General features: G+C 36.6%; 2 protein-coding genes and 2 non-coding genes across 4 annotated transcripts; 1 reads left to right on the top strand and 3 right to left on the bottom strand.

The window, feature by feature from the left end:
- Window positions 1–27,702: 27,702 nt before the first annotated feature.
- Window positions 27,703–31,109, top strand: LOC133301533 (uncharacterized). Its single transcript, XM_061501180.1, has 13 exons — window positions 27,703–27,826; window positions 27,974–28,111; window positions 28,535–28,616; window positions 28,766–28,842; window positions 29,024–29,139; window positions 29,267–29,375; window positions 29,455–29,571; window positions 29,761–29,852; window positions 29,947–30,013; window positions 30,094–30,175; window positions 30,274–30,365; window positions 30,449–30,592; window positions 30,925–31,109. Exons 1-13 carry the CDS (start codon window positions 27,716–27,718, stop codon window positions 31,069–31,071), a joined length of 1,374 nt encoding a protein of 457 aa, XP_061357164.1. The 5' UTR covers window positions 27,703–27,715; the 3' UTR covers window positions 31,072–31,109.
- Window positions 31,110–35,305: 4,196 nt separating this feature from the next.
- On the bottom strand, window positions 35,306–38,419 carry LOC133301522 (ACT domain-containing protein ACR10-like). Its single transcript, XM_061501157.1, has 6 exons — window positions 37,978–38,419; window positions 37,458–37,676; window positions 37,127–37,232; window positions 36,623–36,959; window positions 35,937–36,221; window positions 35,306–35,639 (listed from the first exon to the last, which is right to left on the bottom strand). Exons 1-6 carry the CDS (start codon window positions 38,129–38,131, stop codon window positions 35,502–35,504), a joined length of 1,239 nt encoding a protein of 412 aa, XP_061357141.1. The 5' UTR covers window positions 38,132–38,419; the 3' UTR covers window positions 35,306–35,501.
- A 6,445-nt stretch (window positions 38,420–44,864) lies between these two features.
- LOC133301537 (small nucleolar RNA R71) lies at window positions 44,865–44,971 on the bottom strand. Its single transcript, XR_009750213.1, has one exon. It is a non-coding gene; the product is annotated as a small nucleolar RNA R71 (small nucleolar RNA).
- A 4,333-nt stretch (window positions 44,972–49,304) lies between these two features.
- LOC133301536 (small nucleolar RNA R71) lies at window positions 49,305–49,411 on the bottom strand. Its single transcript, XR_009750212.1, has one exon. It is a non-coding gene; the product is annotated as a small nucleolar RNA R71 (small nucleolar RNA).
- Window positions 49,412–72,089: the final 22,678 nt, after the last annotated feature.

Genomic DNA, 72,089 nt, shown 5'->3' with positions numbered 1-72,089 from the left:
GTTCTCATTATTTGGACTTGAAACTCGTTTTATAAGTCCTACATATTATTCTAGTAATTATCATGCACTTACTTTAATTTTCTGGGATACTTTTTCGGCACGCATTTATACCGACTAGCAGAACCAGTATCTGCACTTTTCTTCCGAAAAGCGACTTTCAGCATTCTTAATCACTTATTATGATTATTAAGCCTCATAATTAATTATTAGGGTCAATTATGGAATCATTTCCTATTTTTGCATAATTAATTAATTTAAATATCTTAATTAACGGTGCGGGTTCTTACACAGATCATCCCTCAACTTGGTACACAGCAGAATGCCTACACAGAGGACATTCCCAATCACTTATAATTCAAACAATATATGCTAATTTACAATTATACATGCATTGAACCAATTACATACCTCAATCCACTTGGTCCAGGACCAAGGGCAACTCCCAGATTCAAGTTTCGGGGTTCAAGTCAACGTACGACAACCTATACAATTACGTACATCCATCAGTACGCGTCAAATAGCATCAAAACGCAAAATCACAAAATCCTCCCCTCCTCCCTTGATGGTTCGGCCATTCAAGTGTTAATTTGAGATTTATTTTTCCAAATTTTCTTTCTCATTTTGTTACGCCTCATTAGGTTGTTAATAGGCCAATTCAAGTGCCGGTTCGTCATTTTCGCGTCGAATTACATCAGAACGCGAAAACCGCAAAATCCCCTCTTTTCCCCTTGAAGGTTCGGCCATCAAGGCGTTATTTGGGGATTTATTTTTCTAAATTTTCTTTCTCATTTTATAACACTTCCTTAGGTTGCTTAGAGGCTAGTTCAATCGTCGTTTTTCCGTTTTACGACATTTACGCATCGTTTTGCGAAATATTTCACTTTAGGCTCATTTAGGTCTCTAAACACAATTCATTTTTCCCATTGATTCAAACACTTTCCAACCACAACACAACCCATCTAAGCACCATATAACTACACAAATCATCATCCAAATCATTTTTCAACATCAATTCCTCAATTTTTCCTCAAAGGTTCGAATTTTGACCTATGACATTCCAAGGAATTTCCATTCAATTTTAACCACTCCAACCTTCACACAACTTATTATATCATCATACCATCATGCCACAATTCATCAAACAAGTCTCGACACCAAAATTCACAAGTCCAAAATCATGATCATCAAATTTTTCTAGGTTAAATTCATCAATTTTCACCAAAAAATTTCATCGCATTTCTAGCTTTAATACATCATTCTAACACATTATCATCTAATACACATTTTCAAATTGAGCTCTCTAACATCACAATTCATCAATTTAAAGCTTTAGGTTTTCAAAACTCAATCACAAGAATCAAACGATAAAAAGGTTTAACAACTCACTCAAATGCTAGGCAATGGGCTCCTCCTACACATACTCCACCATTGGAGCATTCCAAAGCTCCATGAACACCAAATTTCTCCTCCAAGTCGCGGCTGAAAATGGGCAGGATCTCCTCCCATACTCAATTTCAAGCCTCAAGAAGGGTACCAATGGGTTTAGAAGGTTCTCCCCACAAATTTCAACACAAGAATCAAGTGATTTGGTGGAGAAATGAGTGATTAATGGAGAGAAGAAAAATTTGCATAAAGATGAAGGGGGAAGGGGCTGAACTCGGGTTTGGGGAGAGAGAAGAGAGTGAGAGTGATGATAAATAGTGGAGTGATGAGATGCTTAAGTGACTTTCAAGTGGGGTGGGTCCCACGCCACCTCACGCGATTCAAAACGCGTCAAAACTCTCACTAAACGTCCGTAAATTCAAAGCCTATTTAGAAACTCTAATTTTTAACATTAACTATTCCACTTTAATTAGGCTTGATCAGATGAATTCAGAGTCCTCCATTCGTTCAGAGAAAACACTGTTTTTAAGCTATCGCGCGCACCGTTGGCACATTTCCCCAAAATGACTTACTTTCATCAAATTTTATCAACAATCATATTTCCTAACTCATTAGACCATTTATAACTCATATTTGAAACCTAGAGCTCAAAATTCAACTGGCACGTTTTACGGTGCAATCGTAACGCGGTATTTTTACCCGCGAAAAACACTATTCACTGATTTTTCTGAAACTTGCCTATCCACTCAATTTTTCGTTCTGAACCCATTTCCAGGGTTATTTTTACCATCTGAGACCTTTTACTCAATTTTTATCTTCCTAGGGTTGCGTGTTGGCTAATTACCGTTTTGCCATTTCTTTGTATTTTGGCCTAATCTTTAGGATTTTCACTAATCTATCACTAGATTGCTCACTTAATATTTTAATTACTTGATTTAAAATTGTGAGGTGTTATATTCACCCCAACTTTTTAGAATTTTGTCCGCAAAATTAAATCATACATGTCTGCTAACTCAGGATATAGCCGGAGAATCTCATCCTCCCATTCCCAAGTAGCCTCCTCATGTGTACGTCCTTCCCATTGAACTTTAAGCATTGGAATCACTTTGCTTCTAAGCTTCTTTTCACTGCGGTCAAGGACCTCACTAGGACCTATAGGAACCTTCAAATTCTCTCTGATTTCAATGTCGTCCGGTATCACCACATGTGATTCATCCGGAATATAACGTCGTAGCTGCGATACATGGAAAACATCGTGCAGATTTGACAACTGTGGGGGTAAGGCAAGCTGATAGGCCACTGGTCCTACTCTTTTCATTACCTGATACGGCCCAATAAAGCGAGGACTCAGCTTCCTCACGCCCAATGCACGTCCAACACCGGTAACTGGGGATAACCGCACAAACACATGATCACCTTCTTCAAATTCAAGCGGTCTGTGTCTATTATCATAGTAACTTTTCTGCCGATTCTGTGCCTGTTTAAGTTTTTCTCTGATCATTTCAATATGTGCTGTAGTTTCTTGCACAAAATCCGGCCCAAACCTCTCTTTATCGCCTACATCTGTCCAACAAGTCGGAGTACGACATCTACGCCCATACAATGCCTCATACGGAGCCATGCCCAAACTGGAGTGAAAACTGTTATTATAAGAGAATTCTACCAGTGATAAATATCTGTCCCAAGCAGTGCCCTGCTCTAGTGTACAAGCTCTCAACATATCCTCGAGCGTCTGTATGGTCCTCTCAGTCTGACCATCAGTCTGCGAGTGATACGCAGTGCTCAGCCGAAGCTGAGTGCCAAAAGCCTGCTGCAAGGCTCCCCAAAAATGAGAAGTAAACTTCGAATCCCGGTCACTCACAATGCTAACCGGTATTCCGTGGAGCCTTACAATCTCTTTCACATATAACTTTGCCAATTTCTCAGTAGAAAAGTCCACTCGCACTGGAAGAAAAAGTGCAGACTTCGTAAGTCTGTCCACTATAACCCAAATCGAATCATGACCAGCCTGAGTCCGAGGCAAACCAACAACAAAATCCATAGAGATGCTCTCCCATTTCCACTCTGGTATATCTAACGGCTGAAGTAACCCTGCCGGTTTCTGATGTTCTATTTTAACCTTCTGACAAATCAAGCACTTTGACACATATTCAGCCACATCCTTCTTCATCCCAGGCCACCAGAACTTAGTTTTCAGATCTTGATACATTTTTGTGGCACCCGGGTGTACAGCAAACTGACCCTTATGGGCCTCAACCATTACCTCTCCTGCTAACTCCTTGGGCACTACAATTCTGCCCTGATACAATAACAATCCCTGCTCATTCACATATATTCCACTCTGCCCTTTCAAATATTTGACACTGTCGTTCCGTACTTGTGTTTCTTTAATCTTCTCATATAATTTATTTTCCACCCGACAGCTCTCATGCAACCCATATGCAACCCGTGTAGTCCAGAATTCATCCACGCTCCCAATAAAGACATCTGTCAGCTTCAAGTCACGGAATTGCTCAATTAATTCATTATCCCACAACATCAACTGGGACACGCTGACAGACTTCCTACTCAATGCATCCGCTACCACATTAGCCTTACCCGGATGGTATTTCAACTCAAAATCATAATCTTTTAGAAATTCAACCCACCTCCGTTGCCTCATGTTCAGCTCTTTCTGATCAAACAAATACTTTAGGCTCTTGTGATCAGTGAACACAACAAATTTCATCCCATACAGGAAATGCCTCCAAATTTTCAAGGCAAATACTATGGCAGCAAGCTCCAAATCGTGTGTCGGATAATTCTCTTCATGAGGCCTCAACTGCCTCGAAGCATAAGCAACAACTCTCCTTTCTTGCATCAACACACACCCCAAACCTTTCTTGGAAGCATCACAGTATAATTCAAACTCACCATCCGGATCGGGGAGGGTCAACACAGGAGCAGTAGTCAATTTCTCTTTAAGGCTCAGAAAACAACTCTCACATTCCTGAGTCCACACAAAAGGAGTATCCTTTCGTGTCAATCGGGTCAATGGCAGTACCATTGTAGAAACCCCTCAATAAACCTCCGATAATATCCAGCAAGACCCAGAAAGCTGCGGATTTCAGTAACAGTTTTTGGTCGTTCCCAGTACATAACAGCATCAATTTTATTTGGGTCAACAGCAACACCCCTCTCAGAAATAACATAACCCAGAAATTGTATCTCAGATAACCAGAATTCACACTTTGACGGCTTCGCATACAACTTTTTATCCTTTAACACCTGTAACACAGTCTTCAAATGCTCACTATGCTCCTCTCTGTTCTTAGAGTAAATCAAGATGTCGTCGATGAACACGATCACAAACTGATCCAAATACGGTTTAAAAATACGATTCATGTAGTCCATGAACACTGCCGGGGCATTTGTAAGCCCAAATGGGATCACCTGATACTCGTAGTGTCCATATCTAGAACGAAAAGCCGTTTTAGGCACATCCTCTGGTCTAATCCGAATCTGATGGTATCCGGACCGGAGATCAATCTTTGAAAACACGCAGGCACCCCTCAACTGATCCAACAAGTCATCAATACGCGGCAATGGGTACCTGTTCTTAACCGTAACTTTATTCAATTTCCGGTAATCAGTACACAGTCTCATGCTTCCATCTTTCTTTTTCACAAAGATTACCGGTGCTCCCCACGGGGACACACTCGGCCTAATAAAATCCTTTGCAGACAGTTCCTCAATATGTTTCTTCAACTCAGCTAACTCAAGTGGCGCCATCCGGTATGGAGCCAATGAAATAGGCCCCACACCGGGCAACAATTCAATAGAAAATTCAATCTCTCTCTCTGGTGGAAATTCCGGTATCTCATCAGGGAATACATCCGCAAACTCATTAACCACCGGAATCGCAGAAATTTCAATCTCCTTGCCACCCACCAGACCACCCAAGAAAATGTAACCCTGATCCCCAGCCTTCAAGGCTTTAACAGCATTGCACATAGATAAAAAAGGAGACGGAGTAACCGAGGGCTTCTCATGAGACAATATCAACCTCTTGCCACAACAATCAATCATCGCACAGTTTTGAGATAACCAATCCATGCCCGATATCAAATTAACAGAGGCCAGGGGCAATATAATTAAATCAATTGTTTAACCCCTGCCTTCATAGACAAACCCGACCTCTTTGCAAATGAAGGAGGAATCACTAACCTCTCCTGTAGCCGTAGTAATACGCATAGGGGGAATCATCTGTGATACTTTTAATCCCAACCCCTTAGCCACATATTCCGCCACAAACGAGTGCGTAGTTCCAGAATCAAATAAAACAGATAAATCAATATTAGAAATGAAAATTGTACCTTTTACCAAATTCGGCGCCTTCGCCGTCTGCTGTGCATTAGTAGTATAAACACGCCCAATTGTAGGTGCAGATGGCAAGGTCTGCAGATTCGCGCCTTCAAGGCTTTAACAGCATTGCACATAGATAAAAAAGGAGACGGAGTAACCGAGGGCTTCTCATGAGACAATATCAACCTCTTGCCACAACAATCAATCATCGCACAGTTTTGAGATAACCAATCCATGCCCGATATCAAATTAACAGAGGCCAGGGGAAATATAATTAAATCAATTGTTTAACCCCTGCCTTCATAGACAAACCCGACCTCTTTGCAAATGAAGGAGGAATCACTAACCTCTCCTGTAGCCGTAGTAATACGCATAGGGGGAATCATCCGTGATACTTTTAATCCCAACCCCTTAGCCACATATTCCGCCACAAACGAGTGCGTAGTTCCAGAATCAAATAAAACAGATAAATCAATTTTGGAAATGAAAATTGTACCTTTTACCAAATTCGGCGCCTTCGCCGTCTGCTGTGCATTAGTAGTATAAACACGCCCAACTGTAGGTGCAGATGGCAAGGTCTGCAGATTCGCGCCTTCAAGGCTTTAACAGCATTGCACATAGATGAAAAAGGAGACGGAGTAACCGAGGGCTTCTCATGAGACAATATCAACCTCTTGCCACAACAATCAATCATCGCACAGTTTTGAGATAACCAATCCATGCCCGATATCAAATTAACAGAGGCCAGGGGCAATATAATTAAATCAATTGTTTAACCCCTGCCTTCATAGACAAACCCGACCTCTTTGCAAATGAAGGAGGAATCACTAACCTCTCCTGTAGCCGTAGTAATACGCATAGGGGGAATCATCCGTGATACTTTTAATCCCAACCCCTTAGCCACATATTCCGCCACAAACGAGTGCGTAGTTCCAGAATCAAATAAAACAAATAAATCAATATTAGAAATGAAAATTGTACCTTTTACCAAATTCGGCGCCTTCGCCGTCTGCTGTGCATTAGTAGTATAAACACGCCCAACTGTAGGTGCAGATGGCAAGGTCTGCAGATTCGCAGCCTGCCCAGTATTGCTAAAACAATTGTTGGCATAATGCCCAACCTTTCCACATCTGAAACAAGTCACCTGAGTAACAGTACAAGACCCTTGATGAAACCTCTTACACTTATCACAACGAGGAGCAGAATTTCTCTCATTATTCCCACTTCTCTGACCACCACCCTTTTTAAACTGACCTGGGGGCTGTCTTACCTGCAACCCCCTACCTCTATTATTGTTTTGATGGTAGCCACCTCTGTTATTATTGCCGGGAGGAGCAGACGTCCTCAAAGAACCAGATTTTGGATATCTATTATAAACACTTTCAACCCGTTTACACTGAGTCACAAGATCTGCAAAGTTTCTCACAGCAGTATTAGACATCCTCTTTGCAATTTTCTCATTCAAACCCCTCTGAAATTTAGCAGAAAGAAACTCAGGGGTCGGCAGAACACCCCCATAATTGGCAAATTTCACCAAATCATTAAACTTTGCCACATAGGCATCAATAGTCATGGTACCCTGTACCAACTTTTCAAACTCACCCTGTTTAGCTTCCCGGACATCCCTGGGAAAGTATTCCTCATGAAACAGTCTCTCAAATAAAGCCCAAGTAATCTCTTCCACTTGAATAATGAAAGGCTGAGATGCAGTGTACCACCACTCGTGGGCATCTCCCTCAAGCATATAAACAGAGTACAACAACCTCTGGGGATCCTGACATTCCATAACCTGGAAGATTTTATCCATACCTCTCAACCAAGTAGTCACTACCTTTGGGTCCCTTGACCCCTGAAATGATGGCGGCTTGTGCTTTCTAAAAGAAATGAGTCTCTGTTCATTAGTACCTGTAACCACTTGCCCAGCAATCCCAGCAGACTGAGCAACCACAGAAGGATCCACAGAAGGATCTGGAACATAGGTGGGATCAGTAGTGTGACGACTAGCCTCTGCTGAATGATGACTAGCCCCACTCCCCTCATGCTGAGGAGTAAAAGATGGCGTACGGGTAGCAGTATCCGTAGCCGTATGTGGAGGAGAATCATCCCTCATGTGCCGAGCCCTGTCTTCCCTCATCTCATTCATGAAGGCATGCATCATATCCTGATTATTTTTCATCAGGGTCTCGGTCATAGTTCTATTGGCAGCAGTCTCTTCCTGCAGTTCATTCAGGACTGCAGTAATAGGATCTGGTCCTGCTAAATGAATGCACCTCTAGCTCCACGGTGACCCCGTGCCCCTTCTTATGATATCTGTACATGTAACACAAAGGAATGAGTTGATCAGACCCACACTGAGGAATCACATATACATTAATCATAAATAGTTCACAGATAGCTATGCAACACAAGATACAGTACTACTTTATCAGAGTTCCCTTACAAACTGATCTGATACCATAAAATGTAACAGCCCGTTGTACACCGGTATTGTTAACATTAATTATGATATTAAGCGCAGTTACAATCACAGCAATTCATTTGTAAAAATGCGAATAAACTTTTTCCGATTATTACGCGAGCATTTAAAACATAAAAAGGCGTAATAATTAAAAGTTGTGACCGTAACCGTAAACTCTTGCGGAAGACTTATTTAAACTATTTTTATAACTCACATTACTTATTATAAGTTACTAAGGGGTTCCCATAAACCCACTTAGCCCATTTCCAAACTTTACGTTTTTACCTATTCGGACATGTTTCACTCTTAATTTTTCTGCGACCACACCGTTCGCAACCAAACCTTCTTCTCAGATTATATCTTTGTCTTACTTAATTCCCTTTTTAACAAGCTATCATACGCTCAATTCGGAGCTCATTTGCTCCGCTTATCGCCGTTTGAAGTTAGATAAGCAAATAGCCAAACAACCCCAAAAACAGCTCCAAACCACTCACATTACTCGAATTACTGAACTCAATCCATTCAACCATTTCCTCTCAAAACCGGTCCAGAACTGCCTCAGATGCAGTGGCATATGAGCAGTCCGTGTTTCTCTATTTTTTTCAGGCCCAATATCAACCCAGAATTTCCTCAAATTTTGACACAAGGTAGAGGACATCTCAACCTTCAAAATGGCGTATGGCACGTCCCTGTTGGACCTCTATGGAGGGAGATATGCTCTCCCGAAGTTCGTCTAAAATCTGCCAATTCTACAGAAAATTCGCCAGAGTTTCCTTTGTTTTTCCAATAATCCCAAATTTATAAAAGATCATTTAAACCTCAAATGTACCTAATAAACACATGATAATACATTAATAATCCAATGGGTGGCACACACACAAGGACCAACAACGCCTTGGGGCACTTACAACCCAATCCAGTTTATAGTTATTAGGCATATAGTTCATATTAATCATCCTTAAGTAGTTGCAATCACTAACACATTTTTCATGCATATTCTCATCATACATGTAATCATACCCTAAAATAGGCCTAAGGCCCTTCCATCATGAATAGTCATGCATCAATACGATTACAATATTGCTTTACAACTTACAACTTGAAACTTAAACTTTAACTTACATTCTTCCAATATTACAACTTAAATTCAAATGACAACATAACCAAATACATAACTACTAGACTTAGGCAAAATGGCATGAACAAATATGCTAATGAAGCTCATCCCACATACATATGAGATGTTCATGCCCTAAGTCTAGCTTAGGCCACACGGCCAACAAAAAGCAAAATATGAAGCACTCCTCTGCTCACTCTGCGGGCCTCTTGCCCGCTGCTCCGGCTCCACTGCTACCTCCTGAAATAAATGCTCCGAGACGGGGTGAGATATACGAATATATCTCAGTAACCAAGAGGTTTTGGAGAAAACTCCACCCAATGGATCACTTTGATGCATATCAATAGAATAAAACAACCACTTTGAAAACGGGATATAGCAAGGGATTTAGAGAAATGGGGAATATAAAGATACAAACTACGACGATACGCCCTGGGCATATATAAGCCTATTAGTATCATCCATGGTGCGTTCAAAGAAACCACAACCATGATGCCCAAACCATCCAAAACGCCAAAGACATTCCTAGTGTGCTCCTACCCGGATCACACACCATGACACGCAGTCAACTGGAACTCCCTCCTGGAGACCTATCCAACGGAAGTCCGAAACTGCCCGAAGGCTAATAAAACTGTCTACTGGCCAGAGACTCGGTACATAAGTACCCATAGCAATAATGCATGCATGCTCATGTGTTCTACACTACTCATATACACTTCCTACCGTTGCCATCAACTGGCAAGGTGGAACAGAAAAGGGGAACAAGCCCCGGTACCAAGAGGTTACCTTAAATACTTTTCTCACAAGCTCCGTAGCAGCTCATCCCTCAACTTGGTACATAGCAGAATGCCTACACAGAGGACATTCCCAATCACTTATAATTCAAACAATACATGCTAATTTACAATTATACATGCATTGAACCAATTTCATACCTCAATCCACTTGGTCCAGGACCAAGGGCAACTCCCAGATTCAAGTTTCGGGGTTCAAGTCAACGTACGACAACCTATACAATTACGTACATCCATCAGTACGCGTCAAATAGCATCAAAACGCAAAATCACAAAATCCTCCTCATCCTCCCTTGATGGTTCGGCCATTCAAGTGTTAATTTGAAATTTATTTTTCTAAATTTTCTTTCTCATTTTGTTACGCCTCATTAGGTTGTCAATAGGCCAATTCAAGTGCCGGTTCGTCATTTTCGCGTCGAATTACATCAGAACGCGAAAACCGCAAAATCCCCTCTTTTCCCCTTGAAGGTTCGGCCATCAAGGTGTTATTTGGGAATTTATTTTTCTAAATTTTCTTTCTCATTTTATAACACTTCCTTAGGTTGCTTAGACGCTAGTTCAATTGTCGTTTTTCCGTTTTACGACATTTACGCATCGTTTTGCGAAATATTTCACTTTAGGCTCATTTAGGTCTCTAAACACAATTCATTTTTCCCATTGATTCAAACACTTTCCAACCACAACACAACCCATCTAAGCACCATATAACTACGCAAATCATCATCCAATTTTTCAACATCAATTCCTCAATTTTTCCTCAAAGGTTCAAATTTTGACCTATGACATTCCAAGGAATTTCCATTCAATTTTAACCACTCCAACCTTCACACAACTTATTATATCATCAAACCATCATGCCACAATTCATCAAACAAGTCTCGACACCAAAATTCACAAGTCCAAAATCATGATCATTAAATCTTTCTAGGTTAAATTCATCAATTTTCACCAAAAAATTTCATCGCATTTCTAGCTTTAATACATCATTCTAATACATTATCATCTAATACACATTTTCAAATTGAGCTCTCTAACACCACAATTCATCAATTTAAAGCTTTAGGTTTTCAAAACTCAATCACAAGAATCAAACGATAAAAAGGTTTAACAACTCACTCAAATGCTAGGCAATGGGCTCCTCCTACACATACTCCACCATTGGAGCATTCCAAAGCTCCATGAACACCAAATTTCTCCTCCAAGTCGCGGCTGAAAATGGGCAGGATCTCCTCCCATACTCAATTTCAAGGCTCAAGAAGGGTACCAATGGGTTTAAAAGGTTCTCCCCAACAAATTTCAACACAAGAATCAAGTGATTTGGTGGAGAAATGAGTGATTAATGGAGAGAAGAAAAATTTGCATAAAGATGAAGGGGGAAGGGGCTGAACTCGGGTTTGGGGAGAGAGAAGAGAGTGAGAGTGATGATAAATAGTGGAGTGATGAGATGTTTAAGTGACTTTCAAGTGGGGTGGGTCCCACGCCACCTCACGCGATTCAAAACGCGTCAAAACTCTCACTAAACGTCCGTAAATTCAAAGCCTATTTAGAAACTCTAATTTTTAACATTAACTATTCCACTTTAATTAGGCTTGATCAGATGAATTCAGAGTCCTCCATTCGTTCGGAGAAAACACTGTTTTTAAGTTATCGCGCGCGCCGTTGGCACGTTTCCCCAAAATGACTTACTTTCATCAAATTTTATCAACAATCATATTTCCTAACTCATTAGACCATTTATAACTTATATTTGAAACCTAGAGCTCAAAATTCAACTGGCACGTTTTACGGTGCAATCGTAACGCGGTATTTTTACCCGCGAAAAACACTATTCACTGATTTTTCTGAAACTTGCCTATCCACTCAATTTTTCGTTCTGAACCCATTTCCAGGGTTATTTTTACCATCTGAGACCTTTTGCTCAATTTTTATCTTCCTAGGGTTGTGTGTTGGCTAATTACCGTTTGGCCCATTCTTTGTATTTTGGCCTAATCTTTAGGATTTTCACTAATGCATCACTTGATTGCTCACTTAATATTTTAAGTACTTGATTTAAAATTGTGAGGTGTTATACGATGGGGCCGACACAGCAGGTTAAGTAAACCATCATTTTGTGATTTAGATATATATTATAGTTTCTTTTAAGCATCTCTCTACTAAATTTTTTAATGCTTAACATTTTTTCCCTTTTGCAGGCTGCATCCCCTGCAAGAGAGGTAGGAGATTATGCTTCGGCACTTCAGCCAGAGTGGGGGAGGTGTGATCCACAGACTAAACGTATATGGGTTCGTCCTTTAGGCACCACAGAGTAAGTTGTAAATGTTACTAATGATGTACTAATGTGGGTTCTAGCATTGCTCAATCGTTATAATCAAATAAATTGATTTAATATTGTCAGGTTCGAACCTTATGATGAGATCATGGAATCCATTGATGATCAAATATTCCGTAATTTTAAACATGTATGGAGCACCTGGGGAGACGTTCCTAAAGAAACTCGAGGTGGTTGGTTGAATGAATTCCTGGTAAGTTATGTATATCTCGTTAATGCTAATGTTTTATTACAAAAATGTATACTAACTACACATTTGTCACCAACTTGTGCGCTAATCGAAAAAACTGACAATTTACAGAATCATTATAGGTGGTTGCCTGAGGATCGCCATAACCTGGCAAGAGCTTGGCATCACAAAGCCACCACAATGTTCGCAGATAAAACGCATAAAGTAAGACATGACAAGGGCAGAAATGCATGGTGTAGTGAATCATTAAAAATCCAATTGAAAGAAAAATGGAAAAACTGTCCTAAGTTTCAAAAGAGATCTGCTCAAAATAAGGAAAATAGGGCCAAGCAGGACACACCCACATATGCTGGAGGGTCGATTCCAATCAGCAAGCATCGACAAAAGATAGTAAGTATAAATTGTTTTCTAGTTCGGTATTCAACAATTCGTTCTTGTAACTAATGAATTAATAATTTTCATTTGTATTTCCAGGAGGCTTCTGGAGAAGTGCCGCCTGAAAAGGTTGATTGGGCTACCTTCGAGCGAACTCATTCCCAGCAGCCTGAAGCTGGTCAAAGGTGGTGGTTAGGCCCCAAAGCGAAGCTAATAGCGGTTTGAGCATTTATTATTTGACGTTTGTTTTTTCTATGATGGTTTATGTCATGTTTTAAATGTCCATATGTGTGTTGGTTTTTCTTTACTTGTAGGAAAATTATCAAAAACTTGAAGAGGAGAGGTCCGCACAGGCGGCGACAGACGGTCAATCCAGCTCCTCCTATTCCGATAATGGGAACATGTTGGTTACAGCTGCAGGTGGATTCAACAAGAAAGGAAGGGTGGTCGGGCTGGGAGGATATGCTAGCCGACTGAAGCCTAGTAAGTGGCCCTCTACCCAGGTTGACAGTGTTTCTGTAGGTAAACTCAATGCATAGTTAATTCTTTTATGTTTTCAATCTCTATTCTATTAATATTTTACTTTAAACATTTAACTTACTGTTTTATAATAGTGTATTTGCAGATGAGCTTAAAAGGATGAGGGTGTCCCACTCCCAGATGCAGGAGCAATTGCATGCTACGAAGGAGCAATTGCGTGCTACGACAGAGCAGCTAACTCAGCAAGTGGACTTTGTGAAGCAGCAAGCTGACATTATGAAACAAATGCAGGAACAACTCCGACTTTTAATGCAGGACAAGGAAGCCAACTGCAACAAGTCGAAGGGACCAACGCCGGATGATGACCCTGATGATGATGATGACTTTGCTAGGACTTTAGAGGCATACTAGTTGTTGTTTGTATGTTTTACTTCTTTTTGGACTTCAGAGATATATCAGATATTTTTTGTATGTTTTATTTTGTTTACAACTTTAAAGACATTTTAGTTGTAGATTTGAGGTTGTTCTTGTTCACTTTTCTTGATATACTAGTTAATTTTAATTTAATTGTTTATCCAGTATTTTCTTGGATTTCTGTTGTTCAATTTATGTATTTATGTTCATTTGGAATCCTTATTGTTTACAGGGAAATTAACAAAAGTTTAATACATTTTTTATTTTTTTATTTTAATTCCAGAATTTGTGGCGGATATTTTCAAAATTCCCTTGCAAAATTCGTAGCATTTTGCGAGGGAAAATCAAAATGTTCACTTGCAAAATTCGTAGCATTGTGCGAGGGAAAATCAAAATGTTCCCTTGCAAATTTTGCAACAGAAATTTAATACACCCTTGCAAATTCTGCTACGTAAATTTGCGAGGGAAATTATACTCGAAATTTTCGTCACAATCTGCGACGAAAAAACACTGTAGATAGGTCTGTTGTTTGCGAGGGAAATTTACTTTTTTGCAAAGGAATTTTTTCGTAGCAATTTGCGAGGGAATTGTCATATGACAAATTTCCCTTGCAAATTTATTTGCGACGAGGGTTTTAGCAAGGGACGGTGTTCCCTCGCAAATTCCGTCGCAGACAGTTTTTGCAAGGGAATTTTTCCCTTGCTGATTGTGAATTTTCTAGTAGTGTTTTTGGGGAGCGCGCTTGAGCGCCCAACTGGTCGCTTAAGCGCCCAGTGGCAGAAAAATTGGCTATTTCCAGGTATTTCTCGCGCTTGAGCTCCCTCATGAGCGCCCAAGGGCAGTGGATTTTCCTATATTTCTCGTACGTGGTGCGCTTGAGCGCCCATATTAGCGTTTGAGCGCCCAATACCTGATGCAAACTTGGTTTTCTCTGTTTTCACCTATTGTCCTTTGGGGAATTACTTCCCACTGCACATGAGACCTAAAAGATAATCTTACATCATGTGGTATCTATATATCTATCTTCACATAATACATTATCTAATAAGTTCATGACCCTTCCATCATATGAATGCTTCAAAATGTATTCTGTTTACAACATCAAGTGCTTGAAATGCCTTTAAGCACAAAGTATGTGGCCGTTGACAAGTCCCATGCTCACTCAAAATATCAATACAAACCACATGAGGCATATACAATTTCATATACCAAAATACATCACCATGATCAAATGACTTAGAACCACATATGAACAACCAAAGCATGGCAACTATAATCCCATGCAGTCCAATGTTCATACTCTAAGTCCAAGATACAAAATAAATGCTAGTATGTGCATCCTATGTAACCCTCCAAAATGCTATGTTCTCCATATGCACATCATGATCCAACTCCTCCATGCTCGCTATAGCCTGAAATGATGTCCCCAAACGCAGGGTGAGATATACAAATATATCTCAGTAAACCAAGGGTACTAGAGGATCACTCCACCCCATGACTCACTCAATGTGCAACAAATAACATCATGTAAAATGCATAACATACAAAATGTCAAACAACTGGGCACAAATCCAAGAACATCCACATAAGGATTCCGTTCAAGGACCCCATCATATAACTCCCGGGAATTTTCCTGGTGCCTCTCCCATGGATGAGACGACCCCATGGAAAAACCCAACTGGAACTCCTTATGAGCCCTATCCAACGGAAGTCCCACATTTGGATCATCCTGGTACCGCTCCCAGAGTCGGCCCACGGCAAAACCCGACCGGAATCCCCAAAGGATATCTCCAGCGAAAGTCCAAACCAACACACATCTACTGGCCAGAGATCAAACAATTCACACACAACATGCTCCAAGCATGTCACACAATCAAGCAATAATGCATGAACATACATATTCACACAATGTCCAAAGGCACAAAATCCAACCACAACCTTCCACTAGGTGTGGTGGAGCACATAAGGGATTAAAACCCAAGTTCTAAAGGTTTACCTCGACTCCAAGCACAATGCTCCAAAACGTACGCTCCAAAACGTACGCTCCAAGTTCAATCTTCCACTATCGCGTCCGTGAGAGGAAACCTAAATTGATCACAATATTGACCATCAATACAATTTCAATGTAAACCATTCATTTCACACACATCATAAGCAATTAGAATCACCAAGGCCTAATGGCACTATCTCATTAATTCAACCACCTTAACTCATTTAGTCAACAAACTAGCTCACCAAAGCCACCTCCTATGCATCCAAAATGCCAACCATTAATTGTACACATTTTTCACCTCAACTTTCCTCCCAACCTTTACATGGTTCGAATTTCTCATTAGATGGTACTCCAAGGTTTTCAATCCATTCTAACAATCATACACATCATATAATCCTATCATTACTTCATACCAACAACCAATCATTTATTTAAAACCATCACATTTATGATTACAACCAACATTTTTCCATCATTTTTCACCAATTTCACTAAGTTATGAACACATTTTCACCAAAAATTTTTATTGCATTTATGGCTCCAACACGTCATTCTAAGACATATTAATCTAATACACGTTTCTCAATTGAGCTCTCTAACTACACCAATCACACAATTTCACTCTAGGGCACAAATCATAAATCTCATGAATCAATCAATGGAAAGTGTTAAAACTTACTCAAGAGGTCAGTCTATGGCTCCTCCACATCATACTAAACCCTTAGAGCTCCAAACAACTCCATGAACACAAATCTCACACCAAGGGCCGCGGTTTTAGGGGAGGTATTTCTCAAAATCTAGTGGTTTTCAAGGCTTAATACTACCACCAATGTGTTTGGAAGGTGTTTTCCAACAATTTTCATGACCAACTTGACTTGATTTGGTGATTGGATGATGAAGTTACAAAAGAAAGGAAATTTGCAAGGTTTTAGCTATGGAGGGGGGAGACCCACGAGAGAAAGAAGAGAATAGGAGAAAGAGTGTCATATTTTCTAATAAGAAGGGTCACTTAAGTCACTTAGACCATAGGTGGGTCCCACATGCGATTTGACTTTAATCAATCACCTAATTTAAACCACAAATTCATAACCTACGTATTTTTCTCGTTCAGGTCATATTTTTGTTTCCTAAAAATACTGATAATATTTTCGTGTTTATCTGTACAATTATACTGCAGTATTGTTTTACATCGGTAAAATCACTATTCATCAAATTTTCCGGAACTTGCCTGTCCACTCAATTTTTCGTTCTGAATTCATTTCTGACATTATTTTTACTATTTGAGACCTTCTACTCAATTTTTCATGCCTATGGATACGTGTTTGGTAAATTACCATTTTGCCCTTTTCACATATTTTGGCCCTAATTTCAGGATTTTCACTAATCCTACCCCTTTATTCAACATTATCACATATAAATACATATTTAAAAATACGAGGTGTTATATTAATTGTCTCGTAGTTTTAAGATAACTATTGAGATATCTACAAGGAGTCTTCTGCAACTTTGCTTGTTGATGCACACTATGAACCTTAAGGGGGAGTAATGTCTTGTTTGGGAAATAGGGTGTTACATTGCATTTGATATATGATCCAAGTGCACCATTCTGTTATGTTAATGTTGCTGCTGCTTTTCCAAAAGGTTACATATTCATTCATCATTTAGGGTTTATTTTACCGAATGACTTGATCCATGCATGAGGTCTAGTTATGCAGATTGGCTACTGTGCTCAGGCAAGTTAATCTTATTATTTTTGGTTTAATTTAATGATTCCTTATTCTCTGTATGTTGAATATTCCCCCTGTGACATTCTTTTATTTCTTTTACTTTTACCTTTACTTGATGGAAATCAAAATGTAAGTAATGCATGTTATGTTCCTTAAGAATAAATTAAGTGAGAACTATATAAAAAAAAGTCCATTATTATTATTACTTTTACTGCTTAGTTTATAATAGAAGTCTTTTTTGCTTTTGGGCTCCCATAACAAGTGACCTTATTTAGGGTGATCTAACAAAAAATATTGGTGTGGTGGATGCTAAATACATAGTCCACTACGGTCATCCTACTCTTGGAGGCATAGATGAGACTGAGGTAAAAAAATATGGCATGTAATCTTTATAAGAGAGTGTTACTTCACACAAATGATTGTCCTCTTTAGTTTGCAAAGATTATAATTTGTAGTATGATTCATATCTGGAACATGTGCCTCTAATTCTCTCTACCCTTAAATTGCAAATTATCTTTAACTTGCAGGTAGCATACAAGAAAAGTTTCACCTTGCTAAGCAGCAGAAGCTTCGGTTCATCACAGACTCACAGTTGAACACAGTTCCAATACCAATATATCTTGGACCTTGAATACTATCAAGCCCTTTCATATTGATCTATGATTATGAAGAAAGTAACATTGAAGACAAAAGTGTTGAATACCATTTAATGAAGGATAGGTAAGTTGTTGTGATGTTGAAACATGATCCAGTTGCAGTTTTACACAAAATTTTGTCCAAAATAATCGAAAAACTTTGCAATCTTTTCTTTTTTTTCTTTGCCAAGAATAAAAAGGAAAAAAATTCTTCCTTAAAATCGGTTCAAAAACGGTTTGGAATCGGTTCAAAAATGGTTCTAGTTCGGAACTGGTTTAAAACCAGTTCATAATCGGTTCGGGTTGAACCGGTTCTGAACTAGTTTTAAACCAAACCGAATCGGTTTGATTAAAAAAACAAAAAAATAAGTTCGATTCTTCAAAAAAATTTGGTTCAGGTCGACCATACTCATCCCTACTGCTTCTTATTTTCCTTGAGCGGTCCAGGCATATTACTCCAGTTATCCGTCCAAAAAGAAGTTGATCGACCATTGCCAATGCCCCAATAGGTGTTTTGGATCAATGAAGGCCAGGTTCTACAGAGTGCCTTCCAAGGACATTGCTTCTGCCATACATACCCGCAATGACTTGAACCCAAAGCTTCTCCCGGTGGTTAATGATCTGCCAAGCCAATTTTTGCAAGAAAGCTTCGTTTTGATGCCGCAGATTAATAATTCCCATTCCTACAAGGCTACGGGGTAGGTACATCGGGTCCTACCTCCCAAGCCACACGGTGTATTTTGATGTTGCAAATTACGTTTATTTAACTGACAAGCATTTGCGTTTTATTAAATCTCACTTTTGTGTAACAAAAAACAAAACTCACATAAGTTCATAAAATGTATTTCCCGAGTCACAAGTTAATTATTTTTCTAACAAAACACCTTTCTTCTTTCATTATAATGTTATTTGCACGTTATTTTAGGTTCGCTTTTTCTACAGTTAATGTAGATAACTTATTAAGATTGAGCCCTAAACGACGTTGTTTTGAGGCGGAAATCAAGGTATTTTTGTAATTATAATTTATTTCTGGGTTATAATAATGTTTTCCATTATAATTTTTTAATTTTTCAATTTAAAACGATGTCATTTTGGGAGCAAATGTAAATAACTTATCTACATTCACTTTAGAAACATTAAAGCCTTACTTTTATTATATTATTTTTAGGGGTTGGTTATATTTTTTACCAACTTATCTTACCATTTTATAACTGTTAGCTTAGATTTGATCTAACGACTTTAGGGTAATGTTAATTTATCTCTCTAATCACGTTCTCTTTCTCCCTCTCTCTCTCTCTTATTGTCAATGACCTTGGAGAATTGGTGTACTGGTATGCAGTGTATAACAATTAAAAAAATTCATGCCTAAATCAACATTGTAACATCCCCGTCTCGAGCCGGTTCAATTAACATATGATACTAAAACATGCATCAACGGAAGACTTAACTTATTATCTTGCATTAGCTCACGAAAATACAAGCTAAACTTTTTCCTTTTCTTCATTTCGTTTCACATGATACATAACCTTACGTCCTTTCTTTCGCATCAGTCATAATTTCTTTTCTAAAACTTTCATCTCTTATCCATGACCATATGTAATGGCCCTTGACCATCTGAATATGACAACAAGTGTCAATCCAAACAGAGTCTAAAATCGGACAGTGTACCGGCTGTAAACCAAACAAATGGGGATTAAACCCTACCCTCATAATCCATACCTGATAAACATATAATATAATTATATACGGTCCAACAACGGACCTAATACCCATCCATGGGCGCATGCATAAATGGCTCCGTGCCACTATGTCTAATAGCATACATATCTCAGCACATGCACATATTTGAATACTACATCATCATATAACAATGTCTGAATACACAAATATACATGCATCAAATTTGAAAACATGTACAAAATATATACAGACCATATACAGTATAATGGATCAAACCTCCTGATCCCAAAATGAATAGAACACTACTAAACAATAAATACATGTCCTTCAAAATAATGGCAGCATAATGCTACACACGGATCATGTCTCTTCACAGTGATAACGAATCATCCAAAATACACATATCCACTACGGCACCTCAAGCCACGGGTCGTATCCTTGCCGTATGAGGGCTCTCCAGTTAACTGTATATCTGAAATCATATCCCTAAACGAGGTTACAGACGAATCTCAAGTAAGCTCCAGGTTTATAGAGAACTCTCCATTCCCTGGGCCCACTTCCTGCATGAATTTCAGATACATAACATACAAGGCATCATATAAGCAAATATCATAACTGAACAAAGCATATACATATATCTTATCAGAAACGTACGCGGTCATTCCCAAGGGAGGACCCCAAGCAGAACTCCGCGCACGTAACAAATATCATAACATAAGTGTATATAATCAATCCCAAGGGAGGACCCCAAGTGGAAATTAGTGCATATAAATTCATTTACGAAAATCATCACAATAATCACATCAGAACAAAACATATCATATCAAATATGTATGCAGTAATTTCCAAGGGAGGACCCGAGCGGAATTCAACATACATATTCCCGAGGGTGGATCCCAAGCGGAACTCAACATATAACAGAGGTGTACACAGTCAGTCCCGAGGAAGGACCCCAAGAAGACATCAGTGTACATAGAATCAATGGCCAAAGATAATCACATAACAGAGGTGTACACAGTCAATCCCAAGGGAGGACCTCAAGCGAAACTCAACATAACATATCATATTAACACATATCAAAGTAAACACATCAAAACAATACATATCATATTTTAATATAGGTCTATATGAATACCTCTATATCATATATCTCGTACATATCGTACAACCCAACCACAGTCCGTAAACTATGGCGGAACACAAAGTAGGAGCGAACCCCATAAGCATAGAGCTTACCTCTTGAAGCTTTAACAATACGCTTACTTGTCACACAAGCTACTTAGTTTTCTCCAAAATGATCCACAAATCTGAAATCCTTAGGCACACCTAGAGAAGGATTCCAAAACAAACTCAATAAGTGATATAATGTCATATAATTATACAAGACACACACACTTTATTACTTTCATATGTACTTACAAAGCTTATGCCAATTATATGCCAACCCACAAGTGAAGACCAAAATTCTTAAACTCACATATTAGACCATTTTAGGGTGATTACTAATTCAACAAGCAACCACATGGTTTCATGCTTACATAGGTTCTTAGAATGACATAATCATGCCTCTAAAATACTCATTACAATTTTTAGAACATCCTAACCTACGTAGACCTCATATGGCCAAAGCCACATACAAGGAAGGCAAGACGTTCCTCTCTTCATTTTCACATAATTCGTAACTTAACGTACTCTTGACTTGACTCTTGAGTCATTCAAACACTCACTCTATCAAACATACACTTCCAATATTTTCTTTAAGCCAAATGAGCACAATCACCAACTTTCACATAAGAGCAACCTATAGCAAATGTATAAAGGTGATCAACAATTCATACAACACATGGAACGTTAATCTATTGGCTAAAATTTCTCATATTCTTATAAAACACAACTTACCCTTCTTTGGTAAAATTTCAAGAATCTTTATCTTGAGAAAATGTTGCTTCCAATAGGTGTTCCTCCACCATAATGTCACAAGGAACAACTCTATAACATGAAACAATACCAAACAACCATTATTTTTCCATCAAAAGTCACTATTCACGTTGTTACTATTCATCCAAAATCTAACATTCTCATTTCTTCATGAAAACTTGAAAAGAGTTGGATATACTTACCACTAAACACCCAAGAATGGAAAGAAGAACGTTCTTCAAGCTTCCATAAACTCCAAACCACTCAAAATCCCAAAAATTCAAGAATATTTTTGTAGCTTTGAGGGAAGCGATCTCTCTCTACAATGCTTCCCACACAAAAAAAAAGGGTTGGGTTATGTTCCTCTCAAAATTATAAGAAAGTTTGGTTTTGGAACGACTCGATTCTGACAAGTGTAGCTCAAGTTATGATTTTCTCAAGTTTTTCTTTCTTCCTCCAATGGCTTCCACGAAAATGATAAGGAAGATGGCTGATGGTGTCTTATATTCTTAGTGACCTATTGTACATGTTTTATTCACTTACGCATATTTAACTAAAGTCAACAACTCATTAAATGACTATTTACCCATTTCACCCAAAAGTAACTTGGTGGCGTTCCCAACCAAGGAATGACGTTCCCACCATGGGAACGTCGTTCCCCTTTAGGAACAACTTACTGAACATCGTTCTCACCATGAGAACGTTCTACTAAATGTCGTTCCCTCCATGGGAACCACTTACCGAACGTCGTTCCCATTTCGGGAACGACCAAAATTCATCAAATCATAATCTAATTTCATTTTTCCGAGCTCATTTACAATTTACTTTTATTCCCTAAGGAACAGTATTAGTAATTCACAATTTGGTTTTTGCACCGTTTTTAATGAAATGAACTGTGAATCACTAGTGTGCATTGTTTGCACGCAAAACTTTAGAACTTCTAAATCTATCATTTTTTGTCTAAACATGACTTGTTTGGCATATATTGGACTCCATATACTTATCACATCATTTATTCATTTTTGGACTCTACCGGATGTTTAAGCAGTAGTACAAAATACCCGGTAGAAAATCAATATTCACGAGATTTTTGTAAAAAGTTCCAGACTATACAAAATCACATTCTAAACACATATTTGGCATCTAAATCCTCAAATTAAATCTCTATAATAAAGATTTACCGGTGAGGGTCATTATAAACATCAGAGCTAGGAAAGAAATTATGAACAAAAGGAAATGATCCCGCCTAAAGTTAATTAAAGGAAACTCGGGAGGGAATAAATGATGCCATTATCTTGTGATCGTTCTGTAATAAAATAATGTCATCAAACAAATCAAATCGACGCACAAAAATCATAAAATTTTGATTATTATTTCTTTTGTCCATGTGTCACATGGATCGGAAAAGGTTACCAAAAAGTTATTGTGCTCTTTTTTATCTCATTCATCACAGTGGCTCATATGGTTATGTGCGTACATTCCAATGAATGTACGCTGAGAATTTTTTCAGTTTTTCTGCAGGTAATAGTAGAGAGAGGGTGAGAGAGAGGGAAAGAAATTAACATAAATAAAAGTTATTGAATCAAATCAAATTTGATGGTAATGAAATGGTAATAAGATGTGGTAAGATAATTTAGTGGAAAGCATAACTTTCTCTTATTTTTATACCATTTCCATTTTAACTGATAAATAAATTAAATATAATTCTCCATCAATAACAGACTTAAAAAAAATCAAGTGTAACAGTAAATGTAATAAAAATAAGGAAAAATTTCATAAATCCCTTTGTGGATTATTCTTTTATTACTTATTTATAACCCTATTTTTTTTTCTTATCAATTATTCCCTGTGATTTTGTTTTTCATCCAAGTTCAAATGGTTTTGAGATTTGCATGCTCCCTAGTTAGTACCTCTAAGGGGTCCAAAATGATTTGGACTTGAGTAGACTAAAAAAAAACATACAGCGTTGGCAAAAGTATCGTTCCACGAAATATATGACTCACGCTCTTTTAGGTTCTTTAAATTCCGTGGGTGGCGTAGCTACAGAGATCAATGCATCAATTATGTCTTTCCTAGAAATTGGTTAGCTACCTCTCATTTTGTTCTAGGATTCTTCCTATTCGTAGTTCATTTATGGCACGTGTTGCGACTCGGCAAATGCACCAATCATTAAGTAATAAAAGTGTACCGGAGTACGAGATCGTTCCCACGAGGATTGGGTTTCAAACACTAGTTCGCTAATCGCGGTTTAGTTGGACAATCAATATTTAGATGAAGAAAATTGAAATTAAAAAAACAATTAATAACATGTAAATTAAAATTCAGAATTAAAAAGAAATTGGAAAGATGATTGATTTAAAGATTTAAAACAAGCGTAGTTAGGGTTTCGACTTCCCCAAATCTCCTCTATATGCTATGAATTAAACTGTCAAGAATCTGCTCTTAATATAATGTCAATCAATTCTTTCTAAGTTAATTAGGGCTCAATTCTTTGTTACCCTAAATCTATGTGATCTTTAAAGAACTCTAGTTCCCCGATTATTTCCCAAGAAAACATGCATTAAGATCAAGAATTTAAAGATTGCACAATTACCCTATGTCTATCCCTAGATCACAAGGATTGTGACAAATTTACCAAGTCAGGGTTGATGTACCAACATCCCTATTGTCATACAATGCCCCTAAATCATTCTATAAGGAGCAAACTCATAGAAAGCATTAAAGACAGATAAATTTATTCAATTATAAAAAGAAAAGAATTCAGAGACATTTTAATTCAAAGCATACGATTCAGTTGAGTTCCATCTACCCCTAACTACATAAAAGTCTAGCCTAGCATACTTAATTGAAAAGCAATAAGAAAGAAAATAGTTCCCAAGTCTCCATTGGTGTGATGTTGACTTGGCTCCCCAGTGCTCCAACGCTCCGCAACATAATTCCTCCTTTGGGTCTCTTTGTATTTCCTGTGGTGTGTCTATGAATGAGTTCCTTGACCTTGAGCTCCCTATTTATAACCTTAGAAACCTCATCTTTTTTTAATTCCTCATCAAATCTCCACATGGATCTCTATCTATTCTCAATCAAATCATACTTGTTTCCTTTTTTTCCTCTAAGATCTTGAAGATTGGGCTTCAAATCTTTGTTATGATTCGTTTATCACTTCTTAGCACTAAATCTTGTGGATTTACCTTCAAAATGAGCAAGATATCAAAACATTAGCTCAATTTTCAAATCTTTATGATTTTATCATATAACACCTTGAATTTCATGCAATCTACCATATAATTCTTGTAGAATTTAGCATAAAAACATGGTAAACCAAGGGTTTATCAGCACGTCGCACAGTTAACACTATTAATAATTCAATTAACTTCTTCATTTTATCCTTTGTTATCTCTCTCTCACCTTCAATCCATCCAAATGGCATTGCATAAAATGCCAATTCAGTCATGAACATCATTCAACAACAATTACCTGACTAAACAAAGCATCATAAAGAGCCATGAGGCTGTTTTGTCCAACAGCAGCACAAGCCTTACTATCAAGTTCAACTTATGGCTTCTGAAGGTAAGCAAAACCACAACAGTCCCATGAGAGTACCCAAATAATTTATTATTTCAACTAGCTTCAAAAAATAGAATTAAAAAAGATTATTATACATACCTTTCAAACAACATTATAAAGGTTATGTATACATACCTAGAGCAAATAAACAAAGGTGTTTCCTAACCTAACCTGCTGTTAACTAATTTCCTGTATCTGAGCCTTTGGCGACCAAGGCCAACAACACCAGATGACACCAAAATAATCTCATAGCCCAAAGAGTTTAGCTCTATAATCTGGCATTTTGTTTTCAAAAGGAACACACATGCCAAAGGGTGGATGAATTGAAGGTGAGAGAGAGATAACAATGGAAAAAATGGACAAGTTAGCTCAATTATTAATGGGTTTTATTAATCTCATGTTAAAGGAGATAAGTTATCTCATATCATAGAGATAAATTTGTGGGCTCCACCAACTGAAAAAAAAAAATATGACACAGTTATCGAAGAGTGTGCAGGAGAGAAAATTATCACATGTTTTTTCCATTATTAATAGTGTTAAAGGGAGACTTCAATAAAAAAAAACATAAAGTATAAATGATAAAAAAATAAACCACGGGATTTATGAACTTTTCCCTTAAAATAACAAGCATTGTGCAATGTGATTTTGACTGGGCTTGTACTTCGATTGGGCTTGGGCTGAATTTCAAAGGCAAAAGACCCGTAAGTTCCCTGCATGAATTGCATCCGCAGAGATTCCCAGAGGAGAAAATATCTCCACTTAGTAAAGTACAAATATTAACCAGAAAAAAAGTACAAAATTTTGGTCAAAGCTTGAGACAGAAAGAAGGGCTTTTGTTGTCAAAGGCTGTCAATTCAATTACGCACTTACATTATCACGGCAATTCTAGAGCAATAAGAAGAAACAAAACACGGGCTACACTGATTAACATGCACCACCTTACCTTGCTTAATCGCTGGTATCAAATGCATGTTAAATTAGTTTGTTTTTTTGTTAAAAAAGGAGTTTGTGATTAGAATCTTTTTAGAGACAACTTTTGTCTCTAAAATTATTGTTTACTTGATAATTAATATAATTAATAAATGGTTCGTTTTTTCTGCAGTTACTGCAGATAAGTTATCTGCAGTAAGTCCAATACGACATCGTTTTGGGACGGAAATCATAGTGTTTTTGTAATTTTAATTTATTTCAGGATTATAATAGTCTTTATATTTATAATTTTTTAAGATTTCAATACCAAAACGACTTCGTTTTGGGAATAAATGCAGATAACTTATCTGCATTAACTCAAGAAATATTTTTTCCATTAATAAAATCTAAACACTCACCTAAAATAACATTAAAATACCCAATGGATAGCCGGCGGGGGATGTTTAGAAGTGGATTTTAAATCTCAAAGTTGAAAGTTCTATCCTTGGAGAAACACTCCTCATTTTTTATCTCCTGATATAACAATAAAATAAATTAAGTATGTTTGGCTTACATTTTATAAAAGGGAAAGTTATATTTACAAACTTTTTGATTATAAATTCTTACAAGCTACATTAAATATGACATGTCATACTTCAATTAAGAGTGTATGACCGGTCATACTTAGTATAATTTGTAAAAAAAAAGTTTGTAAATGAATTTTCTTTTTTTATAAATAAGGATTTTGCATAAACTGGTTTATGTCGAGAAATAAGTTTGAAATGATCAGTGACTTATAGTTTAATGATTCTTCAAAAAATATATACTCGAATGTTATATCAGAAAAACTACCAAATGTTCGATGACAAAAATGTTAACATCACTCAGAAGACCTCAAACGAGATTTTTCTTAAGTTCAAACAAGGCACGAGTCTCTTGTCAAATGATAATGTGGATCCATTCCTTGTCTTTCTCATCAAAGACCTTTTATCTGTGTTGTGTGGATGTAATATATATATATACACACACACACACACACATATATATATATATATATATATATATATATATATATATATATATATTACATCCACACAAGTGCCATCCTATTGGTAACAAGGTCAACACAGCCGGCCTTCCACTTCATTTATCTTTCTCTTGTCCTCATTTTCTTTTCTATCTTGTTCTAGCTAGCTGCAATTATTCTATACCCATGTTGATTGATTCCACCAAAGTAGAAAAAGAAGGGTTAGAATTTTGAACATTCAGCCATGGATGAAGCCAAGAGAATGGAAGAAGGGCTCAACACACCCCAGAATGATTACCATAATGATGACATGAAGCAGGAAACCAAAAAAACCAATGGTGATGCTGATTCTATTGAGCATGACAGAGACACAAGGACTATGCCGGAGGGTGAGTCCATGAATCAAACAATGGAGCAAGAACAATCATTGGTGAAGCAGAAGACAAAAAGGGTTGCTACCCTTGATGCATTTAGGGGCCTCACCATTGTGGTTAGTGTACTCCAAAGATGTTTTTGCAAAGTTTTCTATACATAGTTCTTAAATAAGCTATAGTTTGAAGAGTAAAGAAGAATAAAAATTACTTTGTTTATATAAAATTATTGTCTATAACTCTTTTAAGTATATTTATATGTGCAGCTAATGGTACTGGTAGATGATGCTGGTGGAGCTTATTCACGCATTGATCACTCCCCGTGGAATGGATGTACATTGGCTGATTTTGTTATGCCTTTCTTTCTTTTCATTGTTGGGGTTGCTATAGCCCTTGCACTAAAGGTACTATGCACTAGTACTTAAAAAGAGTTATATTCTCTGTTCTTTGTTCTGTTTCCTTCTGACCAGATATTTGTCTTGACCTTAGAGGTTTGTTTTTGAATTTTTCTCTGCAGTTAAAATACTATTGTAAAATGTTATTTATAGCTGGCTTCTTTCTATTACAACAAACTGTTTTAATTTCATTAATTTGTACACTATTTAATTATCAAGATTTGGACCTATTACTCTCTTAGTAAACTGTTTCTCTCACTTTGTTACATCCTTTGTCTTAAATGTACATGCCAAGAACTGACAATGAATTCATGGATGTATGACTATATCTGAATTATTTATTCAAACTATCTTTCTGTTGTTTATCAAATCAGCATATAATGTAAGTATTAATTCATTGATTATCTTTGTTTGCAACTTATAACAACGCAGAGAATCCCCAAGGTTAAAGTTGCTGTAAAGAAGATAATCCTAAGGACATTGAAGCTTCTCTTCTGGGGTATACTTTTGCAAGGTAAACAAAATTCCTCTAGCTTACTGTTGTCACATCCCTATTGTAGAGAATCAAATTCAGAACTTGGCAACAGGGATTATAAGCTTCTACATATACTAGACCATTGCCAATAAATGAAACAATGAATTTGACTTTATAACAAACCGCAGGTGGATACTCTCATGCCCCAGATGATCTCTCATATGGAGTTGACATGAAATTTATCCGTTGGTGTGGCATTCTGCAGGTTTGGATAGAATTAAATTAATATAAGTGGGCCTTTAGTTATCGTCGGAGAAATATAATATAAAATTATTAATATGAGCTTTGATCTACAAATTCAATTTGCACAGCCTCCTTATGTTAATAAATAATTGAATAGTAGTATGCGGAGAAACCATGATTTTGTATATTGTGTATATGTGCAGAGAATAGCCCTTGTGTACTGTGTTGTGGCACTAATAGAGACTTTTACCACTAAGCTTAGACCCACTACCTTGCGCCCCGGATACCTATCCATTTTTACTGCTTATCGATGGCAATGGTGAGGAAATTATTACATTTCATTTTCAAAATTCAAATGAAATTGAATAATATCATAATAGATATTGTGAATTTGCTTTGTTTTGATTAATGGCACATACACATATATATGTGTGTGTGTTACATAGGTTAGGGGGCTTTGTGGCATTTGTCATTTACATGGTCACAACGTTCACCCTCTACGTTCCAGATTGGAGTTTCGTGGATCATAACAGCGACCAACCAAAGAGATACACAGTACGTAGTGTCTCTCTGTATGTGCCTCTCAAATTGTTACTTGGAGACTGAGGTTTTGTTCTTTTTTTGTTCTTACTAGATCATATGTGGGATGCGAGGACACCTAGGTCCTGCATGTAACGCTGTTGGGTATGTGGATAGACAAGTTTGGGGGGTTAACCATCTTTATTCTCAGCCTGTTTGGACACGTTTGAAGGTGAGTTTATATACTTTATAGTCTTGACTAGTTAGTAAGGTGTTACACATTTTGAGTCATAACATTTGCTCCTTACTTTGTTCAATTATTTCTTCCAATCCTTTTATTTTAAACTATTTTTCTGTTGTTAATCTAAATAAATTGACTTTGATGTTGTCCTTTTCCTTTTTTCACCAAAACGCTTTACAGGCATGCACTTTCAGTTCTCCAAGTGAAGGTCATCTTCGTAATGATGCTCCAAGTTGGTGTCACGCTCCCTTTGAACCTGAGGGCTTGTTGAGGTCTTTTTCTTTTAAAAATATTATATATTAGTCATTTGATCTCAATTTATTAAAAGAAAAAGTTTTAATTGTCTTTTTGTTTCTTTTTAACTAGTTCCATATCAGCTATCCTCTCTGGCACCATTGGCATCCACTATGGCCATGTCTTGATTCACTTCAAGGTTACAAACTTTACCCTATGTACACATTAAAAATCTACTTTATAGATGCAAGTTAGTGAAGGCGTGAAACATTTTAACAGGGTCATTCTGAGAGGCTCAAGCAATGGCTCTCAATGGGATTTGTGTTATTCATTTTAGCCATCATCCTTCATTTTACTAATGGTAAGCTAGTGTGACATGTCCCATGCATCTCTTTTATAGTTCCAACCAATCATTAAGAGCAATATAAAATGTTACAATATTTCCATGGTACAATGCAGCTATCCCACTTAACAAGCAACTCTATAGCTTCAGCTATGTTTGTTTCACAACTGGGGCAGCTGGAATAGTCTTTTCTGTGTTTTATATACTGGTAAGTGAAATATAAAGTATTCAAGTTTCTTTGTTTTTCTTCCACCTTATGATTCTTCTGTAACATTTCTTTTAATCAAACAGATAGATGTTTGGGGGCTTCGTACTCCATTCTTGTTCTTGGAATGGATAGGAATGAATGCAATGCTAGTGTTTGTGATGGCAGCCCAGGGCATCTTCGCAGCATTTGTAAATGGATGGTATTATAAAAATCCAGATAACTCACTAGTAAGAAGCTTTCTCTTTGATTTATATCGTATATGGTGTATAATTTAATCATTATGTTTTTCCATAATATTATATAATTTTTTTTTGGGTTCTTCGTTTCTGCTATCGCTGCAGATGAGAAAAGTTGCAGTAAACTTTTAACACTAGGATACCGAGCCGTATTCTGGAATAAAAAAAAAAACACATCAGGATACGTAAGTGTTGCTGCACATTTTCCCATCTGCAGCGACACGAGAGCTATTAAAGCCATTTTCTTTTTCACCCTTTTGATTTCAAGTAGCTAGGACTAAGGGGCTAACCATTTTTTATGACATATGAAAACTATCAAACAGGTACATTGGATAGAGAAGCATGTGTTCATCAATGTTTGGCACTCAGAGAGGTTGGGAACTCTGTTATATGTCATCTTCGCAGAAATCACTTTCTGGGGAGTGGTTGCTGGCATCTTGCACAAATTAGGAATATATTGGAAACTGTAAGCTAATTGAGAATCAACCATGTTAATTAATATTTAATAGAATACCTGCAATTATGTAATATCTCGATTCTTCTTTGCCTTTTTGTTCATTGTGTTGTTGTAGTTTGTTACTCCATATCCAAATTTTCAAAGAGAGAATCCACAAAGATCCATATGATGGTCCAAAAGCAAAGAAAACAAAAGAACACGTGTAACCCTACTTTCTTTTTTTTAGCATAATTTATCTAGCATGATTCAGAAGTTCTTGTCTTGCTAAACAAACAGAAATATAAAGGGATAAAGACAAATCCTAATTTGACAAACCAAATTTAAAAAAAAAAATGGCTAATTGGTAATTTCCTTTCTCGATATAAATGAACCATTAGTCTAAGCAAAATGTGAACGCAGTGCACAAAAATATCTTAGACAACAGTGTGATATTTGTACTGTTGTAACAGTCCTGGAATAAATTTTCAGTACTCCTATACTATAACCACTCAGAACTACACTCATTAAAATTAAAACACATCTTAACTACATCTATTCCATTCACTTTTTCTAATTTTAATGCCAAATGAGATTTCTTATTTTTAATTTTAGCAAAGGAATATATGGGTTTATTGTTTCTCGTGTGAACGCAACACATACACTTTTATGCATATATAAGAAATAAATTTATCTCATATATCAGAAATATATACTACAAATCTACAATAGTATATACTGAAAATTTATTCCCTCACGATGCTGACAAATGGGCATGAGAACAAAGACTTGGAAAGAAAAAAAAAAATAATCTTAAAATACCAGTTTCTGATGGAAATAGGAAGAACCTTTGACTGCAGAGCAGCAAAGAGGGTATTTCTTCATTTTAACATTTTAAGAATAAAAATCCAAATTTATGATATAATTTTCTACCCTTAAAAGATCCAAAAGATCAGACAAACAGTAGAACTTGTTTTGGCGTTTTTTAATTTGCAATCTCAAGGGAATCCCCATAATTTCATTATCTCCCATAGCAATCAATGATCAAGCAATGTTAGTGGCTACCTAGAATATGTCCAAAGAGTCTGTAAAGAAACACCTCAATACTAGTATTCAATACTTATCTTTGGAAGTCTTTAGTTTCATTAACAAGAAGATCGATGTGATAGAATTTATGACATGAAAGTAGAATATCCCGTTGTGCAAGCTTTTCTTGCAAATAACAAAAAGGGTATCCTAGGAAATATCAGTGTTGTTAATCCCGACTCTGTCATCGATCCGGTCGGAATACTGGGTTACTGGTCATACTGGTGGGTTATTAGCCGGACCGGTTGACCTAAATATATATAGATATATAAAAATATATATAAATATGAACATCTAAATTCAATTATATTTTCTATATTTAAAATGAATTAAACAAGGTTCACTCTAAAAAACATGAAGCATAAATAAATATAAATGCATGTTATTACCGGAAAAAAAATTAATTTAATGTTTTTTAATAAAATAATTATGCATTTATTACAGTTTTGAGAATAATTACGGATCTATTGCACAATGTGACGCCCCTTTTGGGCGTCACATGTGACGCCTCATTGAGGCGTCTCACCCTAAGGGGAGACGCCTAAATGGGGCGTCACATATCAGGTGTTGACACGTGTCATATTTTTTTTCCAAAAAAAAAAAATTAATTTAATCATAAAACTTCTGAAGGCCATAACTTTTGACTCGGGTATCCAAATCAGGTAATTCTTTTTTTGATTCCACATAACTTTTCGAGATCTACACAATGACATCTCATTTGATATATTTTATTTCTCACAAACATAATTTAAATTTAAATCAGGTAATCTTTTTCCCTTAGATATTTAGAATATTTATTTAATTATTTCCTTTATTAATACAGATTTTTCAAATTGATTTTTGAGTTTAAATCACAAATCAAATCTTTATTTTATTTTTCTTATTAATAATAATTGTTACTTTTAATTTAAATCACAAACCAATTTTTTTATAATAAAAATAAAAAATTTATTTTTTTAATTTAAATCACACATCAAATTTTGATTTATTTTTTATATTAAATCACAAACGCAGAACTCAGAGGCCTCTGTGTTTAAAAATGTGACACGTGTCAACACATGACACGTCACCAATCACGTCTAAATTGGGTTTCAATCAAGAGGCAATTACGCCTAATTTAGGTAATTTCATTTTTGAAAAACATTCAAAAGTCATCATTAATTTCGGACCACGAATAATAACCCAGAAGCTTATAGCATCAATCATTAATTTCAAAAATAATATCCTTCTTCCTTAGAGGTTGAGAATATTTATTTAATTATTTCCTTTATTTCTACAGATTTTTCAAATTGATTTTTTAGTTTAAATCACAAATCAAATTTTTATTTTGTTTTCCTTATTAATAATAATTTTTTTTATTTTTAATTTAAATCACAAACCAAATTTTTGTTATAATAAAAAAAATTATTAAAAAAATTTAAATCACAAATCAAAATTTTATTTATTTTTTTATATTAAATCACAAACCCTGAACTCAGAGGCTTCTGCGTTTAACCGCTCTTATAATATCATTCTTGCAAATTAAAATTGTGTTTGTGATAAATAAAATATGTCAAATGAGATGTCATTGCGTAGATCTCGAAAAGATATGTGGAATCAAAAAAAGAATTACCTGATTTGGATACCCGAGTCAAAAGTTATGGCCTTCAGAAGTTTTATGATTAAATTAATTTTTTTTTTGGAAAAAAAAAATGACACGTGTCAACACCCGATGAGTGACGCCCCATTGAGGTGTCTCCCCTTAGGGTGAGACGCCTCAATGGGGCGTCACATTATGCAATAGATCCGTAATTATTCCCAAATCTGTAACAAATGCGTAATTATTTTATTAAAAAACTTTAAATTAATTTGTTTGCCTGTTATTACCATGTCAATTTAAATTGCTCATAAATATACCTCTTAATGACATTGAACTCATATTTTTCAAATTCAACTACTTTAAAATGACATATGTCATATTCTCTAATTTATTATTTCACAAATTTCTTCAGTATTGGAAACTAAGAGGTCATTATATAAAGAATACTAGTAAATAAAATTACAAAAAAAATTAAAATGAGTTACATTTTTTTAATAAAATGAAACAGTTTTATTTTTTTTTAAATGCATGACCCGACCGGTCATCAGGTCATCAGATTTGGCCAATTTTGTCCGAATTTTGATCGGATCAACGTATAACCGGTTCAATACTTGACCTGAATCGATTTAATAATCAATTCAACGAATTCCGAATTACCTAGTCGGAACGAGCTGGGTTTTACAAGAGTGGAAAATATCCACCGGCAAACAATTATTAAGATCCGGCGAACATGCAATACAAACTAGTGAATTATCAACATATTTAAAGCTTCTAGATGTGACATGATATGTCCGTACAGGGGACAACTTACGAAGTCTAAGTTCAACCACCTTAAAATAAAATATCGCAATCGAAGCAACTTGCTCTCTATAGTAGTATATTAGGAAAACAAGGACCATAAGGAGCAATCAGATACTGAAGCACACTAACTTGGCCATGATCTGAGAGTGGATGATGAACACAATAGAGTTAAAAAAGAAGCACATTGGAAGCTTGAATTTACTTCTTGATCTTAATCCGTTATATATTAAGTTTATGGACTTTTCTACCTATATAATTATCATTTTATCCTTTCATTTCTTGTGTAAAACTACTTACACTCGTTTGAATTGCTTCGATGCTCTTTATTTTCAAACAAAAGGGCATTAAGAAAAATTAAAAAAGGAAATATAGGGAACCAAAACTGTTGAAGGGTGTTAGGGCGAACAATTTCACGCATAATCTCAAAATAGAGAAGCGAGAAGGACAAAAAAAAAAAAAAAAACAAAAACATAAATTTATTCTGATTCACCCGATGTAAATTACATCTTATAATTTTTTATTATTTTTATTATATTCTACTCACCGCATTAAAAACCACTTTATTTACGAAGAGAATATAAATAAACTTAAATATCATAAGCAACAGAAGTGGTTCATGAATCCAAACTCTAAACGGGACCCGTTGGATCTCTATAGTCTCGCCAACAAGACAATGTGAAATATGAAAAGGTTGAGAGGTTTATTTTTGCTACCAGAACAGAAAAGAACTGAAAATATTTATCACTTTGCAATATTTCATTTCATTTTTCATTTATAAAATTTTCATCTACTTGTTACTGCCTTCTCATCAATATGCTTTTTTTTTTTTGGTTTCCATTTACATACAATTAATTAGGATTACAAAAGCTCTAAGAAAATATAATGTGGCAAAGATTATCATTTGCACACTACATATTTCACAATTACATCTAATATCAGACCAAGTTATCTGTACATAGAGGTTCACCCAAAATTTACAATGTAATGACAGAAACCACAGATTACTCCCAACCCATCAGCATTTTCCAAACTCCATCCTCAATCTTGTTCCTTGGAACAGACAACCCCTCCCCTTCATCAAGCAAGATTCTATAAACCTCGCACTCGTGGTCTGCAATAGTGTGTCTCCCAATTTCAGCCTGTTGAAACAATTAACCAGAACATTAACACACTGTCTGTTGAAGAACAAGATAGAAAACAAATTATGAATAACATGTAAAAACTCAAATATATCAAGTTGCCAGAACAAAAAGCACAAGGTTTGTAAAATCTAGTAAAACTGCCTTCTGGTAACCCCTTGTTTTGTTCTTTCTATCCTATTGTTTTTTTGTTAGCAACTGAGCATAGTTCAAGAAAGTGGGAAGTTGGAACATTGTGGAAATTCAAATTGAGCCAGTCACCTAATAGTAGGAAGCATAAAGAAGATGAGTAATTACCGAAAAAATGCAAGTGCCAAGCATTTTGAGAGCAAGAGTAATATCATAAAAAACAAGAGGCCTTCCCTTGCCAGACAACTCCACAGGGTTTGCAACCAGAAGCTCAGTATCAGGGCCCCTACTCACAATAGCTACTCTGAGTGGACGAAGTAGTTCCATTCTAAGGCGTGATGACAAAGAATTCTGCTTGTTGGGATCAACTATCTTTTTGCCATCTGCTTGCATGATGAACAAGTCAATCTCACATTTTCCTCTAGGTTTTGTAGAGAAACGTCCATAAGAAATCTGGTTAAAATGACAAATTAGGTTGTACCTTTAGGATACTAAAGATGACTAAGTAAAAAGTAAATATATGCCGGTGTTCAATCAGCTTAGAATAACAAAGACAATTAGCCTGGGTGAGGACGAGCCTCGGAGCAACGATAAAGTTGCTCCTTGTAACCAGAAGATCACGGGTTCGAATCCGGGAAAAATACATAAGTAAAGTTGTGTACAATCAACCCTCATCTCTACTCTCACAAGTCGGGGAGTCTTATACACTAGGGTTTGCCCCTTTAGTATTCACATACAAAAAACTTCACATTTAAGATGAAATAAAGTTTTTGTTCATGACACTATCCAATTCATAGCAGCATAAAATGAACATTGAGAAATATTTTAGTATCCAGATTTCAAACTACTATTACCTGAATGTTGTAGTCCTTCAGAGTCCTCATGATGTCATAAAGAAGACCTTTGTGGTCTTGGCACATAATTTGGACAAGCGTGTGAGCAGGACTAAGCAAGTTGTCCATAGTGACAGAAACATAATCTGATCTGAGAGTTCCACTTCGAACCAAATCAGGCAATTCCAAATCGAAGACATCTTCTGTGATTGCAGTTGGAAGGAATGAAGATGCTTGGGAACAATTGGTAATTTCCGTGCCAACTAATTCAATGTCAATAGTAATGAAGGTATCCTCCAAAATATCTGTTAACTGTTCAATCGTATCATCCTTTCTCTTCTTTGTATGTAGAAGTTCCCTAATTTAGATGAAAGATTAAGGAGTAAATAACATTCAAGTTGCATATTTTCATGAAACAAAAAATTAATATGCATTCCAACTCATTCACAGTCTTAGTAAATAGATAAAGAAGTTACAATAGAAATGAACAAGCAATTAGAAGGTAGCAGATAGAAAATGTAAAACCTTGTATCTGTGATGAAAAACAGATCCATCACTTTGCCATCAGGTGTGGTAGATACCTTCACTTTCTTTATAGTAAGCTCTAGCTCACAAAGAACCTTTGTAACATCTGCCATCATTATAAAGACATTCAGTTATTTTATTGTCTTGATTCTTGACCTTATTTTGAAGCATTAAATATATCAGACTCTATCCATTTCTAAACGAATTGAAATCAAGAAGGATGTTTTGAACCAACCAATAGTGTCCAAATTCTATCAACAAAGAGAAAGATAACACACATGTAGAAAGATAATTCAAGACTTGGATACCCAAGTACAGCTTCCAAAATTACCATGTAATAGCCCTTTCCGATCGTGACAGCAAAACTTCAAAAGGAAGACATCAGAAGGCTTCGGTGGCTGCAAATCAGAACAGTAATAAGAGATTCCAGAAGCTGAGGAACAAGAAGGGCATGCCGCAACTAGCCTCTTCTTCAACAAACTCCACCTTGTCTTCTGTTTCCCAACCACCCAGAAAACTATATAGCACCATTTCCCATCGGTTGATACGTCTTCATTGCATGAAATAAAAAATAAAAAATAAAAATGAATTAGTCTGAGTTTCAAATTTATGAAATTTACTTCAAAGGGTAAAACACAGAAACTAAAACAAACCCATCTGTCAAATTCAGTTAACTCACATACCCATCTCTCAAATTCAAAGAAAAAAAAAATGAATACATAAGATAAAGATTTGATTTTTAAGTGGATTCCATTCTCAACACTTTTAAGCGAGTTTATTTAGCATGTGCAAACTTGCTAAGCAATTAATATATGAATTATGATTCATGGCTATTTTGGGTTACCACTTACCTCCTCTAACAATGTTCAGACCAAAGAAGAGTATGATACGACACAAATCACAGCCCAAACCAGTTTTGTCAGGGCAATTCACAGTAATCACAGTTGGGTCGCCTTCTGTCTCTGGCTGCCTTATAATCACTACATCGTCGTACAGTATACCCATAATCTTCTTGTTATTGTTGTCCTTCTTCTTCTTCTTGTTTTTTATATGCTTCTAATTCAAGGCTACCCAATATTTGAGCAGGATTAGCTATGGTCGTTGGTTGTGTGATACGTTTTCACAGTGCAGAGAGAGAGAGAGAGAGAGAGAAGCAGGGAAGGGAACATCAAAGAGGTTTCGGTTTCTCTTACTATGGCTTCTGCTTCACTGCTTGGTGTTGTTGAATCCTTGTCGAGAAGTTGAAGCCAACGATATAGCCAAAAAACGAGAGCGAGAGGATTCTGAGTGGTGGTGACATTGGGAGTAGTAATTGTGAGTTAACTGATTTATGGGAAGAGGCAAAGTTTTAAGATAACAAGACACGGCTATTTGACCATTATGCCTTTTTTTTCATAAGTATTATTTGTGTGTCCTCCCTAAAATTATACATTAATAATTATTTTGTTTGATCAATATATTTGAGTGTATCAAGTCTCGTGAACATATACCGAGTATATGTACTCAAGTATAGTATTTGTTGTTCCTAAGCATGTACTTGAATATATGGGACATGTACTCGAGTACATGTTCAAAAGAATTTCTACAAAATTTTTCCAATGCGTTGTTATTGAAAAATTATGTAAAATAAAAAAAAATACACCTTATTCGAATATCCGAGTCAAAAGTTATTGGCTTATGAAGTTTTACTATAAAATTTTCAAAATTTTATAATGCCAAGTTTTGTGATACCCACAAAGCTCCTCTTCATGTTACTCATATTATTGACATTATAAGATTTTGGACATTTTCTCATAATATTGACGTGAAAATCTTATAATAAAACTTCATAATGTCAGAATTTTTGACTCAGGTTTCCGAATCAAATATTTTTTTTATTTCACATAATTTTTCAAGAGCTACGCATTGAAAAAAATTTGTAAATTTTTTTTTGAACATATACTCGAGTACATGCGCATATACTATATACTCGAGTACATGCCTAAGAACAGCAAATACTCGAGTATATGGGTTATATACTCGAGTACAATGACGGACCTATTTGGGTGCCATTGTCTGCACTTGCAGACATAAAAAAATTGGGAAATTTTTTTTCACATAGAATGTGTGATTCAGGCTAAGTAAAAAAATAAAAATTGAAAAATTGAAAGGAAAAAGATAAAGAGTGGAGGAGAATCACAAAGAATTTTTCACGATCTTTTGTGAAACAAAAGTGGTCAACTTTGGATCAAAGAGATATGTGGGTTTTGATCTATTAACCCCTACAATTGTACTATATTTTACAAATGTCTTTTTGTAGTGTTATTTATTTTTTAATTATCATTATCGATTATTTTCTTAAAACTTTAGTTGATTCACCAAAGCTTTTACTTTTGAAGTGGAAGCAAAATTGGATCATGATCTTTTAAAATAAAAAATAAAAAAATCGGGGGCAGCGCCCCCGAACCCCCGCCCTAAGTGTGCAGACATAAAAATATTTTTCTGGGTCCGTCACTGCTCAAGTATATATTCATGAGACTTGATATACTCGAGTATGTTGGTCGGTCAAGGGTTAAATAGGAACAGATTAATGTATAATTTTAGGGCAGGGACAAAGTGATACTTTTAAATAAAAAAAAAGAGCAAAATAATCAAATAGCCAATAGGGATACACCAAAACAATGCTTAAGTTCAGAGGTCTTTCGCATGAAATAAAAATTTGATATCAACGGTTCGACAATTTTGTTACTTCAAGCAATATATCGAAAAAAAAATTAAAATATTGTAATTTAAATAAATAATTATGAAATTATATCAATTTGAGATCTATCTATGAATGTGTAGCAATCACTCATACTTAGAATTAGGCGCAATTGGTCGCGCCTAAAATTTGCCACAATAACAAATTTGGGTGCGACTCACATGAGAATAACACATGACATAAAATTTTCAATATGATTAATCGCACCCAAATCCAAACGCAATAGGGGTGCAGTCGAGCCAAAATTTGGGTATGACTCACTTGAAGATGATACGTAGCACAACTTTAGAAAGCTATAATTTTTGGCTCAGATGTTCGAATCAGTTATTTATTTATTTTTTGGATTTCATGTAACTTTTCAAGATTTACGTGCTGAAAAATTCACGCAACTTATTAAAGAAATTACACACATTGTCTCCCTGATCCACAAATCCTACATATAATGCAGAGATTCTAACAATGTACAAATTTTTGGGATACAGATACCAACTTTCTGACTAGTTGAATAAGTTTTACATAATGAGTCACAATTATTTGTTATTGTTGGATAGTGAAAGAATAAGAGCAGAATTAAATAACATCATTCATAGAGATAAAATGTGTCAAAAGAGGCATAAGAAAGCATTTTTTTAGAGAAAAAAATTATGTCAACGCGTAGATCTCGAAAAGTTATGTGAAATGAAAAAAAATATGATTTGGGTACTTGAGTCAAAAATTATGGCATTTCAAAAGTTTATAGTAAAATTCTATAATTTTGTGCCACGTGTTATCACAATGTGAGTCGCGCCCAAATTTGAGCGCATCTCATTCTTGCCTGGATTTACACATTCATAAATAGGTTTCAAATTACTACAATTTCGTAATTATTTATTTCAAGTATAATATTTATTTTTTTTCGCAATATATCAAAAGACAATAAAGTTTTTTTTGAGACATATATGTAAATGATCATATCTTATATCATTGATTGAAAAAACATATTAGAAATGAAAAATGGAAATTAGACTCTCTTCTTCTTCTTTTTTGGGGATTTCTCTCCTGATAATTTTATAGGTTTTCCATGGACTAATCCGGAGTTCGGGGCGAGTCCAGATTAAGGCTTTATATCTTTCTAAAGATGATACTGGGAAGCATTGAACACATGCTTTTATCCCTATTTGTTTAGCTCTCATGCGCCAACTGATCTATCATCATTTGATAAATTAGACATTTTTTTATCAGTACATTACTTTTTGAGTTTTTGGTTCAGAAATGTATTTAAACATGAGGCATGATTTTGTTACTCTGAGTAAGATTAACAAGTCTTACTATCTATATCAACCATTTATTTCTGTTCATTTAACAAAAATAATTTAAATTATAATTAATTAATGGATGTAATTTAATAATTATAATCATTTGACAAATAAAAATCAACGATTGAGATTGGAAATAAGATTTCTTAATTTTATATTAGAATCAAAAGATTTCTTTCTTCAAGTACAATAGAATAATTACATCAATGTGTATCGAAACTTAGAGCATAGGAGCATCAATAAAATATACAATGGAGACGAAAAGGAAATTTTTGTAATATACAATTGGAACTCTATCTATTGTTCTCTATTAAAAATTTATTTATTTATAATTGATATATATTTTTTTATGCCTATTTTATTTATTTCTATGTATCGTTAAATTATAATTTCAACTTATCTTCATTTTTTTTTCTCCTATTGATGTTGGTTAATATTATGATCTAATGGTATCAATAGAAATAAGTAAAATAAATATGGAAAAAAAATGTAGCTATCATAATATCTCATTCCTTCCTAATAATAGTGGATCCAAAATTTTGTTTTTAAAAGAAGAATTGAAGCAAATATGCTTCCTCCAAGATTCTAAACTCATTTAAGAAGTAGGAAGGAACCATCTCGTATCTCACATCTCGTCTCGTATCCAAGAGCATTTATGTCCAGTATCTACTATCGTATACCTACCCATTACTCGGATCAAATCAAATCGAGTCAAAGGAACACAAAACTGCAAAGAGAAAAATAATAATAATAAATAAACGGAAGATCACAGCGAGCATCATGTGTCTTTTTCAATAAAGATGGTCCCCTTAAAATGGGCATCACAAAATCTTAACTGGGGGTTCAAGAAAGGTTCATTTCTATGGGTACCTACCAATAAGGAAAATTGGTAAAGCATTACTTTTATATTCACTAAGGATCCTATTTTCCTATACATGTGCGTTGCCTCACCTAAACTTACAGCTTTTTCTGGCTTCTTTTTTTGTCTTTTTTTATTTTTATTTTCTTACGTAAGAACATGGAAGAAAAACAAAATCATCAATATTTATTTGTTTTGAAATTTTCTCACTCACACGCTTTTGCATGCTCGGTTACTTATTGTTTTTCTCTTTCGTTTTCTTGCTTTCATTTGTATCGTTCACTTGTCTCTTCCATATCCAACGGTTGAGAAATCAGAGCTCAATCATACCTAGGGTTGAGCCTAATGTTATGTGAATTCAAAGTCCTAAGGAAAAATTTCTCGCCAATTTTTTTCTCCTTAAAGATAATTGATGGGACGTAAATTCGTTCTTATCTAAGCTCATTTTGATAGCAAAATACCATACGTTCCCTCATCTGATGAGCAACTTCACCATGAAAATCACTTGTTTTACACATTTGTGACAAAAACATAGTGGGGGAACGGATGGTAACGTATTTCTTTAAAATATATTAAAAGGGAAACAGACTGAGACGCATTTAATGCACCTGCTCCATTCATTTAATGCTTCTGTACACTTTGCAGGTAACGTAGAGTTAAAGACTTCTATAAAGCAAGGTGGTGCACCAACTGAGCAGCTGGAAACGTGAAGAGCAGAGAATCAAGAGTTCTCATTGGCTGAAAACAGAAGCAAAACATGGGAAGGTCTGCAAACAACGGCTAATCATCACCAAATCTTGTTCCATTCAGCAATTCACGCAAGCTTCACACTCTGCTGCCACAGTCCCGTCCCCTCATTCAAGCAACTAGCTCCAAAGGAATTACAATCTTGCCACTCCTCTTCCAGCTATAAATAGGACCACCCTCACACAAAAACATCATCGAATCTTGGAGGGTTTGCAGTCCGAAAGGAAGAGATCACTTAGTAGTAGTTAGTAACTTAGTTTAATTTTAAGTTTTAACTGTTTAATTTTAAGTTTTAACTGTAGTTAAGTAACAACCCCTCTTCTCTTCTCTGTAAACAACCATCAAGACTCCTCACAAGCAAATACCCATCTTTCTCCATTTTCTGTTTCTTTTTGTAAACAGTCTTTTAAATTAATATAAGTGTTTTTCTCTTTGTTCCAATCGTTATCTCTTGATTGAATCTCGGGTCTATGTGATCTCAGTTGAGAATAATTATGTTTAAACTATCAGCCATGAGCTGAACTATCTGTGGAACGGGTAAACTGTGAAACTCTTAAAGAACTATTTTCAAAACTCTTGACCGAAGCTTTTTGTATTTCTTTGGCTAAGTAAGCTATATTCATTGTGCGCCAATGGAAATTGGGTACATACTGAGAAAGGATCTTCCATAAGGAAGGGATTTCAGACAGCTTAGCCATTGGGGGAAGATAGATGTCATGGCAAAAACGCTACTGGTCACCTTAGGAATAAGGGGCCAACTCGTTCATTTTAAGGTTCTGAACTAAGTACCTGTTGGAGTCAAGGGAGCCATAGGAATATGGAAACTTGTGAGCCATCTAGACCATGAGCTGAGGAATCAGAGTTGACAGGCAAAGAAACTGGGACAAAGCCAAAAAGTGCTAAGTCTTGAGCAGAGAAAACAACCCTTTTCAGAGTGAAGCAGTAAATATGTTCCTTCTGTTAAACTGTTTTAACCACCACCCTGTTGTCTCTTGATTATAGTTATTTCTGTTTTAGTAGTTTTTATTTTATTTAGTACTTATAAAAACTCCAATGATTATTATCTCACATTCTTCCAAACAGGAATAATCACATACATAACGCAACGAGCAACTGTTTGCCATCAGATTGAACCTACTGTTCCTGAGGAACGTTATCAAGACAGTAGGGAACGTTTGACCAGACAGTTCATTTACTAACTTTTCTTCTCATTTTCACTCTTTATAAACAGTGATAAAACAATAATTAGCACTTTGTCCTCGTAGGAACGATAATTTGGGCATTAATACTCCCTTTATTACTTGATGCGTGCACTTGCGCACTTGGGTTGGAACTAAGGGACGAATCTGTGTTCTGCAAGAACAGAGGAACGACCCCTATAAGAACTTATATTTTTTCACCATCAGCAAACCACCCAATAAGTTTTTGGCACCGTTGCCGGGGATAGAAACACTAACTGTTGTTCTTATCATTGTTTTCTAACACATATACTGTATAACTGACTTTACTTTTATATTTTTTTTCTCTTTATCACTTAATCTGTTGTGCATATATATACCATGTGCTATTAGTTTATGAGTGAAGAGTTTGAAACAGACTCTGACCACTCCATTGAAGCACTTGAGTTTCTCTTTGATCCTGAGCCAGAACGTACACTCCATAGGAGAAGGAGGAACCTCAGGGAAGAATTTCCTGAAAACATGGCTGATCACAATAATAACAATGAAGAGGTTCCCCCTGAACAGAACTTTGGCTGCTCCTTTCAGGAACAGACCAGATAGGGGAGTAATCCTTCTCCCTGTAGCACCAAATTTTGAACTAAAACCTATCATGTTCCACATGATTAGGGAAGCAAGGGTCTTCAATGGACTCCCTGCAGAAGATCCTTACACACACCTCACAACATTCCAAGATATTTGTGATAATTTTAAAGCTGAGGGTGTAACAGAGGAGAGAATGAGAATGAGGTTGTTCCCTCACTCCTTGGGCTTAAAAGCTAAAACATGGATGAAAACTCTCACCCCTGGATCAATCCACACATGGGAAGAACTCTCTAACAAGTTCATAAAGAGGTTTCTCCCAATGTCTCGACAAGCTGATGTTAGAGCTGAAATCTCTAACTTCAGAATGTTTCATGGAGAAAATCTCTACGAAGCATGAGAGAGATACAAGGACATCATAAGAAAATGTCCAAACCATTGGGTAGAGAGTTGGGAAGTGTTACAATCTTTCTATAAAGGACTTGACCATACTTCTCAATCTCACCTAGATTTTTCTGCATGAGGATATTTCTTTACAGGAACACTTGAAACAAGGTACAAAATCATAGAAGGGACTGCTGAAAGATGTCTCCAATGGCCAATAGACAGAGTGAGCCTAGTAAAGAAGCCAGTCATGCTAGAACTGGATAAACAAACAGCCATGGAAGCCCAGCTGGCATCACTCATGAATGAAGTGAAGAACTTGAGAGCTGACCAAGAAGCACCAAGGATGGAAGACTTACAACTCACAACAACTGAAACAGAACCATGCTCAGCCTGTGGTGACCTTCATGACTCAACAGACTGCCCATCCACTGCATTGGTGTGTTATGAAGAAAATTTTGGCAATAGAAACTTCACCAGAGACAATCAACAAGCAGGACGAAATACACATTCAAGCCCTGGAGGAACTATCATTAAGGACCAGAACCACAACACCCAATGGAGGCCACCCATTAACCAGAGACCATTCAACAACAATTAGCACAGTATCAACAAGGTAGCAGCAGTGGAACGTTTGAACAAAGGAGAAACAACTACATTTCGTTCCACAGAGATGACCAACGCATCAACAACCTGGAAAATTATGTCAAGGAATATGTCACCAGGAATGATGCAGTGGTCAGGAACATTGAGTCCCATCTTGGGCAGATTGCTGCCAACCTTCAAACCAGAACACCAGGATCACTACCAGGGGACACTGAGGTCCCCTCAACCATTTCTGAAACCCCTTGAGAGGCAAGTACCATGTCTAGCTAAAGACATTAAACTAAGCGTTGACTGGGAGGCAACCCAGTAGATACATTTTGCTCTCTGACAAAGAGCAAAGTTTTAGGGTGGTTATCCATAACCACATAGCTCCGAAAAAGGAGAGAACATCTGATGTTCATCTCCAAAAAGTCCAAATAAAGTACGTTCCGTTCCAGGAACGTAGTTTTGGGGTGGTCTCTGACCACATAATCCCAATAAAATTTATATATATATATATATATATATATATATATATATATATATATAATATCTTAGCTTAGTTGTTTTCAATTCTGTTTTTAATTTAGTTTCTTTCTGTTCCCTTGTAATTAATCTTTTTGAAATAGAAAAGACTTTTTTTCAAACTGTTTGGTATATGCATGCATTTCAGTTATAGTATTAAGACTTCCCAATTCTTTTGGATTAACTAACATACAGGAAACACGAAGTCACTGACTAATCATGCTTGTTCTTTCTCTGAGTACTTGAAAATAGAAACAGTGCAGGGAATTTAATCCTCAGATTTTTGAAAGAAGCTGATCTGTGTGAACTCAAAAAGAACAAAGAACATACTCAACAATGAACAAAAAAGGGACAGAAGAAAAACAAAGAAAAAAGGGAACAACCATTCAAAAGAATTCAAGAAAAACCAGAAAACCTTCCTACAAAGGGGGAAAAAGGTTCAAGAAAAGGTGTTCCCTCAAAACAGAAAAAGTCCAAGTTCAAAGGCACAAAAGTTAAACATTCCTTGATCCCACAAATCAGACCACCATTTCTTCCACATTTCCATACACTTACCCATCAAAGAATCCTTGGAACGGAAGACAGCTGTACTTCATAGGAACGCAGCAGAATGGCAAGTTCTGAAGAATCACATCCAGGAATGGACAGAGTAAACACCAAACCATGAGTGACAGTGAGACAAAAGATCAGCAACCTTCTCTTATCTGGGGACAGAATCCTCTTACTATTTACTATGGAGAGTAGTTCATTTTCTGAAAAGTTCATGGTTTCTCACTGGCTCAAGTTCCTTTTTGTTATGCTATTCTTTTAAATTGTGCAGACCAATACAATATTTCTGAGTTGTTTGAAGACAACCAACAGTTTAGTTTTGGGGTGTTTGATGGAACGTAAATTCGTTCTCATCTAAGCCCATTTTGATGGCAAAATACCATACGTTCCCTCATCAGATGAGCAACTTCAGCATGAAAATCACTTGTTTACACATTTGTGACAAAAACACAGTGGGGGAACGGATGGTAACGTATTCCTTTAAAATATATTAAAAGGGGAACGGACTGAGACGCATTTAATGCACCTGCTCCATTCATTTAATTCTTCTGTGCACTTTGTAGGTAACGTAGAGTTAAAGACTTCTATAAAGCAAGGCGGTGCACCAACTGAGCAGCTGGAAACGTGAAGAGCAGAGAATCAAGAGTTCTCATTGGCTGAAAACAGAAGCAAAACATGGGAAGGTCTGCAAACAACGGCTAATCATCACCAAATCTTGTTCCATTCAGCAATTCACGCAAGCTTCACACTCTGCTGCCACAGTCCCGTCCCCTCATTCAAGCAACTAGCTCCAAAGGAATTACAGTCTTGCCACTCCTCTTCCATCTATAAATAGGACCACCCTCACACAAAAACATCATCGAATCCTGGAGGGTTTGCAGTCTGAAAGGATGAGATCACTTAGTAGTAGTTAGTAACTTAGTTTAATTTTAAGTTGTAACTGTAGTTAAGTGACAACCCCTCTTCTCTTCTCTGTAAACAACCATCAAGACTCCTCACGAGCAAATACCCATCTTTCTCCATTTTCTGTTTCTTTTTGTAAACTGTCTTTTAAATTAATATAAGTATTTTTCTTTTCGTTCCAATCATTATCTCTTGATTGAATCTCGGGTCTACGTGATCTCAGTTGAGAATAATTATGTTTAAACTATCAGCCATGAGCTGAACTATCTGTGGAACGGGTAAATTGTGAAACTCTTAAAGAACTATTTTCAAAACTCTTGACCGAAGATTTTTGTATTTCTTTGGCTAAGTAAGCTATATTCATTGTGCGCAATGGAAATTGGGTACATACTGAGAAAGGAACTTCCATGAGGAAGGGATTTCAGACAGCTTAGCCATTGGGGGGAGGTAGATGTCATGGCAAAAACGCTACTACCTTAGGAATAAGGGGCCAACTCGTTCATTTTAAGGTTCTGAACTAAGTACCTGTTGGAGTCGAGGGAGCCATAGGAATATGGAAACTTGTGAGCCATCTAGTCCATGAGCTGAGGAATCAGAGTTGGCAGGCAAAGAAACTTGGACAAAGCCAAAAGGTGCTAAGTCTTGAGCAGAGAAAACAACCCATTTAAGAGTGAAGCAGTAAATATGTTCCTTCTGTTAAACTGTTTTAACCACCACCCTGTTGTCTCTTGATTATAGTTATTTCTGTTTTAGTAGTTTTTATTTTTTTTAGTACTTATAAAAACTCCAATGATTATTATCTCACATTCTTCTAAACAGGAATGATCACATACATAACGCAACGAGCAACTGTTTGCCATCAGATTGAACCTACTGTTCCTGAGGAACGTTATCAAGACAGTAGGGAACGTTTGACCAGACAGTTCATTTACTAACTTTTCTTCTCATTTTCACTCTTTATAAACAGTGATAAAACAATAATTAGCACTTTATCCTCGTAGGAACGATAATTTGGGCATTAATACTCCCTTTATTACTTGATGCGTGCACTTGCGCACTTGGGTTGGAACTAAGGAACGAATCTGTGTTCTGCAAGAACAGAGGAACGACCCCTATAAGAACTTATATTTTTCCACCATCAGCAAACCACCCAACAAGTTTTTGGCACCGTTGCCGGGGATAGAAACACTAACTGTTGTTCTTATCATTGTTTTCTAACACATATACTGTATAACTGACTTTACATTTATATTTTTTTGCTCTTTATCACTTAATCTGTTGTGCATATATATACCATGTGCTATTAGTTTATGAGTGAAGAGTTTGAAACAGACTCTGACCACTCCATTGAAGCACTTGAGTTTCTCTTTGATCCTGAGCCAGAACGTACACTCCATAGGAGAAGGAGGAACCTCAGGGAAGAATTTCCTGAAAACATGGCTGATCACAATAATAACAATGAAGAGGTTCCCCCTGAACAGAACTTTGGCTGCTCCTTTCAGGAACAGACCAGATAGGGGAGTAATCCTTCTCCCTGTAGCACCAAATTTTGAACTAAAACCTATCATGTTCCACATGATTAGGGAAGCAAGTCTTCAATGGACTCCCTGCAGAAGATCCTTACACACACCTCACAACATTCCAAGATATTTGTGATAATTTTAAAGCTGAGGGTGTAACAGAGGAGAGAATGAGAATGAGGTTGTTCCCTCACTCCTTGGGCTTAAAAGCTAAAACATGGATGAAAACTCTCACCCCTGGATCAATCCACACATGGGAAGAACTCTCTAACAAGTTCATAGAGAGGTTTCTCCCAATGTCTCGACAAGCTGATGTTAGAGCTGAAATCTCTAACTTCAGAATGTTTCATGGAGAAAATCTCTATGAAGCATGAGAGAGATACAAGGACATCATAAGAAAATGTCCAAACCATTGGGTAGAGAGTTGGGAAGTGTTACAATCTTTCTATAAAGGACTTGACCATACTTCTCAATCTCACCTAGATTTTTCTGCAGGAGGATATTTCTTTATAGGAACACTTGAAACAAGGTACAAAATCATAGAAGGGACTGCTGAAAGATGTCTCCAATGGCCAATAGACAGAGTGAGCCTAGTAAAGAAGCCATACATGCTAGAACTGGATAAACAAACAGCCATGGAAGCCCAGCTGGCACCACTCATGAATGAAGTGAAGAACTTGAGAGCTGACCAAGCAGCACCAAGTATGGAAGTCTTACAACTCACAACAACTAAAACAGAACCATTCTCAGCCTGTGGTGACCTTCATGACTCAACAGACTGCCCATCCACTGCATTGGTGTGTTATGCAGAAAATTTTGGCAATAGAAACTTCACCAGAGACAATCAACAAGCAGGACGAAATACATATTCAAGCCCTGGAGGAACTATCATTAAGGACCAGAACCACAACACCCAATGGAGGCCACCCATTAACCAGAGACCATTCAACAACAATTAGCAGCAGTATCAGCAAGGTAGCAGCAGTGGAACGTTTGAACAAAGGAGAAACAACTACATTTTGTTCCACAGAGATGACCAACGCATCAACTCCCTGGAAAATTATGTCAAGGAATATGTCACCAGGAATGATGCAGTGGTCAGGAACATTGAGTCCCATCTGGGGCAGATTGCTGATAACCTTCAAACCAGAACACCAGGATCACTATCAGGGGACACTGAGTCCCCTCAACCATTTCTGAAACCCCTTGAGAGGTAAGTACCATGTCTAGCTAAAGACATTAAACTAAGCGCTGACTGGGAGGCAACCCAGTAGATACATTTTTCTCTCTAACAAAGAGAAAAGTTTTAGGGTGGTTATCCATCCACATAGCTCCCAAAAAGGAGGGAACGTCTGATGTTCATCTCCAAAAAGTCCAAATAAAGTACGTTCCGTTCCAGGAACGTAGTTTTGGGGTGGTCCCTGACCACACAATCCCAATATATATATATATATATATATATATATATATATATATATATATATATATATATATATATATATCTTAGCTTAGTTGTTTTCAATTCTGTTTTTAATTTAGTTTCTTTCTGTTCCCTTGTAATTAATCTTTTTGAAATAGAAAAGACTTTTTTTCAAACTGTTTGGTATATGCATGCATTTCAGTTATAGTATTAAGACTGCCCAATTCTTTTGGATTAACTAACATACATGAAACACAAAGCCACTGACTAATCATGCTTGTTCTTTCTCTGAGTACTTGAAAATAGAAACAGTGCAGGGAATTTAATCCTCAGATTTTTGAAAGAAGCTGATCTGTGTGAACTCAAACTAGTAAGGAACGGAAAAATACCAAACACATACTTCTGAGAGCGTTCCTGAGGCGTAACCACAATGAAACTTCTCAGCTTGCCTTAATGTTGTAAGTACTGCTGAAGACAAATGAATTCTACTGTCAAGGATCAAAACAGAATCACACACTCACCTCACCTCCATCATACACCTTCTGGTCAATCAGAAAGAACAAGGAACGTACTTAACAATGAACAAAAAAGGGACAGAAGAAAAATAAAGAAAAAAAGGGAACAGTCATTAAAAAGAATTCAAGAAAAACCAGAAAACCTTCCTACAAAGGGGGAAAAAGGTTCAAGAAAAGATGTTCCCTCAAAACAGAAAAAGTCTAAGTTCAAAGGCATAAAAGTTAAGCGTTCCTTGATCCCACAAATCAGACCACCACTTCTTCCACATTTCCATACACTTACCCATCAAAGAATCCCTGGAACGGAAGACAGCTGTACTTCATAGGAACGCAGCAGAAAGGCAAGTTCTGAAGAATCACATCCAGGAATGGACAGAGTAAACACCAAACCATGAGTGACAGTGAGACAAAAGATCAGCAACCTTCTCTTATCTGGGGACAGAATCCTCTTACTATTTACTATGGAGAGTAGTTCATTTTCTGAAAAGTTCATGGTTGCTCACTGGCTCAAGTTCCTTTTTGTTATGCTATTCTTTTAAATTGGGCAGACCAATACAATATTTCTGAGTTGTTTGAGGACAACCAACAGTTTAGTTTTGGGGTGTTTGATGGGACATAAATTCGTTCCCATCTAAGCCCATTTTGATGGCAAAATATCATACGTTCCCTCATCAGAAGAGCAACTTCACCATGAAAATCACTTGTTTTACACATTTGTGACAAAAACACAGTGGGGGAACGGATGGTAACGTATTCCTTTAAAATATATTAAAAGGGAAACGGACTGAGACACATTTAATGCACCTGCTCCATTCATTTAATGCTTCTGTACACTTTGTAGGTAATGTAGAATTAAAGACTTCTATAAAGCAAGGCAGTGCACCAACTGAGCAGCTGAAAACGTGAAGAGCAGAGAATCAAGAGTTCTCATTGGCTGAAAACAGAAGCAAAACATGGGAAGGTCTGCAAACAACGGCTAATCATCATCAAATCCTGTTCCATTCAGCAATTCACGCAAGCTTCACACTCTGCTGCCACAGTTCCATCCCTTTATTCGAGCAACTAGCTCCAAAAGAATTACAGTCTTGCCACTCCTCTTCCAGCTATAAATAGGACCACCCTCACACAAAAACATCATCAAATCCTGGAGGGTTTGCAGTCCGAAAGGAAGAGATCACTTAGTAGTAGTTAGTAACTTAGTTTAATTTTAAGTTGTAACTGTAGTTAAGTGACAACGCCTCTTCTCTTCTCTGTAAACAACCATCAAGACTCCTCATGAGCAAATAACCATCTCTCTCCATTTTCTGTTTCTTTTTGTAAATTGTCTTTTAAATTAATATAAGTGTTTTTCTCTTCGTTCCAATCATTATCTCTTAACTGAATCTCGGGTCTATGTGATCTCAGTTGAGAATAATTATGTTTAAACTATCAGCCATGAGCTGAACTATCTGTGGAACGGGTAAACTGTGAAACTCTTAAAGAACTGTTTTCAAAACTCTTGACCAAAGCTTTTTGTATTTCTTTGGCTAAGTAAACTATATTCATTGTGCGCCAATGGAAATTGGGTACATACTGAGAAAAGAACTTCCATGAGGAAGGGATTTCAGACAGCTTAGCCATTGGGGGAAGGTAGATGTCATGGAAAAAACGCTACTGGTCACCTTAGGAATAAGGGGCCAACTCGTCCATTTTAAGGTTCTGAACTAAGTACCTGTTGGAGTTAAGGGAGCCATAGGAATATGGAAACTTGTGAGCCATCTAGACCATGAGCTGAGGAATCAGAGTTAGCAGGCAAAGAAACTGGGGCAAAGCCAAAAGGTGCTAAGTCTTGAGCAGAGAAAACAACCCCTTTAAGAGTGAAGTAGTAAATATGTTCCTTCTGTTAAACTATTTTAACCACCACCATGTTGTCTCTTGATTATAGTTATTTCTGTTTTAGTAGTTTTTATTTTATTTATTACTTATAAAAACTGCCATGATTATTATCTCACCTTCTTCTAAACAGGAAGGATCACATACATAACGCAGCGAGCAACTGTTTGCCATCAAATTGAACCTACTGTTCCTGAGGAACGTTGTCAAGACAGTAGGGAACGTTTGACCAGACAGTTTAATTACTAACTTTTCTTCTCATTTTCACTCTTTATAAACAGTGATAAAACAATAATTAGCACTCTATCGTCGTGGGAACGATAATTTGGGCATTAATACTCCCTTTATTACTTGATGCGTGCACTTGCGCACTTGGGTTGGAACTAAGGGACGAATCTGTGTTCTGCAAGAATAAAGGAATGTCCCCTATCAGAACTTATATTTTTCCACCATCAGCAAACCATCCAACAATAATCTAACTTGGTTTCTAATGAATACGTTTATTCAATATTATAAGGTGTTATGGATACATATAAGATCCTGACACTATATAAAGTTCATAATGGCAATAGAAAGAGGAAAATCATATAACATAAGAAAAGTATCAATCCAAGATACTAATCCATAACAATGAATTTGGACATGGATTTTCAGAGGAGACACTAAAGGTCTAAAATTTCACTATCCACAGGTAAATTCTATAAATAAGAGATAAAATCTACATGTATAGATATTTATTCTCTCTCTATTATTTTGTCCTAGTATTCACCATAATCTTGGATTTAGATGTTCTCTCATATATCTATAGATTAGATACCAATGAGTGTAACATATCACTGTCCCTACGACAAAATATTGGCACTGTCCTTCATGTTCCCACAACTAGATATGGCGAATACTATAAGTAGTAGCTGAAAGTATCCTTTTGTAGACTACGAACATAAAAGAGGAAAAAATTAAAAAAATTGTGCGAAAGAAGCAACTTTTGCCTACCCTCAATCATGTTCAACCCATGAATCATGCAATAGATATGTTAGGGGTTTAAAGTTGATACCTTCATTCGGATAACTATTCTTGATCAGATGCATTATTGATCAATTCATCAGACTTGAAGAACACAAGTCCTCCAATGAAAATCGACACCACCTTGTTGTCTTGTAAGAGAATAATGCTTCTTCGAATGCCCAATATCCTTCAATGGAGGTTGCTAGACTTAAGAGAAGAACAGAGATTCCAAGAGAGAGATAGCTATCACACTGATGTGTGTGTTGGCTAAGGTTTCAGTGGAGAAAATTAGAAAAGAAGAGTTACTTAAAAATAAGGAAGAAGAGAGGCTATATATATATATATATATATATATATATATATATATATATATATATATATATGGCTCCTCATTAACCGCAGACTTGGTCAAATAAGTGCCCTCATCAAATTCCAATCTTATTGAGTAATTTCCTTAATTTTATCCAATCAATCCAATTGATTGGATTTCCAAATTTTAGCTAATTAATTTAATTAATTGGTTTTCTTAATTTTGGTCAATCAATCCAATTGATTGATTTTCCCAATTTCTGCCAATTAATTTAATTAATCGGTTTTCTTAATTTTGGTCAACCAATCCAATTGATTGGTTTCCCCAATTTCAGCCAATTAATTTAAGGTTTCCTTAATTTTGGTCAATCAATTCAATTGATTGGTTTCCTTTATTTTCTCCATCTTCATTAAATCTAATTTAATGACTATATTTAAATTCAAAATTGAAAATTAGAATATAAATTAATTTTATTTAAATTCAAATTTTCAATTCGAAATTAGAATTCAAATTATTTTTATTTAAATTCAAATTTCAAATTCAAAATTAGAATTTAAATTAATTTTATTAATTTAACATTTAAATTAATTAGGCTATCATGGATCAGGTCCAACTTGACTCATGATGCCACTTACCTTCTCTTGGCCCAATATGTGAGCTTTTGCAACTTAGGCTCATTATGCCTTATTGGGCCCAAACCACATATGCTAGAATTCAAGACAACTTAAGATGTTTGTGTGCAACTCATCAGGCCCATCATAGCCACTGACATAAATGGGCTTGGGCCCATTAGGCCCAATCCATCTAATGACAACACAAAGCACTAGAAATGCTTTTTTGTCCCAGAGCTAGTTGAGTTCATCGAATGATTAACCTGTTATACCTATTTGGTTACTGTGTGAATTGTCCTTTCGTCTCGGTTATCCATCCCATTGACTTAGGTCAAGGAAAACGTATCAACCCCTGCGGTCTAGGGTTAGCTTTTTCTGAAACTGGGAATCTTCATTTACGGACTCTAAAGAGCGGGCCATCTCATGACTCTTTTACTATGCATAGATTCCCGAGTCCCGTAAACGTCATCCCGGTTTCACCATTCTACGGATAACCTAATCTCTCACAGAGATTGACGAATTCCTTTAGCTTATCACACTAGCCCTGAGTCCTTAGGGCATGCCCAAGAGTATACCTATGAGTCTCCATGTTTCAGGAAGACAAGGTATACAATCAAAGCAAGCCTTCTAAAGAACAGGTCTATATGACAACGTCGGGTCTAAGGAAAAACACACCCAAATAATAAGAGACATTACCTATTGATATTATCTGTGAGATTTCCTTGTAGTGTCTCTTTATGGGTCAGTTCAGTGTGAGTTATTCGCCAATTGGTCCACCCATGAGTCAGCTAAGACATCTCCATGTCTGTAGTTCACGAGGACTCTACCTTGCATCTCCATGCAAGTAGCTGAGTCGTGCTAGTCTTACCCGAGATCACCAATGTCCATTATCGGTATCTCTAAACTATGAACATATTTCTGGCAACGGACATATGGTGTCATTGAGCCCTCATGATCGTGATCCCTATCACGAATCCTCAATATGACACTCGTTTCATTTCGAGGGTTTTATCCAGTTACTCATATTCAATATTTGAGACATGCAATATGAAACAAGATAAAGAATGTTTTTATTCATAAAATTTATTCATAACAAATAAAGAAGTACATTGGTCCATCTGACTATCAAATTGTCTCTAGGACACCTATATACTAATAGTAGCCACTTGTCCTCATTGAATCTTGTTTTGATGGAGGTGGATCAACCTCTCAAGTAGCCTGATCATGATGTTGCACCTTATTATAATGCAGTACACATCAGTGATGACATTTCGGATATGGCTTACACCCCGACACCAGCACCCAATCATCTGGGTCAGCCAACAGCTCACCAACCCCCAACTGTGGATGCAGATACCCGCATTGCACAATCAACTCAATTTTTCAGCGGATGGAAGAAATGAAAAATTATAATAATCTCCAAAGACAGGAAAACACTCAAAGAATGCAAGAGATGGAATAGTGGTTGCTGCAATGGAGGAACCCGAAGCATACTGAAGGCCAAGTTTGAGGTGAAGAACATAGAAGAAGAGAAAGGATAGAGAAGTTCACCATGGTGGAAATGAAGTTAATAACCAACTCTACGTTAAAGGCAACGACGGTCGAGATATAGGTCATCAGAGTCGAATTATGAGTGGTGGCCGTGATCAAAATGCTAAAAGAACAAGAAATGTGGAGCAGAACCGGGGCGGAGCTGATCGCAACCAGAATGTTTAGGTTAAGGTCGTGGTTAAGCTGACATAATAAGTTGGGTTTAAGCAAAAGACGATGTCACTTTCAGTCCGGCTAAACCAAGCATGAAATTGATATGTGAAGTTGGGAACAAAGTTACCTTCTAGAATATAACTCTGCATATATGCCGAGTTCAAATAAATGATGCCACGGTATTCAAAACCAGGTTGATAAAAATAACGGAATTCGCATATGTAAATATTATCATCTTGGCCAGGTCAAAAATAAACCTCGGGAATAAATCTGAATTAATAAACGGAAAAAAATTTGTGATCTTAAGATTAAAGCAAACAAACCAAATAAAAAACAATCAAGGTTTTTGTTATGCGAAACTACCTATTAATAAGGCCTTGGCTTGGGAGGGTGGCCATATTAGAAGAATATTAAATGACAAATAAAGCATGCAAATGCTAGTTATCATTGAGGCTGGCTTCAAATGAAAAATATCATATCATGAAGAAAGCATGCATGAAAAGTTTAAGTGATAAAGAAGAAAAAATAAAAGTTCGAGAACAAACTCGGCAATATTCAGTACAATATCAAAAGGGGCTAAAGGGCCCCAAAGTAAAAGAATAAAAGAAAAGTACAATATTAAAGCCCACATACCAGCCCTTCATTCCATGGGAATGTGTTGAGAATCATATTTTCAACCATGCAACCACGATGGATTGCTCCTTGTTCTCTCTTGTTCCTCTTCACCTTCATCTTCCATCTCGGTTGGAGAATTTTCAGGAGGAGTTGGAACAAGTTTTCCATCAGAAATATAAGCAAGTTGGTGCATTCCCTCTGTTTTGATCTGGATATCCGGGTTGAGAAATCTGATTTGAGCAAGAGCATTATTAAAGGAACTCAATACTGCTTTCGAAGCTCGCCGCAATAATAGTTACAATCAAATTATGAATTTTTTAGTGTGGCTTCCTTCTCCTCCACCAGCGCTTTGGCCGACTTGAGAGAATTTGTACTAAACGACAAGCTCATTCTAACAGACTTTAGATTGGCCTTAACCATCTTCAACTCCTCTTCCAATTTCTCATAAGACTCAATCAAAGTTTTTCTATCATTGGCAGCCTTGTCTTTCTCGACCCTAAGAGCAGTCACTTCAGAATATACTTTAATGTACTTAATTTTTATGGAAGCATAGGTCTTCACGAAGGAAGATGCTTTCATAGAATATAATTCAATATCTTCAAGTTTTTTAATCTCGGCATCAAAAGGTGATTTCGGCTCATAAAAATGAGAAGTTGGATGGATAACGCTACTAATGTCGTCAAAAACTCTGATTTCCCAAAGAGCACCAGTCATAAGGCCGACATGAAGAGGATGTGGAGAAGGCTCTTTATACATATTGACAACTACAGTCGTGGATGAACTGCTAGTAGTAGAAACTGAGACACCCTTGGATTTATCAGCCCAGGTTCCCTTGGACTTAGTCCCATTTATAGTGCCTTTTACAGTTTTGGCATCAAAGATCTTACATTTCCTCCCCCATGAATCAGGAGTCGAGGTAGATTTACCTCGGCACAAAGTAGAGATAAAACTGGGTTGGTCGCTCATATTTGGAGCTATAATGTCAAAGTAAATGAAGTTAGCCAACATAGGCAAAAGAATTTGGCAGATAAATGAAAAATGCCTAGCTGAAATTGCTAAGAAATAAATAAAGCATACTTAATTCCTAATCCAATTCGGCTTGGGACTTTAAAAAACAAACAAAGTTGCACTAACATAACTATGCTAATTTACATAGGCAAGTAATGATACAGCCGCGACACTTTCAGCATCAAAAAGCTTAGTTTCTTTGTAAAGATAGCTTGACGGAGCAAAGTCATAATGAAAATGTGACCAACAAAGAAGGAATTTCCTCTCTATTCCTTCAGCTGAAGAAAGGAACCAATGTCGTTTCCCAACTTGGGCTACAACTCTATCAAATTAGGTTAGATTTATGCTTAATTCCAAAATGGCATTGATGAAAAGTACTTTGCGAATTATTTACAAAACTTTACATGTGCATAAAAGCATTCAAATCTTATTGATTTTCTATTTTTTTAGACTAACAATTAAAGCATTTTTATAATGCTAAAAGATTTAAAACACCAATAAATAAAGACAATATCAATAAATTTTATACCTAAAAGACGTAAAAAGAAATTAAAAAATCTAAATAAATAAAACCTAGGTAGTTTCATAAATATGATGAAAACAACAATTTCAAGCAACTTCTATTGTTTTTGTGGTATATCTGCTATACTGCACGAATTGATTAAAGATTGCGAGATCATTAGTCAACACATTATAAGGGGTTTATGAGGCTCTTCTATCCAGATTATGGAAAAGCACTTGAAAAAACCTTTTAGTTTCTAGATAAACCCTAACTCTAACCCATCAGTTTCTAGTTTTTACACAAATCAAAAGGAAAATGACTAATGAAGGGTATAGAAACAAAAGAAGAAAATAAGATTTACAGACGGAAAAGTATGCCAAAATTTCTGCATGGATGAACCAGGACTTTACAAACTCATGCAAAACAAACTTAAGGTGGGGGAAAGAATAATGGAAAGATTATATACACTAAACTAGGCTTAAGTGTACCTGTAGTGTGACTAGGGAAGCTTGAATCTTTGTAATCTTACCATTCACAGTGGAAGATTTTCTGGACTAGATCCCGTGATTTTTACTTCTCTGCATTAGGGGAGGTTTTTCACGTTAAAACTGTTATGTGTCTCATTCTCTCCATCTTCTGCATTTTCTTTATTTTTGCATAGGACCAACCTGTTGACTATAGGCTGACCTCTAAGTACCGAACTCTGAGCTCAACTTATGACTTGAACTCGCTTCCACGCTGATTGAGGGACCAGTCTCAATAGAGGTATCAAAGCCCGAGTTCAAAGGGTTATAAAGTAATGACATGGAGACTAGCAGAATATCGCATGATGGAGATATGTTCAAACTGACTGCTAATAATTTCACTTGTTAGAGACTGATAATGGAAGATCATTTCTTCTATAAGAATATATATTAGCCTATCTTTAATGTTGAGATGCCATAAGGTAAGAATAAAAAAGAATGGGAGATCTTAAACAGAAAGTCAGCGGCCATGATTAGGAAGTATATTGTTAAAAGCTTCTTTGACCATGCTGTCAGTTCAAAAATGCAAACGAACAATTGATGAAGCTGAAATCTATGATTCAAAAGAAAACTCGTAGGAACAAAGCGCACTTGGTTCACCGACTTGTGAAGCTCGAATACAAGGATGCCATTAGTATGATTCAGCATCTTAACATGTGTAAAGGCGTTATGAATCAGTTATTTAGATGATGAGCTCCAGGGTTTTTCACTTCTCAGTTCGCAGCTAGAAAGCTGGGATACTCTAGTAGTAACTTTGAGCAACTCGATTCCTGAGGGATGTCATACAATGCACTCCGTGACTAATAGCCTCCTGAATAAAGAGTGCAGGAGAAAAGAAAGAAGAGTATCTAACACATTTGAGGCCAATGTTGTTGTGAATAGAGGAAGGTCCGACTTATGGGGCAAGAGTAAAAGTCAGGTTTGTAACAAGTCTAGTGGCCGGTCTAGACCAAAGTATGAATTGATATGCTTCTATTGTGGGAAATCGGGACACATAAAACTTGATTGCCAAACTCTAAAGAAAGACTAGAAGAGTGGCAATGTGAAACCTAACCAGATTGAGCCCAAGAAGAAAGAATACAAAAGCACCACTGTAGTGGCTGCCAACTCAAATGTCTAGGTTTTCCTCCTAGATGAGGATAATTTTTTTAAATGTTTTTTATGATGATTGCGCTTGGATCATTGATTCAAGTTCCTCCTTCTATGTGACTCCACCCAAGTGCTCTTTCTCTTCCTATAGAAGAAATGACTTCAGAGTTGTGAAGATGGGAAACCAAGTCACAAGCAAAATTATTGGGGTTAGAGATATGACCCTGACCATGGATATCGGCCGCAGACTTATGTTAAAAAAATTAAGATATATACCAGACATGTGCCTCAACCTAATCACGGTAGGAAAGCTTGTCGATGCCGGATTGGTAAACTATTTTGGTGGTGAAAGATGGAAGCTGGCCAAGGATCACCTGGTGGTCTCCCTAGGTAAGAAAAAAGGATCCTTGTATGTAATGCAAGGAAAAATAAATGACGGAGAAGCCAATGTTATCCGGAATGGACCTAGCATGGAGCTATAGCACAAGTGACTGCCGCCTGAGTGAAAAAAATCTTCAAATTTTAAACAAGAAAAGCTTGTTCCCTAGGTTGAAAGCTCAAGTGTTGGATAGCTGCACACACTGCCATATTGGAAAATACCATCGGGTTTCCTTCGTAAGACCATATCAACCCAACTTGACCTCATCCACACCAGCATTTGTTCCATGTCTGAAAGATAGCTCTGTAGGCTTAATACTTTGTTTCCTTTATTGATGACCATTCCTGCAAAGTGTTGGTGTATTTGTTGCATTCTAAAGATAGGTACTCTGAACCTTCAAATAATTTCTTGTTGTGGTTGAAAGGGAGACTGACAAGCTAAAAGTTGTCCGATCTGACAACGGTGGTGAATAATGCGACCCTTTTGATGCCTACTGTACAGCGACCGAGAAGACGCCCCCAAGGCTCTTCAACTGAATGAAGTTGCTGAAAGAATGAACCGAATCTTTGAAGAAAGGGTCCGAAGCATGTTTTTACATGTTGGGTCACCAAAATCATTCTGGCGAGAAGCTATCTGAATTATTTTTGACTTGATAAACCTATCACCATCAAGACCCTTAGAAGGAGAAATTCCTGAAAAAAGTATGGACATGTCAGAAAATGTCCCATGATCATTTGAAATTTTTTGAATGTTGAGTTTTCGTGCATATTCCAAAGGATGAAAGGGCGAAGCTTGATGAAAAGACAAAAGAGTGAATATATATATTGGTTCACCAAGATCTGAATTTGGATTTAGACTTTGGGATCCTGTCAACCGGAAGGTGGTGAAAATACAGGATGTAGTCTTTCATGAAAGCCCAAAGTCTAGTTTGTTGTCCAAAGTGCAGAACCTGTCTCTCCTGTCCAAGCTGATTTAGGGGGACAACAATCAAGAAGTTGATGAAACTGACCAACAACAAGAAGAGCCACTTGTTGAAGGGGATAAAGAAATGCAAGTTGAAGCAAGTTGTCTAGGGGTCTAAGATGAGAATGATAAGTCAGGCTCTTAACCTAAAATCAAACCAGACATTTTTCTAGAGTGAGATGACCTTCTACTACATACCCATCAGATGAATGCATAGTTGTCGCTGAAGATGGTGAACCTCAGAGTTATGATGAAGCCATACGAGCTATGAGAAAATAGAGTAGGAAAAGACAATGCATGATGAGATGAAGTCCTTACGTGAAAAATCAAACCTATGAACTAATCGAACTGCCTAGGGGAAGATGAGCTCTGAAGAATAACTGGGTGTTCAAAATTAAGCATTAGGAGAACAACCAAAGGCTGAGATACAAAACCAGAATAATGGTGAAAGGTTGCAATAAGAAGAAAAGAGTAGATTTTGAAGAAATTTTTTCTCCTGTAGCGAAGAAGACTTCAGTTTGAATTGTATTAGCCATAACAGTGTTAATGGACCTTGAAGTTGAACAGATGGATGTTAAGACCACATTCCTTCATGGTGACTTGGAAGAATTGATCTACATATAGCAACCTGAAGGGTTCTGAGCTCTTGGTAAAGAAGACTTGGGCTGCCACTTTAAAAAAAGAAGTTACGGCTTAAAATAAGCACCTCGGCAATGATATAAGAAATTTGAATCCTTCATGATGCAACACAAATTCATGAAGATAGAGGTTGAACACTATGTATTTGTTAGAAGGTACAAGGTTGGAGATTTTCTTATTTTGCTTTTATATGTTGACGATATGCTTATTGTAGGGTGAGATAAGACAAAGCTAGTTGCCTTAAAGAAAGCATTGGGCTCATCCTTCGCAATGAAGAACCTTGACCTTGCAAAGCAAATTCAGGGAATAAAGATTGTAAGATACCGTCAAAAAAATTTATTGTGGCTTTCGCAAGAAAATTATATAGAGAAAATTTTAAAAGGATTTAGCATGGATCAAGCGAAGACTATGAGCACCCATTTAGCCGGACATATAAAGCTGAACTAGAGACAATGTCCCAGGTCTGATGATGAAAAAAATGAGATGTTGAAGATCCCTTACCAGACAGCCATCAGAAGCTTGATGTATGCAATGGTGTGTACGAGAGCCAACTTGGTATATATTGTTAGAATGGTGAGCTGATATTTGCAAATCTTGGAAAGGAGCATTGGGAAGTCATCAAATGGATCTTCAAGTACCTTAGAGGAACAATGAAACTATGCCTCCACTTTGGAGATGGTAAAGTCATGCTAGAAGGCTTTACTAATGCTGATTTTAGGGGAAATGCCAACTCGAGAAAGTCGACGACGAGTTACTTCTTAATGACATTTGCAGGAGGAGTTGTCACCTATCAATCAAAACTACATAAATGTGTGACACTTTCGATAACTGAGACTGAATACATATTTGCAATTGAAGCTTGCAAAGAGATGATGTGGATGAAGAAATTTCTCCTTGAAGTCGGCATGAACAAAACAAGTACGAGCTGAAATGTGATAATTAAAGCACTATTCATATAGCAAAGAACTCGTCCTATCACTCCTGAACTAAACACATTGACCTGAGGTGTTACTGGATTCGGGATGTGGGGGAAGATAAATAACTCACAGTTGTCAAAGTTCACACAACCTTAATTGGTCCGACATGATGATGATGCTGGTGCCAGAATGCCAGCAATGACATTTGAAAATTACTGTCAAGGTACCAGGCTACTGAACACGACGCGATAAAATTGGAATGAGGAGATTTGTTGGGGTGTGTTCCTCAATTAATGCTTGATGGCTCATGCACCACATTTATTGATGCATGGATTAATGTCTAAACAACCAACTCAATAAATGCTACTTATCTTATCAATGATGAAGATTTTAAAAAGAGGTGAAGGGTTTCAACCTTTCCTATATAATGAAATGTAAGGGTGATCTAAGCTTAGAAGTTGCAAGAGAATTAGTGTGAGTAATCCTCTAAATAAAAGTTTGAGAGTGTGAACCTCTTTAGGAAAGAACTTTGTAATCATCATTCATAGTGAATTTTAAGTGTACCTCTAGTGTGAATAGGGAAGTTTGAATATTTGTAATCCTGCAATTCATAATGGAAGATTTTCATGATTAGGTCTATATTAGGAGAAGTCTTCCATGTTAAAACTATTGTGTGTCCTCCCTTCTCCATCTCTCCATCTTCTGTATTTTCCTTGTTTCTGGGCAGAGCTAATCTCCATGTACTGAACTCTGAACTCTACTTGACGACTTGAACTCACTTCCACGCTGCTTGAGGGACCCTCTCCCAATAAAACCCATTTATTTTAAACTTATTACTTAAACATGTTGATGCATGAATAGTATATTGGACTCTCATGATCGCTGCTTAACATCATCGATATAACAAAAATAAACTCATTCTCACTGAAATATTTTAGGTACACTCGTCGCACCACTGACTTAGTATGACGGGCCAATCAAGATATGATATTTTTTGTGATGTATATATGGAAAAGAGAAAAAAAAAGTTTAATTTAAATGCCAATTTTTTTAATGGAAGTCGTATATATACCAAATATACCGAAAATACTCTCCAGTCTAACACAATTCACATAATTCGCATACGGTATTACTTTAAGTAATGCACTCGCTAAAGGCCGGAAAAGAATTCATTTTGAATGTGAGGGGACACGTATTGATCTATCATCTATCTAATCTATTTGTGCATCACGTGAATCTGTTCGCAAAACAATTTTTAGGGAACACGACCAAACCGAAGTTACGTACCCATGTCAATAATACTAGTGAGGTACCAATTAGTAATGATGTGTGACCAACTGTTCCAAACCCAGGGTGATAGACACACTCAAAAAGTTAATAGGGTCTTAAATCACATGGTTTATACAGTACATAGCATATTTTAGTAATTAGCACCGCAGTCTTCTTTTTATTTTTTTTAAAATCATAAGTATGCTTCACATAAGATAATTTTATTCAGAAATCTTACTTAAATAAAATTAAAGATGTACAACTTAAATTAAATATCCGAATTGTCTTTATTTTCCTGCATTCTTGGTTTATATAATCAAAGTGGTTGACTTTGTTGTCCATTTGTTACGGGCTTGGTTAGTGGGCCACACCTGAAAAAAAGAAAGGGATAGCGCAGCTAGCAGCGGTGGGCCAGCGTCATAAGTAGAGGAATACATTTTTCGTATTACATCACATAATATTTATTTCATACATACAGAAAAAATAAGTAGAATCTATTAAAAAAAGAGAGAAAATTATTTTTTTAAAATAAAATAATTTTATCTCATGTAAGAAATGTATTATTTTTTATTATTTTACAACTTTTATACTATTCCTTAAGGTCATAAAATAGAACGTATTTTTAAGTACTTATTTTTTCTGAGAGAATATAAGGATAAAAAAAACGCGTAAAAAATATTATGTAAAAGTCTTTTACGTTGCCATTTAACGTGATCCCATAGTGAAAAAGATTTAGATATTTAAAGATGATATTTATATTGCGAGAAGAGAAAAAATAATAATATTTTTAAAATTAATTGTATATACAATATTTTAATTTTGCGTATTGTAATTTTAATAAATTATAAAATATTTTTCGAATATATAAGAATTTGTCACTGTTAATGACGACATTTCATTGCGTCATACTTGCTCCACTACTCCGACATCTGTAGGGATATTTTATTTGTAAAATTTGGATTAGTTTAAGCGCTAACTAACAATAATTTGAGATAATCAATTAATTTCATTAAATGATATAATAATATAAAATTTAATATCATTATAAAAAAATTATTTTTCTCTTTAAAGAAAATTTAGTTTATTCATGAAAAAAAAAATTAGTTTCTATATTTCAACAAAAAAGAAACATACGTTAAAATTTTACGTGGCAAAACTAAAATTAAACTAAGCTGTATAGATACTAAAATTAAATAAACCATATAAAATGATTATAAAATGATTATATCGATTTATTTAATACTGACTCCTATTATTTTTAGGTGTCTTCTTGTTTCTTATGTGTCATTGAAAACTACATAAAGCATGTAATTCACTAAGATATTTAAGCCTGTACCATACATATTGTATGGTGAGGGCTGCATCTGATGTGGATAAGATATAACTAGACTAGAGCATGCATTTATATAATTACATCTACTTCTCAGAGGAAGATTCTAAGAACCACAAAACACATTTGACACTGGTTGATACTCCACTTCAAATTCCACTTACTTCGGCCCACTTAAGAATTAAGAACGAATATTCAAATTTAACATTGAATTTAATAATGGCATAGAATCTTAGGGCCGGTTGCTTTGTCGGATGGCACAAGTGGGTCATGACCAAACTGGCCACCGGCGGCGGCAGTGAACACATAATTAAGCACGTGCACTTCAAATCAACAATAACGCCACCCTTTGATGTTCTATCTTTCTTTCTATCTAAATTAATTTAACACAAAAAAAAGGAGGAGGAACTGTTTCTGCCTTTCTGCATAACGAATATAATAAGATATTACTACTTAGTATCTCCTATATTTTTTATATTATAGGAAATTAAATTATCTTTTATATATATATATATATATATATATATATATATATATACATGTGTGTGTGTAAGATTTATACTTTTCTTTTCTTTTCATATAATTCCATATACTTTTATACATGAGTAAGTAATAATTTCATCTTATATAACATGAAAAATATTAATTTCAAAGTTTAAAGCAATAGTATATTATATACCATATTGAATTCATAATGATGGAAAATATATAGGACCCTCCAAATTAAATACACAGCTAGAATATGACTACTTTTAGTAGGTGCAAGTTTTGGATGTTTGTAGAAAATCATAATGTGGACAAAATTATATTATTTATCTTTCCCTTTTGTTTGATATTAAAAGATTAATGCTCTTTGTTGCACTTTGTAAAGAAAAAAAATGGGTTAGGTTTGCGTGCTATTCACGCGCGCGATAACTTTACTCTCTGGTAGGGCAACAATGAGCTTTTTGACTGAGAATGAAGGAGGACCACAAGTTTTTGCTGAAGATTCACATGGCTGTATGCGGAAGAGTGTCAAGAGATCGAAGAACGGGGAGGAATTCTCCCCGGATTCTTCTAATCGTGGAGCGAGTTTAGGGAACATCAAGGATCGGATTCCGTCTGGGAAACCCAAATCCTTTGCGGAAGCTTTGCGATCAGAAGGAAATGCAATGGCGGAGGACGATTCCTGGCAGGAAGAGGATGAGGAAGACTCAAGTGAGCCTTTGGACCCCAAGCTAGGAGTCATCATCGAACTGGGATTTCAAACCATCTATGGTGAAGATGGATCTGTCCGATTCAGATGCGCAAAGGAGGAAAAACAGAGGCTAAGGAATCCTTGGAGAAATGCTATCATAGTGAAACTCTTGGGGAAGAAAGCTGGTGTTATGTATATGAAGAATAAACTTGGCAGCTTATGGGCGAAATCAGGTTCAATCACAGTAGCTAACCTGGGGAACGAATTTTACTCTGTCAAATTCACGAGCTTGGAGGACCTTAATTTGGCTCTAACAGGAGGACCGTGGACTCTCATGAAGCACTACCTGGCCATAAGGAAATGTGAGCCTTTTTTCAATCCTCATAGAGCAAACATCCATCGTGTAGCAGCCTAGATAGGGCTGGCAATATGGGCCAACCCGCCCCGGCCCGCCACTAGCCCGCCCAAAATGGGCTGGCCCGTCCCGGCCCGTTTTGATAAAATGGGTTGAATTGAGTAACCCGGCCCGTTTTATGAGTGGGCTGGCGGGCTACGGGCCAGCCCGCCTAAAATAAAAAAAATATAAAAATAAAATACAAAAAATTAAATTCTGCATAAAATCACATAAAAAAATCTGCATAAAAGCATACAAAAATCTGTATAAAATCCTAATGTGCTTATGAAACCAAGAAGATCAGTATTTAATAATCTGCATATAAATATGCATCTTTCAATCCAAAAATATTAAAAAAAAAAAAAATCATATCAGGATAAAATAGAATAACAAAACAAGTAACAAAGTGTTGTATGAGCAGTCCACAACAATTCAAAAAAGCCACTTGCAAGCAGAGAAATCTAAGATACGGAGCTACATAACAATTGGGTAACCTAAAAAAAAAAAAATGACTTGGCGGGCTGACCCATATGGGCTGGCGGGTTTGGCGGGGCGGGTGGGTTGAAAGACTCAACCCAGCCCGCCCCATTTGGCAGGTGGGGCGGGCCAGCCCGGCGGGCTCAGCCCATTTTGCCGGCCCTAAGCCTAGATACGGCTACTAGGTATTCCTCTTGAGTTCTGTGTTATATCTGTCCTGAAGTTAATTGGAAGTTCTATTGGCAAAGTGCTGAAAATTGATAAAACTACATCATTGGGGGATAGAGGAAAGTATGCCAGGATTTGTGTAGAACTAGATCTTTCTAGTCCTTTGAGGGGGGAATATATTATAGAAGAGGAAACCTTCAAGGTGGAGTATGAAGGTCTATATCTAATTTGTCTCCGATGTGGGAAGTATGGGCATAATTCTGAAAAATGCCCAGATTTTGTGAAACCTACCGAAAGCAATAAGACTCAGTAGCCTGTCATTGTAAAAGAGTCTCCTACCGTGAGTCCAGGTGTGGGACCCTGGATGGTGGTCCAAAGGAAGAAGTTTGCAAAAAATCCTCAAGTGAAAAAAGTCAAAGGTAAAGAAGAAAGAATTTTTGGAGTGGACATATCCAACAAAAAACAATCAAGCCAGCAAAAAAAAGATCCAGGGAGTAATGCTAGCCCTAGTGTGCTGAAGAGTCCTAGCTTGAAAGCCTCTGGTGGAGCCAAGATCAATGTCAGTAAAGAAAATAAAGGTGACCATATACCTCAAAACCATCCCCATCCTTCGGGTAGGAAGACTCCAATAGCACACAAAAAGACCACAGGCAAACCCTTTTACAAACCTAAAGCTCCAGAGAATCCAAATACTTTTTCTTTTGCCTCTGAATCTATTTCAGGGGGAAAAAGCTCTACATCCCTAGAGCTCCCTTCATCCAGTACACCTTCTAAAATGGCCCCCAAGAGTCTAAACCCCACGGCCTCAGATCACAGTCCTGGGATAATGCCCAATTCCTCAGAGGCAGAGAAGGAGCTTTGCTCCAAGATAGCTGCAACCAAGCTAAGTGGTAAGGAGATGGCAATCACTCAATGTGATATGTGTATAGAAGAAGGAAATCCTTCGGATATGGAAATCACAAAGATGATTAGTGAGGAACAGCCCACAACAGATGAACCTCCTGATTCTGAAGGTGCAGTGGGTATGGATATAGAGAAAAAGAATATAAGCACTGAAGCAGTGCCTATAGCTAAAAGCGACCAGGGGCTTTGTAACACTGGACCTGTTCTAGTTATCCAATGAATTGCATGATTTGGAATTGTAGGGGTGCTGCGAAGAAAACATTCAAACCAACCCTTAGTAATTTCATTAAGAAACATAAGATTGGCATGGTTGCAATCTTAGAACCTAGAATCAGTGGGACTATTGCCCAGAAAAAAATAAAACAACTCGATTTTAACCAGTTTGTTATGGAAGATGCAGTTGGCTTTTTTGGAGGAATCTGGATCCTGTGGAAAGATGAGTGCTTCAATATCTCTATCATAGAGAAAAACAGTCAATTTATCCATATGTCCTGCTCGGTTAATTCAGGGAGGCCTTTTTTCCTGACTGTAGTCTATGCTAATCCTAGAGAGGAGGTTAGGGAGGAGTTGTGGCCCAATCTTATAAGAATCAGTGAGAATATAGTGGGCCCTTGGGCTATGATGGGTGACTTCAATGAGATAGCTTCTGTCTGTGAGAAGAAAGGAGGTGCTCCTGTAAATGTTGCTAGATGTCAAAACTTCTCATCCTTCCTTAATACTTGTAATATCATGGACATTGGCTGTAGGGGTTCAAATTTTACCTAGAGAGGTCCTAAGTGGACTCATTTGGATAGGGTTTTTAAAAGATTAGACAGAATTTGTGTGAATGCAGACTGGAGAGTAATATTTGAAGATGCCAGTGTGAGATCCTTACCTAGACTCAATTCGGATCACAACCCACTTCTCTTGTCTCTCATCCCAAATAGTTCTTCCTGGAAGGAAAGACCTTTCAGATTTCTAGTGCCTGGCAAGAACATGCTACTTTCTCCCACTTTCTGAAATTTGTGTGGAATCCTCAGCTCAAAATTAATCATAGCCTGAATGATTTGGTTAAGCCTCTGAAATCTTGGAACAAAAAGGATTTTGGGTGTATTCAGGTCAGGAAAGACTATCTTCTTAAAAAGCTTCAAGAAACTCAATTGAATACCAATAGCATGTTGGACCATGTTCAATCTGAGTTAGACAAGGCTCTTCAAGAAGAGCTAAACCGAGTGTTGGATCAAGAAGAAGCTCTTTGGTTCCAGAAGGCTAGATGCAAGTGGGTTGCTGATAGAGATCGTAATACTAGATTCTATCACACCACTACAATTATCAGGAGAGCTAGGAACAAAATCCTAGAATTAAAAAATGATGAAGGGCATCTGGTGAGAGAGGAAGAAAACTTGAAGAAGCTCATCAACAAGTTTTTCAGTAACCTGTTTACAGAAGAGAACCAAAATAGACCTTGGACTACTACAAGAGCTAACTGGCCTGTTTTGGATAACTCTGATCTGAAGAAGCTTAATGATCCTATTTTGGAGCTAATGATAAAGGAAGCCTTCTTTTCCATGAGTGGTTTAAAATCCCCTGGACCAAATGGATTTCCTGCTTTTTTCTTTCAGAAAAATTGGGATCTAATTAAGAAGCAAGTGGTGGAGGGTGTTAATCAGATTTGGAAGAATCCTTCTGAGGTGAGGGATCTCAATAGAACATTCCTGGTTCTAATTCCCAAACTGGCTAAACCTGACAGAATCTCTCAATTCTGGCCCATTGCTCTTTGCTTAGTGCTTTACAAAGGTATCAGCAAACTTATAGTAGGGAAGCTGAAACCCATTCTAAACAAGCTTATCTCTCCTCAACAAGCCAACTTTGTCCCCAACAGGCAAATTCAGGACAATATCATCATTGCTCAGGAAATGGTCCACTCTATGAATAGAATGAAAGGAAAAAGGGGCTTCTTCACTATAAAGATTGATCTTGAAAAAGCCTATGATCGAATGTCCTAGAGTTTTATTCAAAAAGTCTTAATTGATATCAACCTTCCAGATCTCTTGGTGCAGCTCATCATGCATTGTATTTCTTCTTCTGAACTAGAAATTCTCTGGAATGGTACTCAATCGGGTAGAATTTCCCCTAGTAGAGGCCTTAGACAGGGGGACCCTATTTCCCCCTACATCTTTGTCCTTTGCATGGAGAAGTTGTCCCACCTAATTGCAGATCACATGAATACCAAACAGTGGAAGCCTATGTCAGCTGGTAAATGTGGTCCTCCAATCTCTCACCTGCTTTTCGCGGATGACCTACTGCTCTTTGGTGAAGCAAGTATTGACCAGATAAAGATCATCATGAATTGCCTTGCTACTTTTGGAGATATGTCTGGACAAAAGGTTAGCTACCCCAAATCCAACATTTTCTTCTCAAGGAATGTTGCCTCTGAGCTTTCTAGTGCTATTATGGAATTAAGTGGCTTTGCTCATACCAAGAATATTGGCAGATATCTGGGTTATAGGATGAAACATGAGAGAATCAGCAAACAGCACTATGGGGATATCATGGATAGAGTTAATGACAGGCTTCAAGGCTGGAAAAAGAACTGTTTGTCAATGGCAGGGAGAGTTACCCTAGCTAAATCTGTCATCTCAGCCATTCCTATGTTCAGCATGCAGAATAGTCTTCTCCCTTAAGGTATTTGTGAGGATATTGAAAAACTCCAAAGGAAATTCATATGGGGTGACACAGACAATCAAAGGAAGAGTCATTCGGTTAACTGGGATCAACTCAAGCTACCAAAAAACCAAGGAGGTCTGGGTATTATCAACCTAAGAAAGCAAAATGAAGCCTTTCTCCAGAAGTGTGCCTGGTCCTTAGTCCAGTCCCCTGAGCAACTATGGGCTTGTGTATTAGTTACTAAATATGGCAGAAACAAAAATCTGGTGAAGGAAGTTACTAGCAAAGCTTATGACTCCCATTTGTGGAAGAGCCTAGCTAAAATTTGGCCTGACATGATTAGAAATATATCTTGGCAGATTGGAAATGGCAAGAAAGTTAATTTATGGAAAGATAATTGGATTGGTTCCAATACTGATCTAATGTCCCTTGCATTTGTTTCCCTTACAGATGAGGATGTTGCTCTCAAGTTAAATCATAGTTCCTTTCTGTCAGGTGTGGGGTGGAATATTCAATTCCTTATGCATCATTTTGATAGGAGTATAGTGAATCAGATCCTGGCCAGCCCTTGTTCGAGTGAGGAAGCAGGAGAGGATTATCTTTGCTGGACAAATGTGTCACCAGGCCAATCCATTGTGAAATCTGCTTACAGGAACCTG

This window comes from Gastrolobium bilobum, unplaced genomic scaffold (assembly GCF_033153095.1).
Source record: "Gastrolobium bilobum isolate Gb01-03AN ecotype WA unplaced genomic scaffold, APGP_CSIRO_Gbil_v1 utg16620, whole genome shotgun sequence".
NCBI classification, from domain to species: domain Eukaryota; kingdom Viridiplantae; phylum Streptophyta; class Magnoliopsida; order Fabales; family Fabaceae; genus Gastrolobium; species Gastrolobium bilobum.
This window is presented reverse-complemented; position numbering and strand designations above follow the sequence as displayed.

What these genes read in the sequence shown, in the direction of transcription:
- LOC133301533 (XM_061501180.1), top strand. Translation starts at nt 27,716, where the DNA reads ATGCCGGAGGGTGAGTCCATGAATCAAACAATGGAGCAAGAACAATCA. An exon ending in TTAGGGGCCTCACCATTGTG is followed by an intron (nt 27,827 to 27,973) that starts GTTAGTGTACTC and finishes TTATATGTGCAG; the next exon opens with CTAATGGTACTGGTAGATGA. An exon ending in AAAATCCAGATAACTCACTA is followed by an intron (nt 30,593 to 30,924) that starts GTAAGAAGCTTT and finishes ACTATCAAACAG; the next exon opens with GTACATTGGATAGAGAAGCA.
- LOC133301522 (XM_061501157.1), bottom strand. Translation starts at nt 38,131, where the DNA reads ATGGGTATACTGTACGACGATGTAGTGATTATAAGGCAGCCAGAGACA. An exon ending in TTTTTCATCACAGATACAAG is followed by an intron (nt 36,960 to 37,126) that starts GTTTTACATTTT and finishes CATCTAAATTAG; the next exon opens with GGAACTTCTACATACAAAGA. An exon ending in TTGGCACTTGCATTTTTTCG is followed by an intron (nt 35,640 to 35,936) that starts GTAATTACTCAT and finishes TTGTTTCAACAG; the next exon opens with GCTGAAATTGGGAGACACAC.